Source organism: Crocodylus siamensis, chromosome 3, assembly GCF_052110815.1.
Source record: "Crocodylus siamensis isolate JL-2025a chromosome 3, ASM5211081v1, whole genome shotgun sequence".
Classification (NCBI taxonomy): domain Eukaryota; kingdom Metazoa; phylum Chordata; order Crocodylia; family Crocodylidae; genus Crocodylus; species Crocodylus siamensis.
This window is the reverse complement of record NC_143397.1, coordinates 154,327,272-154,398,265: the sequence shown is the minus strand read 5'-3', so window position 1 is coordinate 154,398,265 and position 70,994 is coordinate 154,327,272. Positions and strand designations below refer to the sequence as shown.

At 45.3% G+C, this 70,994-nt stretch overlaps 2 protein-coding genes and 1 long non-coding RNA gene across 4 annotated transcripts; 1 reads left to right on the top strand and 2 right to left on the bottom strand.

The window, feature by feature from the left end:
* Positions 1–13,530: 13,530 nt before the first annotated feature.
* On the bottom strand, positions 13,531–26,851 carry DIPK1C (divergent protein kinase domain 1C). Its single transcript, XM_090039576.1, has 4 exons — positions 26,527–26,851; positions 19,948–20,625; positions 15,915–16,079; positions 13,531–14,473 (listed from the first exon to the last, which is right to left on the bottom strand). Exons 1-4 carry the CDS (start codon positions 26,695–26,697, stop codon positions 14,252–14,254), a joined length of 1,236 nt encoding a protein of 411 aa, XP_089895702.1. The 5' UTR covers positions 26,698–26,851; the 3' UTR covers positions 13,531–14,251.
* Positions 26,852–28,906: 2,055 nt separating this feature from the next.
* On the bottom strand, positions 28,907–49,230 carry LOC149869019 (uncharacterized). Its single transcript, XR_016441051.1, has 3 exons — positions 49,106–49,230; positions 45,238–45,283; positions 28,907–29,765 (listed from the first exon to the last, which is right to left on the bottom strand). It is a non-coding gene; the product is annotated as an uncharacterized LOC149869019 (long non-coding RNA).
* Positions 49,231–49,387: 157 nt separating this feature from the next.
* On the top strand, positions 49,388–68,089 carry CNDP2 (carnosine dipeptidase 2). 2 transcript variants are annotated; one of them, XM_090039573.1, is made up of 12 exons: positions 49,389–49,532; positions 52,294–52,383; positions 56,093–56,236; positions 57,878–58,040; positions 60,569–60,657; positions 61,773–61,973; positions 62,559–62,643; positions 63,441–63,601; positions 64,567–64,731; positions 65,630–65,771; positions 66,792–66,939; positions 67,314–68,089. In XM_090039573.1, exons 2-12 carry the CDS (start codon positions 52,324–52,326, stop codon positions 67,381–67,383), a joined length of 1,428 nt encoding a protein of 475 aa, XP_089895699.1. In that variant the 5' UTR covers positions 49,389–49,532; positions 52,294–52,323; the 3' UTR covers positions 67,384–68,089. The 2 variants fall into 2 exon arrangements, with proteins under 2 accessions (XP_089895701.1, XP_089895699.1); XM_090039575.1 differs by lacking the exons at positions 62,559–62,643; positions 63,441–63,601 and having other exon boundaries at positions 49,388–49,532.
* Positions 68,090–70,994: the final 2,905 nt, after the last annotated feature.

The following is a 70,994-nucleotide window of genomic DNA, read 5'->3' as shown; positions in this document are numbered from 1 at the left end:
TCTGATCACAATGTTATATTAATACACAGATAAACTTGTTGGTAACACCTGAAACCACTGGAATTCACAGTTGGTAACAGCTAAAATAATATTCTCTCTTTAGAGAAAAATCCCCTCCTCAGCTTAGTGGAGCTAATCACACTAATAGAAATGCAGCAACATGGACTTGACCTAGGTGCTGCTTCTGATGCCAAATCTACACTTGCTTTAATACATTTCTACTTGGTCCAGTGCTCCACAAATATGGTATCGTGGCTCCACCAAGATATGTAGAAAATAAAAGCTGGAAGCAGAGAAGAGGGCAAATCACTTAATACTACACAAGGGATTACTCCCTTTTACAATGTAGAGCAGTCACATGCAAACAATAATGCATCCTTAATTTCCTTTAGTGCTCTCCCTGTGTGTCCATCTATTGTCTCTTGTCTCCTAGTTCAGTTGTAAACCCTTTGGAAAAGGAATCACATTTTTGTTCTGGGTATGTACACCAGCACAGTTAGATCTGTGGTACAGGTCTACCACATGGGGTTTTGGTTTATGACCTGGGCATTTAGGTGACAATGCAAAAACATAATGTTATGATAATATATAAATGAATAATAATATGATCTGGAAAAGGGGGAGAGCAGTGAGGTGGCCAAATTTGCAGATAACACAAAATTATGTAGAGTGCTAAAGTCCAAAGTAGACTGTGAGCAACTACACTGTTGAGTGAATGGGCAACTAAATGGCAGATGAAATTCAGTGTAGATAAGTGGAAAGTGATGTACTTGGGCAAAAATAACCCAAACTGTACCTATACTATGATGGGGCTGTACAGTGGCTGTTACTACACAGAAAAGAGAGCTGGAAGGCATTGTGAATAGTTCTCTAAAAACATCACTTCAGTGCTCAGTAGCCATGAAAAAAGCAAGCAAAGTATCAGGAACTATTAAGAAGGGAATTATGAACAAAACAGAAAGTATAATTTTGCCCCTTTATCAATCCGTGGTTCACTCACATCTTGAATACTGCACCCAATTTTGGACCCCACAGCTCAGAAAGGATATAGAAGAACTAGAGAAGGTCCAGAGAAGGACAACAAGGATAATTAGTGGTATGAAATGTTTCCCAAATGAAGAGAGTTAAAGAGCTACACCTATTCAGTTTAGAAAAGAGAGGCTGGAGAGGAGGGGAGAGAAGGGAAATGCCTGAGAAGGGTTTACAAAATACTGAATGGTGAAGAGAAAGTAAACAGGGTTTCATCATTTATCTCTCTCGATGCAAGACATAGGGGCTATGAAATTAAATGGCTAGGTAGTAAGTTTAAAACTAACAAAAGAAAGTTCTTTTTCACATAAGATTTCATTGAAGTGTGGAAGGTGTTGCCACAGGATGTTGTGAAAGCTGACAGTTTAACCAAATTCCAGAAGGGATTGGACAAGTGCTTGGAGGAAAGGCGCATCAGTAGCTATTGAACACTAGAGTTAGGACTACAGCCTCTGAAAGAGTACTTCCTGGTTCTTAAATGCTGGAGGCTGCAAGTGGGAGGGGGAAAACCCCGGTCATACCCAGGTCATTCTCCCTTTCAGCATCCACTCTTTGCCATTGTGTGACACAATGTCTGTTTTTATTCTAAACTGCAGGGTCTGGTTCATGCGTGGCCCAACACAATGGACTCCACTCCACCTCTGCCTTGGAACCTCCTTTTTCCATTTCCTTCCTGGATGAGTCTTTAATCAGGTCATCGAAAATGTGGTTATGGCAACTGAAAAAAACCCCAAAACCTTCTGCACACAGGCGCTGGGAGGAACAAACTCTCCTTACGTGAAAACTGATCTTTTTTTTCTTTTCCTCAACACACAAGTTTATCTATCTTTTCTCTTTTGTACCGGTGTGCATGATTCTTGGCCTTCACAGTGTTTCACAGTGCAAGGAGAATTGGTACAGGAAAACAGCACAAAGCCCTTAAAAACCCCAAGCCGAAGAGTTTGGAATTATTCTTCCTTTGCACTGCATTGCAGAGGTGTGCCCATTAGGTGCACCCAAAGGCTAGCGGAGATACCAATAGCAGTGGTGGTGCAATGGCTTGAACTTCAGCTGCCAAATATTTACCCAGGCTCCTGGTGAGGTTCTGCAGTCTGTATTGGACTCTGCTGGTAAGGCTACGCTGCTGTCAGTACCTGCTGTCAGGTAGATCAAAGCTACCTGAGTTACAATTGCACCTCTGGACTCAGGTGTAAACATAACCTGAGTGTGCTTTACCATGACCTTTTTGCACTGACGTAGTCAGAAATCTGACTAAATGCTACACAACCTCTTGTCTCCCTTTCTTTATATTTTCCAGAGAAGCTGCAGTTATTGGTTCAGTGCAAATTTTGTTCGCCCCACATCCAAAAGCAGATAGTGTTAACCTCTGTGTTTTTGAGTTCAAAATTTTGAGTTCTCCTTTTATCTAAGGTTGTGTAAGGCTGTCAACATCCCAAAGCTACTGGAATAGAGAGAAACTAATCCAACAGAAATGTCAACTTCACTGAATCTAGTTGTTTTATTGTCCTGCTTCCTGCCAACTTAGTTCCTCCCAACGAAGCCAGACAGACCACAATGAACTTTTTATCACTATACAACTAATAGACCAGAGAGTGACAGTGCAAGCTTCCCCACAGAGCACCCTGTCATTGTGCCTTGACTTGGCACCTCTAGTAGTGTGGAGACTCATCACTGCAATTGCTGCCTTCTTGGACTACACTTACAAAGTGTCTATTTGTCACAGTTACTTGTGTAGCTTTCCAGTGAGAACTGTACTGAGATTCCCATCGTCCATGTAATGTCCTGAAAAGCTCTTAGGTAGTGACTCCCAGCTATAGTGAATTTGAACCAAAGGTCTAGCAGTAACAAGTTCCAAGGCTCACTGCCAAGTTCGTGATTATTTAGCTTTCTTGCTTAAATTTCTCTCTAGTTCAAATCCTTTTGATTCCATACTTTCACTCGCTTTTCCCTGATACAGTGATCTGTGTTTCAAGATCAGCTAATGCTCATAGGTGTCACAATATTTGGTGCCCAACTGGAAATGTCATAGAGAGGCTCAACAGTCAGACATTGCTAAGTACCTGCTTTCACAAAAAGCCAGGTGCCTTGAGTCAGGCACCTGAATTATTAAGCACTCTTAAAATGTTACACCAACACATTTTCTGTTGTCACTTAGGGGCAGATGATGATCTGAACTAATGCCCATATAGGGGCATCAAGAGCTACACTCCCAGCCTCTGGGTGAACTTACCATATCATTGCTTCAGGATCAGGGAAGAGAAAATAGCTGTGCATCCAGTACTTGCTTCCCTACTCTGAGCTGGGTGAAGGGAATGAGCAGAACTATGTCTTTGCCTTTGTTGTACTTTCTAAGTACAGCTTGCCTTCACCTTTATACGCATATCAACTGAAATTGAGTACACCCACATGGGGTACGACCAGAATCAAGCTTATAATGTAAAAAAAACCAGGTATAAATAAGAGGAAGTGCTCTTTAGATCTGTCCCATGCTATCTAATGGAAATTCCATTTAGCAGACATTACTATCACTTAATACTTATCACTGTAGTGTCTGAATCTTGGCTTCATTTTTTTGGTTTTGAGGGATATCTACTTAACAGGCACTGAAAGTACACACAATTTAGTTGCATCGCATAATGCCTCTTCAGCAATATTACTTAAGCTAATTAAATAGAGTTCATTTGATATTTTAGAAGTGGTTGGAGAATGGAATATGATCCAACAAATTTTAACTCTTTAATACCTGTGAAAATTATTAGCAGGTGAAAAAGCAGAGTGTAGTTAAGTTGATTTCATTAGTATTCACTTGCCATTAGTCTGTATTCATTCATATATGGCAATTATAAATCTTATTTTTCCAAGTGGTCATTGAACGTAATAAGGAAAATAAAAGTATTGTAACCTTATAGAATAACCTCTACCCTACATTTTCAAGCAGATACTATAGAGTGTGTGTGTATGCATTCACATGCATTTGATTGGCATTGTGGAAAATGTCTGCTTACAGACACACATACATACAGTCAAATCTTTCCAAAATTAGTAGCCAGTGAAAAGATTTCAAAACCAGTTTCTGGAGCAAAGTGACTGATAAAAAAGTGGAGTGTAGAATTCAGCATAGCCAGCCATCTTTTTAACAGCACAAGCTAAAATGCCCCCAAATAAAATCTACTTGGGACTGGAACAGCAAGTGACTTGTACAGTCAGTCTTGGGGCAGAGAACAACTTTTCCCTCTTTGAACAGGGAAGCTGAACAGTGCTGTTTTTGAAATATATGAAATAAAAATGGAAAATAGATAAGAGTGTATTTGGGATACCTGACAAGGGCTCTTTTCAGCCGTCTGAATCCAGCCAAGATACCCCCTGAAAAAAAAGTAAATTCTCTTTTTTGTAACGTTGACACTACTGATATGCATTATACAAAGAAGCTGTTTTCATTTATGTGAGGGGCATAGCAAAGTGAGTTTAAGGGGAAATAAGAGAGCTAGTCCGTGTTTCTCCTGTTAAATCATGACACTTGGCAGTCTGGCTGAAATGTTCCACCGATGTTTTACTTCAGTGTAAGCTCCTTGAGACATAGAGATACAGATCTTCTTTCATATATACGTACATGTAGCCTAGTCCTTTCATGCTGTAGAATTCTCCACAGAAATATCATGACCTATTTGAGCAGCACTGGGAAGGGGGTTTCTATGTCATAAGAAAGCAGCAGAGGAAAATAAGAGGTATTCCCAGGAGGTTCCAGCTTGGATTACCTGCATCTTGAAAGCACTAGCAGCAAATGCTTGTGGAAGTGATTATACAGTGGATCATATGCACATCATTCTGGCTACCTTCACCACTTAGGCACATTTGCTCTTTAAAGGTAAAAAGAATCTTTTCAAATTACAGAACAAGAAGCTGGAAGAAGAAAATAACTTCTGAGATTAAAAGAAGCTGAGTAAGCACTCTACTGTTCAGGGGTCTGAGCCTGGATAAGATTACAGTTCATCAAAGCTTAAAACATACAAGATTTTGTATCATACAGCTTCCAGACATTTTAACAAATTTTCATGCTACACAAAAACAATTTTTTTTATGTAAAAAGGCAACCCTTTCTGATTCCTCTTCCTAAGACACAGATTTTCACTTAACTGCGGCAGCTCTAGTCACCCTAATAAGAAAGTGCTCTAAAATGTTTGTTGTGTTCTCCTATCTCTGTCTTTAGGCTGCACTCATCACTGGAGTACCTGGGCGCCTTTCTTGGTACAATTAAAATCTACAATGTGAATGAGCGTTGGTGTCTCTTCCTTGAGGAAGGTATAAATGGTAGGAATGTTTACTCTTTCCAAGCAAATCCATCCTCCTTTTCCCCTGGCTTCTGAATAGAGGTTCTCCTAAAAGCTCTCCTCTGCATTCCAAGTCATTTTTCTTACTGTTCATCTCTTCTGCTAACTCTTTCCTTAGATATTAGTGGATTTTGGTTGAGGCCCCCAGAGAAAAGGGCTTATAGCCACTCCTTGCTTATCCAGTGTCTCACATTCTTTATAAACCATCTCTTGGGCTTCTTTCATCATTAGGGATTTCAGGATTTTGAAAAATCAGCTATTGTTGCTCTACCACAAGTGGATCCACTGACACCACCCACAGTGAGGACATTAATGTAACCTAACCCCTGGTTTTCTTCATTGTGATTGTCAAGATGTATAAGCAGTTGGTAAAAATACCCATGGCCTGCACTGCCACCCAAGACTGGGACCAAAAAAAGGTCACAAGATCTACTGAGTCAAACAACTCAACAGGATGCTGTGGCCACACCCAGTCAAGTGAGCTGCAAATGGGTCATTCAAGCTGGGAGTGAGAGGTGGCAAGGCACAATGATACATGCGTTGATCCCTCATGTACTGCTGGAATAGAAATAGATGTGCTTTAACCATGCTGGCCCTTAGTAAGTCATTAAACACAGTTGGAGCTCTTGACTTGTTCTTTTTGTCTTTGTTTTTTTGGCGGGGAGGGGCATTGTTTTACTTATGTGTTTTATAAAACACAGGACCCAATTATCTGTTTCAATAGCAGATGCACTTTAACTCTGTACAATATAATGGGGATGTGGTGGACAAGGAATAAACAGTAACTTGTACTCCTTTTTCACAGAGAGTAATGCATATATGAAGGAAGCTGCTGAGTAAGGCACTGAGACAGCAAGTGGTAGAAATCAAGAGGTAGGACCATTTTTATAGGAAGCCGAAACTTCAGGAATATGGCAACAAAGCAAAGTAGAGCTGAGATCAGTTTAGCAGAAACAAGTGTGTTGGGCCAAATGGCTGCTTCTGATGCAGCAAATCCATGTAGTCAGTGAGATTCAGTGGATATATATTTGAAATAAATGAACAAAGACTGCAGGGTAGGTTCTTGTGCATTCTGTACTTCCACGGTATTGCAGTATAGCGAATGCCGAACTTAGATCCCAATGGCGTAGGCATTTCAACATCCTGGTTTGTTTTTTTCTGTCCCTGGGTCAAGATTTCAAGGACTTCAGAGAGAAAGGCAGTGGAGAATCAAGTCCTTTGAGTGCCTATACACAAGGCAGGAAGCTGCTTTGACATGCTGTAATTATGTGTGGTAACTGCTGTGCTCCCGCCAGCCTCCACGTCTCGTGTATCAGCATCCCCATGCTTCAAAATGGTGGTGGGGCACTTTAACTAAAGCTTGTTTGAAGAGCTTTAGCTAAAGTGCCCCTTTTGCTATTTTGAAACACTGGGACGCTGATACACAAGATGCTCCTGGCACTTTAATAAGAGCAGCTCTTGGAGCACATGTAAAAGCGTCCTTTGTGTCCATAGAGCATTAGATGTTCCTTCCTTTTCCAGTCACTAGCAAATGTGCACCATGACTGGCAGGAGCCTGCAGCTGAAGTTATATGAAATTTTACAATCCAGCCAAGTACGAATAATCTATTTGATTTGCTACCAATCTGAGGCATTGCTCATGAAGACTGGTCTTTGTAATCGGAAAAGATTAAATGAAACTTAATGAACTGGGAAAGAATGTGGTGAGTGGAACTGAGCTCTAGGTCAAATGAAGGTGGCCTATAGTCTCTAGAGAGCTGGAGAAATTTGTCATAGGCGATTTCACTTATTAAACACTGTCAAGGAGAGATGTTCTCCTGGGGAAGGTATGGCAGTTTATTCAAGATCTTGTTACCATGTTTTGTTTTATGATTACTTTTTGTCCCCTTGTAGTTTAAGATTTAAACAACCATGTCAACAGATGTTTCACTCAAGTGCACAAAATGCAAACCAAAGGCTAGGAAAATGGTGCAGTGCAATATTAGCACAAAGTATAAAGAGTATACTTAAAGAGCTGCTGTTGCTTCCCCGTGGTGTTTTCTGGGCCCCAAAAGCACAAAACAAATGGTGATGGCCCCACAGACTGGCTGCCAGGGGATCTAAGCTATACTTGGGTTCTCCCATAGTATATGTATGTAGGGTATGCACAGAGTTGCTAATGACCTTTCTAAATCTGTCATTACTTCTCTTTATCAAACACACTCACACACTTGTTGGTGTTTTCTTTCTAAAAAGCTACAGTCCTGGGAAAGAACGGGAGAGAGAGGGGACAAATGGGAAAATTAAAATAAGAGAGAAAAACCACTTACCTGCAGCAGGAGCCGCGGCACAGTGGTGACAAGAAGAGATGCCCACACGGCTCATTAGCCACGCCTTTATTCAGCTGGGGCCGGCCAGTGACATCACCAGCAATTGCCAGCCGGTGAAAATAAAAATGGTGGATGGCAGGAGGAGCGGAGGAGGGGGAAAAAACCAGAGCAGCATGTGGACTCCAGACCCACTCCAGGAACCCTCTAGGAGGGGAAAAGGGTTGGACGAGGTGTCAGGAGAGACTCCTGGTCTAAAGCCCGGCAGCAGTGGCAGCGGACAAGCCAACAGCATGGGAAGCTAGCTAGAAGCAGCCCCTGCAATCTGCAACATCAGCAACAGCAGGAACACCAGAGGAAAGCATGCCAGAACCTACAGTACAGCAGGTGGGGGTATTGGGCACGGTTGGAAGGAGGAGGAGGTGACCCCTTCGGGAAGAGCCCAGCAAGAGCCCAGGGAGGGCGTCAGGCAAGCAGAGCACCTACATCGCATATAAAAGGGGTGACCAACCCTGCATAGGGGCACTACGGATCACTTGGAGGGGAAGACACCACAGGAAGGAGAGAAGTGTGGTGGACAAGGCTCATGAAAGGAGCTAGGACGGTACAGTGGACAACCCTTACAGGAGTATACTAGGATTGTTCTAGTAAGGGGGAAGTTTTCCCCGACAATATTACAGGGGAGCGAAGCTACCATGACCTCTGCCATGAGGAAGCAAGGAAGGGAACTTTCCTAATTCCCAGTTTAGCAACAGAGGCAGCGTCAGGGGACAATTTGAGCCCAAGGGCTGGAGTGCTCGGGGCAAGGGCAGATTCCACGAGCAGAACCTCCTGTCACAGAGGACACGCAAAGGGGGCAAGCCGAGCAGGCTCCAAAACTGCACGCCGATAGGAAGAAACCCTAGAAGCGCCATAATCGTAGGAATGAGGGGACATGGCTGAGAACACGGTGGGATCCACCAAAATGGTGTGAGGCCAGGTGTAGGGGTGGCAGAGCCCCATGAGTGACTGTCGAGCAAACCATGTGCTGAAGAGAGATCCAGGATAGTCAACCCCCACACTGGGAACATTCAAAGTCATGGCAGGAGATATAGGGGAAGACAACTCCTGGAGTGAACAGCAACTCTGCCAATCACGGGAGCCGGGAAGATGTACGGCACCCATCACTCGGTCTAAGGCTGCACTGTCACAGGAGCACTTAGGTACCCTGTTCATAAGGAGTGGAGAAGGGGAGCTGCCAACCTCCAGGGGCAGCTCAGGTGCCGGTCGCTGTGGCAACCAGGTGGTCATGTGACCGGAAGGGGGCAGAGCCGGGCCTGTATAAATAGCCCAGGCCAGAGCCTAGCCAGCAGTTCCCCTCTGGCAGCTGCAGGAGCAGGAGCTTTGCGGGAGAGCTAAGCAGCTCGAGTCAATGGTTGCAGCCTGACCACTCTGACTGGCTGCAATGATGTAGGGGTAGAGAGAACCCTGACAGAGGTATGAGAGAGCCAGCATAGAGCGGAGTTGGTATTATAAGCTCGGGAGCTTATGATGTGTTATAGCCGGCTGGCTTATAGTTTTGTTGACTTGTGAGTATTACACCGGAGGACCGGGTGAGGCTGTAGGGGCGAGAGGAGGCCTCACGGGGGCTCCCCAGTAGTTTGGGAGTTCCTGGTGCCCAGCTAGGGCACAGAGAACGGTGCCTGAGCTGGCACAGTAGTTCGCACTGGTGGTGCAGTAATATGGGGGTGAACCCCAGCCCAGAGGGGGGGCAGATGTAACAGGAGAAGCGCCAGGAGTGCGAGGGTGCAACGAGGAAGCTCTGGGAGCAGGCGAGTACACTAGGAAAAACCCTGGGAGAGGGTGAGTGCACCGAGGGAAGCCCCAGGAGCAGGAGTGTGCACTGAGAGGTGCTCCAGGAGCGGGCACGGGTACCAAGAGAGGCCCCAGGAGTAGGCAGGGCATTTCGGACTGTTAGAAACCCCGTAGCGGGGAGACTAAAAGGATCCTAGAGAGGTTCCTCAGTATTGGGGACCCTGAAGGGCCTAAAAGGCCAGGTAAGGCTTCGGTCGCCCGGAGGCGCCAGACAAGGGGCACTGGTTGTGGGGCCAGCCCAGAAGCGCCAGACAAGGGGTGCTGGGTGCGAGACAGGCCCAGGGGCACCAGAGAGGGCGCAATGAGAAAGAAGGACCAGATATCATCCAGGAAGTGCTGCGAGGCTTGGGGCGTACTGAAGGGGAGGTAGGAGGCACACATTGCCCATAAGGCTGGGGTGTTGGAGCACCCCACTTGGAACAGAGGTAATACCAGCGCGGTGTCAAGGTGAAAGTAGGCAGCCTCCCTTACTGAACTTTATAAGAACAAAGACGTGGCAGGTGAGAAGAGGGTGCTGGGTCACCTTAATTGACACGGCAGGGGGCGCTAGTGAGCTCACAGCCACTCGCAGGCCCCACTCCGTGACACGCACATGACAGGGTGTTGGAAACTCGGTGGTCACAGCTACATCTAACTTAACACCTATAACTCAGTCTATGCACATATATGTTCAGCCTGGTTAATAGAGCTTTGCATCTTCTTGCTTTAGGAAATCCCACAGACTTGTACCATTTGATCTGAGCTATAGGAGAGTCAAGAAGGAAAGCTTTTATCTTACCTTGGCTAGGTTACTCAAGAGCAATACCCAGAACTCAACAGTAGTTGAGCCCATTTTACCTATTTTTTCCCCTTTCTTTTGCCCCTTGTATCCATTTATGGTACTGTATGGCCACATCCAGATGTGCAGGGGCATGCACCTGCAGTGGCACAAACCTGTGCCTCTACTTTGTGCTGCATTGCATACCCCTGCACATGTACTTTGTTGCAGAACACTGTGTCCCGTTTTGGGCAAACTGCCCTTGCCCAGCTCCACCCAGCTCCCAGATCGCTGAAGCACCTGCAGCACAAATGGAAGAGTGGAGACACTCTAGCTGGCAGCCAGAGCAGCATCCCCCTGAAGGACTTAGCCTCCATTTGTTCTGGTGCACACTATTGTAGCATATGCTACACTGCTTTTTTTTTTTTCCCAGAGTTTTTGCTTTTACTACTGGGAAATCCTTGTAGCAAATTTTGCCCCCAGGCTGTTTTAACATTCCACATATGCAGTTTGTGGTGCCACAAAGAGGCTTCTGGCACCACAAACCACACATGCCTGCATGTGGGGACATGACCTATGTCTCCTTTTGTATAAAACTTTTCATGTAATCTTGTAGGCAGATTCAGTTCAGTAACTGCAGACTAACTCTACAGTGTCTCTCTTCCATGACTCTCACTAACTTTTTAAGTGACACCTTGGTAATGAGGCTTGGATTTTTGGGGGTTTGTTTTCTACTTTAGCAGATTATAATAAGCTGTTGTCTGTGCCCAGTCCGTGCATCTTACCTCATAAATAGGGCACTTTACCAACCACTAGGTACTCCTGGGGCCCTTCTACACATTCATTTGATCCAGGATCAGTTTACCTGTAAGTAAACTACTCATGAGCAAATGCTCCCAGGCAGGCATCTGCACATGCAGGGAAGCGAAAGCAGATTTGATGCCAATGGCAGCAAACAGCTTCCACTTCCTGGGGCCCTTCAATGGCCCCTACTGCCAGAAGGAGGAGCTGTAGGCTCCCCTTGGCTTCTAGCCCAGGGTCTGGCAGGGAGCACAGGGCCAGGAGACAGCTGTCTCTTGGATGGGGCTGGGACATTACATCCTGCCTCCAGGGGCTGCCTGCTACCTCAGTGAGGACAAAGTCCCCCTGACCTGGCAGCCAGGAGCTCCTGGCCCTGGTTCCCTGATCAGGAGCAGGGGACTTGGAAAGAGCTGCAGGGGAGGAATAGGTCCCAGCTCCCTTCCCTAATCTACGAGTGGGGCAGCTAGCAGATACTGCTAGCTGCTCCACCAACAGATTGGGGCAGGGAGCTGGGACCTATCCCACCCCTGCAGTTCTTTCCAAGCCCTGTGCCTCAATCATCTGATTGGGGCATGGAGCTGGGACCTGCTCCTGATCAGGACAGTTCCCAGCCCCTGCTGCATGACTGCGGGGCAGAGGCTGGGGAGCCTGTTTCTGCTTAGCTCAGTGAGCATGGAGCTGGGCAGAGAACAGGCTCTCCAGGCCCTGCCAGCAGGGAGCTCCCAGAGCCAGCTCTGCAGTCACAGGAGACAGTGGGGCTGGCACTGAGAGATCCTTATGGAGATCTTAGGCTGGCATATAAGGATCTCCCAGCCCGCTGCCCCTTAGTTATGATGACAAGATGGGGGCTGGGAGATAATGATCTCCCTGATTGTGATCTTGAAGTGTGGGGCTTGGAGTTCCCTGCTGCTGGGGCAGGGGGACACAGTACCCTCTTGGGCTCTGATGGTGCAGTCTGCCCCAGCAGCAGGCAGCTCTTTGGGGCAGGGAGCCATTTCCCGCCCCCTGGTGGATAGATGACCAGGAGCAGATTTGCTCCCAGTCATGCATCTACATGAGCACTACTGCATCATTACTAATTGTGAGAAAATTTGCTACTTGCATTTGCCAGTAGCAAATTTTTTCATGACTAGCAAGGTTTGTTGTGCAGTGAGCATGTACACCTGCTTACTGCTCAGTAGACTATGCTATTTTGCAGTAAAGCATCTCTTGTAGTTCTAATCCTAGCTTGGGCACTTGGTTTCCTGTATGACTCTCGACAAGTCATTTGATTTCATTCCTTCTTTGTGCTTGTCTTGTCTAGGAAAAAGAATACCACTTAGCCTAATGTTTACCTGGTCTTGGTTGTTCCTCGAATGCTCCCAACTAGGTAGCACATTTTTACATGCTTAGCAGTGTTTTAAAATCATGTGGGATAATACAGTCTTAACTTTTGCTTAGTCTAGATAAAGCCCACAGGTAAAAGCACTGCTTGGATACCTTAAGGTTGTTGCATAGCCTAATGCTTTAAATGCAATTTGAAGACAACAAATGAAGACTAGGTGCTGTATTATGCCCTCCCTCCTCACAACCCAGCATTGCCCATCTGAAGAACATTGCATCTGATAAACTGTTGCTATGTTGCCAAAGGTCCGTGCTTCGTTTTCCCAGTACCTGAACTTGGCAGCAATGGCAAATAGGCACAATATGAACAAAGATCCAAACAGAACTGTAACTGTTTTCACCCATCTGTTTTCACCTGTTAGCCACAGTTAGAAGGTTGAAGATGCCCTGATCCAGCAATCCTTATTCATGTCACTGGTCTCACTGAATGCAGATGACAAATTTTCATACAAAATTCATTTAAAAAAACCCCCCAAACAAACCAGGCTAAAATAACCAAAAATCAAAACCTGGGCTAAGGCAGGGTTTTGTGTAGAGCAGGGATGCTCAGTCTCCAGTCCATGGGCCAGATCTAGCCTGTAGCACTGTGTCATCCAGCCTGCAGAACCCCCCATGGTCCTAAAATTTGGCAGTGAGAAAGTGGGGGCACTGCTCCCCTGCTGCAAAATGTCCAGACCTGTGGAGAGCCCCAGGCCCCAACTTGGCTCCCAATCCCAGCACACAAGGGGGAGGGAGGGGCGGTGCCAGCCCCTGGGACCAATCCAGCCTGCCAATCCGGTCCCTACAGACAGCCCAATCCAGCCTGCAGATGGGCTCTGCGCCATTCACCTGACCCGTGGGGCCAAAAGGTCAAGTACTGCTGATGTAGACTGAAGGAGTACTCCCTGATCCTTCCCGCTTATGGGGAAGGGATTGAGAGTGATTGACCTCGTATTCCAGGTGGTGGTAAGCTATAGTCTCCCAGTAAAGTGCCTTCTTACAGAGGTATCCAAGGGCTTGTCTATATGTAAAGTTCACCAACATAATTATACAAATATAGCTATGCCATTGTAAGACCACATTGCAAAATAAGTGTTTGTCCAGATGGGGGTTTATCCCATATATAATTCTAGCAATGGTATGCAATTACAATTATACTGCTTATCATGCTATAATATCTTCCTGGACTGTCAACTCATCAGATACAAAGAAACTATGTGTTAAAGAATATCAGAATCAGAATGAAAAATTTGTATCAAAGCAGCCCTTTGCTGCTGTGCCAATCCATTTTCCTCCTGGTAGAGGCTGCCTGTTAGTAGGGAGTACTCTGCACTAAACTGTTTTTCAGAACCTGGTTCTGGGTGAAAAAAACAGAAACCTTGTGCACCTATTTTAACTTCTTCATTTTAGTTCTGCTAAGCAATTACACTTCTCACCTTCAAAGCGGCATCTGTGTCTAAATGTATTATCACTCTTGGCCCAGAATTCAGACAGATGTCATTTCAGCAGGAGTTACAATTTGTTGTGCAAACAACAATGCAGAATGTCAATGGGCTAAGCCAATATGCACTCAGAAAACCAAATGAGAATAGAGTCCATCTATACTGTACATTGCCATGTAACGTAAAACAATTTCACACTCCAAAGGGTATTCATAGTATTTGCTGCATCTCCAATTGTGACTTCCATTTGCATAGCAGAAGAACAATCTATATTCTGTAAAAATTAATACAAAAGGTTAGAGAAGGTGGGGGAGAGAGAGAAAATGCAGGCCATTTTTCATACAGCTTCAATTTACTGTGCTTGTGATGGGGCTACCCATCCACCATTTGCAGTTCTTTTTGACTGGCTCGGAGCAGTTGGTACAACTCAGAGAGGGAGTTCAGAGAAGTTCTCTGGTATGGAGTAAAATCCTTGGACCCTGGATCAGCACACCTGTGCACAGCCTTCTGCAACTGCGACTGGAAGGGGAAGGGAACGGCGGGTCCCCTGAGATTCGAAGAAAACCAGTGACGGAATATTTTGTCACAAATGACCTGTGAAATAAAAAGGAGTACAATGTCTGTCAGGAGCTGCTAGTATTAACTGCTACCCTATTAGGGCTATAAAATATATGTTCTAGCCAAGTGCAAAATGTCTCTTGCATTGAAAAGCACAAGACAACCAACAATCTACTGTTGACTGTGCTGCACTCCTCAGGCATTGTACAGATCTTTTGCCAGCATTGGGCAGCCCAGAAAAGACACCTAGGTGAGCGGAGTTGTCTGGCAGTCTTGTGGTGACACACAGACATATGCTGGCTAAGAAATACATGGAGGACATGGAGGATTTATTTGTGACCTATCAACAGATTGAACTTAGACTGCTAAAACCTGTGAATGAGTGAGCATCTCTATATCTTGTATAGCATCAGAGCCTCATAACTAATGGTGACAAGATGACATGCATGCCTAAGAGAAGATAGACCTGGATGGCTTAATTGGTTTAGGTTTGATCAACCTAAACTTCTGTTGAACTTCTGTCCCAGATTCCCTCCCAACTCAACTTAGATTACAGTCCACCGGCATCCCAGATGCCTGTCTCAGAAAGCAGGAGCTGGGACTGAGAGCCATGCAGCAGTACAAAGAAGTAGGGAAGGGAACAGAGGCCCCTGCCCTACACCGCCCCCCACCCCCCAGCTATCCTTGCTTAGGTCTTGGCTGATGCCAGGCTGTGGGGTGGGGGCCTCTGCTCCCCCTACCAGCCTCCATGTTGCTGTCCAGCTTGGCTGACAGCCCCACACAGCTCTCAGCCCCAGCTCCTGCCTGCCTGTGTAAGGCAAGCCGAGTATCAGTGAAGGGAGGTGAGAGAGAGCAGATGCCACAGCCCCTTCCCTGTGGGCCCAGTCCCCCCAGACCTAAGCAAGCACAGCTGGGTGGGGGGCACACAGCAGTGGGCCTCTGTTCCCCCCCCCACCTCTGCCCTGCTCAGATATCACAGAAATGGCAAGAGCCAGGACTGAGAGCTGTGCAGGGCTGTCAGCCAAGCCAGGAAGTGTGGAGGCAGGGATAGGAGAGCTTGGGTCTTGGGAGGAGAGGACCCCCACTGTGTGGGCCCAGTCCCAGCCATCCCAGACCTGAGCAAGCACAGCTGGGGTGGGGGCACCCACTGCCACTGATGACTGACTTCAAGGGGAGGGGCTGGGGAGAGAGGCAGGGGCAAGGGGGGGGGGTCCCCCAGCGATCGATCACCGACCAGCAGCGAAACCAGAAATGCACTTCTGCCAGCACTTCTGGTTTCACAGCTGGCGTTTCCAGAGGGTACACAGCCAATCTCAGGGGGTGTGCGTGCACCCATATTCACCCCCTATAAACAGTGCCAATAAACACAAATTTCTTCATCTGATGTGGTACTAGGGCTGCCATACATGTAATATTTACCAGCTGGTGCCAGGCAATTTAAATGAAACCCATGTGCAATAAAACTGAATCTACTCACCTGCAGGTTGTTGTTGGCCCTCTGTGCTCCACACTTTCTGATTTTCAAGTCACACTTTGAAAAGCAATCAAAAAAATTGCAGTCTTCATCTCCTGTGCAGTTCTGTTCAAGGATGTCCCTCATTTTAGGTTCAAAAAAGGCCATATCCACATCAATCGCAACTACCTGTGATTAAAGCAACACATCAGATTGACACACATCCCATGCAAAGTCATCAGACAAGTGTCCTTTTGCTGCCATGATTCTCTTAACATGCTGTAGGTGTTGACCAATTGATTCCAATGTCCTTAAAGGTAGAAGCTAAAAGAGGGTATAATGGGAGAATATTCGCTGCCTCAGTGGGTAGCAAGATTATTGCAAATGCAATTGTTTTAATTTTTAATAATAACCAATTGTATATGTGCAGAGCTATATGCACCTTCCATTGATCCTTCAAATCCTGCTCCTCCTATCCAGTGGGACCATATTCAGTCAGCTTCAGATAATAACCCCTAAGGTTGTGAACTTGGAGTGTGGATTTTTCCCCTTTCAGTTCACAGTGGCTTTGTTTTCTGAAATAGTGTCCGTGCCTCTTTTTTTGCTTTGCCAGCATCATGTTCAGCTGGTTTCAGAAGATATATCAAGGACTGAATGAACATGGAGACTGAATTGTCTTTTACCCTTTCTCGATGTCTCCCTTCAGTTCAGGCTAAAGAAATGTTCAATGAGAAGTAGAACTAGGTCTGCATTGCTGGTGCAGATATTTCATTCATAACTTCTGTGAGAGCACTATAATCTCCCTGGCTGTCAATATAACACATTTCAAGTGCATTGCTTTCACTTAAAAACTGCAAAAATAAACAGTGAGAGAAGGAAAGAGCAATGTGATGACAGCTGCTTGGGATGGCATGTACTATGTAGGAAGTGAGGGGAAACAGATCTCACCTCTGTGCCCTGAATACAGCAACTTACTTTCAAACTTAATATTTAACAACCTGAGCCTTCACTCAGAGATTACGTATGAAGTAAATGCACTTGGCCAGAAAGGTTCTGAAAATGGAAAAAATGGAGCAAAGTGGACAAAATGCCACTGCCCTGCTGAAGATTAAAAAAAGTTGAACTGGGTGGTTGAGTGGCAGCTGGATTGCTCCCAGCAATTTTGGGTGTAGGCACCTGGCCAAAGACTGGAGGGAACCTCCAAACTGAAGTAAAGGACAGATTCTAATTTTTTTTTCCAGTGAAAAGAGCTCAGACCTGGAAGAAAGTAGACAGAGATTATAATTCCAAATATTTTTAAGATCCTTGGGAAGCTTGATAAGTGTGATGTACCCTGGGGAATTTCACAAGTTCATGCAAGCAGATATCAGAAATAAGTGTAGTTTTTTAGATCCTTTAGTGCTTTGTGCCTTTAGTAGTTACATGGATAACTTTGGAGAAAATGAGATGGGGCCAGATCCTCACATCTGGTCGAACTGATCTGTGGCTGATGCAGGACTCATGACAATGAGAAGGCAAAGATGGTTTTGCCCTTTCCTAGTCATGAAGACAGTCCTCTGCAGTTGGTACCTTCACATTACGTGTTATTGCAACTGAAGTCAATCATCTGCAATGATCTGGTCGATTGTTCTCATACATGGTGGCCGTGGTTGGTAAGAATGAGGGTGCCATAAGCTTGGGGGGTACCACAATGTTGCCATTAATGACAGACCTAGACCAAACATTCATTTAGACTGTTTCAGGGGACAGCTAGAGACCAGTCTGGGTGGCATTTCATCTGCAGGGAGGCTATGTCCTGGGATTAACTGTGGTTGTGATGATGATGGCAGTGATAAATCTTGAAGGCAGCCAGGAGCCACTTTGGATCCTAACATAAATAACACTGCCTCAGTATTGCTGTAAGTTACGGCATCTTGTTGTTGTCTCGAGGTGCCAATGCGGTACTAGGCATCACTGGAATAGAGCAGACTCCAGCCATGCCTCTTCCTACCCCTACAACATGTCTCTCACACCAATGGCTGGCGAAGAGATGACTTCCCAACCTTTCTGATAAAACAGCTTAACTCTTAGTATTGTGATGTGCCTGGAATAAAAATGGAAATAAATCCAGAAGTAAGACGACTATGGCCTAGACAAGTTCCTCTCTATGCAAGTAGCTTTTTAACTTGGGGTGGAAATGGACAGAAGCTGTCTTAGTCTTTCTTTCTTTTTCTATGGGTTTTGATTACTCCCTCTGTATAAATGCAAAGAGAAAACCACAGACAGAAAGAACATCTACAACCAGACCCTACAACCCTTGAACCACAAGAGTTAGCACTCACATATTATTGAAAAGAGCCCTAGGTTCAGGGAGACCACTTGTCTATGAAACAAGTAAACACATTAGTAAGAACTTGGAAGATCACAACCTATAGCTTTCTCTGACTTACAAGTTCTCTGACTGTCAGAGCCTCTGTTTAATGGGCCTGATCCTTGAATCCTGGTTCAGCTCAGGAAAGGAGGGCACAGCTGGCATCAAGATCCTTTTGCTGTCTCACAGACCCAGATTAAGCAGCCTGAAGATGTTCTGGTACTCTGCCTCCTTCCCACCCACACTTCTCAGGTGTTTAGCCTGCTGACTGCTTCTGTCTTCTCTGCCCAGTGCAGGGGGAGTGCTTTGGAAGCAATGCATTCAGCTGGGAGGAAAGAATCCTGCTTGCATTTCCCTTTAATCAATCCACTGAGCAATGCTGAATGAGGTTGCCAGGCTTTACCAGGGACTGTGTCCAACTCTCCCCATTCAGAGGGAGAGCCCTGGCTCCAGAAGGTGGGGAGGAATTGTGGAGCTGCAGCCCTCATCAAAAGGTCTTAATGAAAAAGCACTCAATGCTCTTTTACTTCTTAACAAAATCTTTCCTCTTTTGAGGAGGCAGCAAAAACTGATGTTTTAATATATGCTCAGCCAGATCCAATTATAGTCCTGTGTAGCATTCATGCTGTGTCCGAATGAAAACATGGTCAACAATAGCTGTGCTGAGGAACCTTTAGTATATCTTGTTCTGGCTAAGCATTGAGATATTTCAGTTTTGCTTGATAGTCCCCCACCTATTCTCCACTCTGCCTGTACATTGCACCTGAATAAACAATAAAAACTAATTGCAGGGTGAAGGGGAAGCACTCAAATTGCTTTCAATGGTTATATGCTTAGGTAATATTTGTCCAGCACTTTGAAAATGTGTCAAATTAAAGTTTAGTAAGTATTGATATTAGCAGTGATACTGCTGAGCATGTTTTACATCCACTCCAACTGCAGAAATTCCATTGATCTCACTGGAAATTATGTGCAGGGTTTGAATGCTCATTATATAGTGACTCCAGTCCGCACACACAATTCCCACTGAAACAGATAGAGTTTCTGTCTGCCAAATATGTTCAGAAATACAGTTGTTAACAATACCACTACTTACTAATCATTTTTGTCCTCTGAATTTATGCACAGCTGTATTCTGAAAAGTCAAAAGGTGACTCTCGAAGAATGGCATCAAGAGTTCTGTGTTCATGGTCTTCAGTGCTCGCTAGATCAAACCTGCTCAGTGCAAAAGCAAAAAGGTGTGTGTGTGTGGTGGGGGGCAGGGTGGAGTTGTTTGTTTTGTGTTTAATATCAGTCCTGCAAACTCAGCATGAGCTTCGACTTTTAAATTGAGTTCTTTCCTTCTTGAGAGTAACCACTAGAAATAATTTCTTGGAATCAAATTATGACCTTCCTATAGCTCTGCAAACTTATTGATTGAGTGCTCCTGACATTTCAAGTGTCTTTATGCATGTGCCTGGGTGTAACTAAATTGGAACCAAGTACAGAATTCTGCTCATAACGCAAAAGAAAGAAAAGACTCCAATTCCTCCTCTCTCTTTCTTTGATGCTTTGTGTCTTCAAATATTACAAAATGAGAAAACAGCAAAATGATACTTTTGTCACTAAAGGAGAAATTCCAATGAGGAGGTGTCATTTTAACACATTTCCTTTTCAGAGTAGAACCTAGCCTTAAATTGTGACAATGCTACCAAAGCACACACTTACCGTGAGATCATTTCTGATAGCAAAGTTTTCTGGTTTGATATCACACAGGTGAAGCCGGTGAGAAAAGTCATTATCAAAATGTTGAACCATATCCAGGAAACTGAGTGCAATGTCAATGATTGCTTTCACTTTGTTTTTAGTGCCACGGAAGGAAGGGCCAACTGCATCCTCCAAAGGGAAAAGTGTTTTGTGCCAGGCATGTCCAGCAGTGAGATACTCCACTGCATAGAAATGGCCACAGGAGCCGAGGACCCGTAGGACATGTTTGCTGAAGTCTTGCAGTAGACTGAAATAGATATATTCTTCCTGCTGAAGCAAGGACCACATGCTGGCCACTTGTGCTTTCCAATGCAGCCCTCTCCTTCTAGTCCACAAAGGTCCTATGCTGCTGTTGGAAAATTCCAGACCCAAGACATTTTTGACCTCCAAGGCAACCATGAGCAAAAGCTCTGCTTCAGGAACATCTTGTGCTTCCATTTCCTCTAGCAAACTGAGGCGCTGATAACTGGAGAAAATTTCCTTTTTGGATTTTAGGATGACTGGCTGACCTCTCCACTCAGCTTGGATCACTTTCTTACCTCTGTCATAATAAAGACAGTGCTTGTACACCAGCTTCTGTGCTATACACAAGTCTTCACACAGGTCACCGGTCAAGGCTCCTTTGCTGTAGTCGAGACACTAGGGCAAAGGAACAAATCAGTTCATAGCAAAAGAATATAAGCTAAGTATTTCAGGAGGAGAAGGTACAGTAGTACTACTCAAGGGTCATCTCAGCTATTGCACAACAACTCTCATAATGCCTGACTTCCCAGAAATTCCATGGAGATCACTTTCATAGAGTGATTTTATGACATTACAGTCACCCAGGTGACTTCCAACACTAGGCATTGGTCATCTCTAATTTCAGATATATTTTTTCACATAGGGCAAGGTGCTGGGCTGCATCACTAAAAAGCATAGGAGAGAGCTCCCAGCCCAGGCAGAGTGTGGATACTCTGTATACTAAGTCACATCTGGATACTCATGATTCTGGATAGCTCTGGGGGGACAATGCACATAAGTTAGCCATCCCTGTTTAAGTTACAGCAGCCCATTGTCAGCTTCCTGCTGGTGGTTGTGTTGCCCGAAGACTCTGTACACTGTCCATGGTGGTCCCACGACCAACTGGCCCTCAGTAAAGCTGTTTCAATCTGTCCTCACCATAATTCCATGATATTGTAACAGCTTCAGTTTCCAATCTACTGAAGCCAGAGTATTCAGGGTTTATAAAATATATAAATGCATATATTGTTTCTTTAGAGAAGTTAATGAGTACCAGGTGCAAACGTTAACACAGAGTGTGTGTGTGTGTGTGTGTGTGTGTGTGTGTGTGGACATTTGTACATAGCAGATGAGCATAGGTAATTTTAATGCAAATGGCATAACTTCAACCCTTGATTAAAGAATTATGTAAATTGCTGTTTGACAGGTGGGTGGTCATTGCAAATGCCTCGAAGAATTAAAACAATTCCCCCCATCAGACCTTTCTTCTGCTTATAATTATTTCCATTCTCTCACTTCTATAAGTGTATATATACTTCTGTGTATATTCAGACCTTCCAGAAGTGCAGCTGCAGAGACTGTTATGGGTGGATGAGTGGAAGAGCTGATCAGAGATGTGTGGTGGAGGGGGAATAGTCCGTGGTGATGTAGAGAGCTAAACAGTTCCAAACAGCTGGGAGGTAGCTTGACAATGTCAGTGTCCTCCATTGCTTTCTGGCATATGTACTCTTACTTAAGCAAGTTGGCAGCTCCCGTTGTACATGTAAGGCTTGTAAAGGCGCTCTCACCCCAACCTAACTTGTGACTAACTGCTCTTTGTGTAAGAAACACAATCATAAAATTCAAGTGATGTTATTTTGTTAAAATAGTCTATAACCAGGGGACATGGGAATAGCGGTGGAATAATAACATTGCCAGCTTAGGACTTCTGGTTACGACAGCAGTGCGGAATCTTCTTAAATCCATAAATTGTTGAATCCATGAGGAGAACTAAGAGTGATTAAAGAGCTGTGATACCTAACCTGTACCTAGTTCAAATGGGCATGAAAAATACACTTCAGCAGAGGCATAATGGGGCAGTGGAGAAGCAGGAGGGCACTGGTAACTTCTGACAGCTAATGCCACTGCCATGGGGATGCAACTGCAGCGGCGACTGGTAGGAGAAAAGCGGGGGGGGGGCACATACCTGCCCTGAGATTGACCTCCAACTCGGCACCGCTCAGGACAGGACAGGTTTTTATGGGGCTTTTGGCCTGCCCTTGGCCTGCCTGCAAATTGTTCCCCCCCAGACTCAGGAAGAGGCACCAGTCACCCCTGGCGGCAGCTGTTATTTCCTCCTCCTCACCCCCAAGTCAGTACCTGCAGCTGCTGCCCCAATTGCCCTACCCTTGTTATGCTACTGTATTTCAGACAAAAGCAGAATACTGTAATGATAGAAACCTGTGCGAAGAACGATGTACACAAACTCTAATGTTCATGCTCCATGCATACATGTACATGCAAATCCAAATAGGTAAACTTACTGGAGTTCCCTTGTATTTGTAAATGGGCATGCATAATTTTGAAAGTTTGTGAATGGAGAGGAAATAATAGCAGCTGGCTTTTTGATTTTGTGGATACAGGCATAACAAGATCTGATGGCTAGAAGTTGAACTTAGTCTAAGTCAACCTTGAAATTAGATACAATAGCTTAGTGGCCCTAGTTTCAAATGGAATGGGAGAGGGGTAAACTTAACATTAACATTGCTAGGAGTGCTCAGCACAAAATTTTATGTTTCTACAGTATATATTTTAATCCAGCTTCTAGCAAAATTCGCCAGATTATAAATAGAACAGGTCAGACCACACGATTGTCATGGTCCCTTGTGGCCTTAGAGCCAATGAATGAATAAATGACTCTGAAATCCATTTGAGATAAACTGGTGCCACACCTGTGTGTAGACAAACCTTCAAAAATTGTAAAGGGGCTTTTGAGTAACTCAGTTCTTGGGTTGGAGGAGAGGCTGGTCTCTTCTGATGTGTTTTTTAATCAGATGCTCTAAAAGTGGCTCTAGAAATCCTAAGCAGCTCTTGGACTATGTTTAGTGTAGTATAAAGGGTTGCTGCTTGAAGCATGACCTGTATTTCACTACAGTGTCATTAGTAGCTCCTCAGTTCACTGATGATCCAAGGACTGCCGTTAGATTTTTAAAAAATATAAAACACTGAAAACATTCATTAAAGAAGAATTAAACTATTTTAAGGGATAGTAATAGCCGTTTCAGCCGCAGCATTACTGACAGTTCATATTGAGGCAATTAACTACAATGATCCCAAAGTCCTTTGAGTCACTGCTTTCCAAGACAAAGTCTCCCATCCTTTAAGTGCAGTTTCCATTTTTTGTTCCCAGATATGTTACTGTATCTTGCATTTATAATATTAAAATACATTCTGTTGAATTGTGACCACCTAATGAGGTGATTCAGTCCATTCTCTAAATTCTAGCTTCCTCTTTATTTATTACTCTACTAATCTTTGTGTCATCTGCACATTTTACTAGCAAAAACTTGATACTGTCATGTAAATGGTGGATAAAAAGAAGATTCATCCCAAGAGGAGTCTGGTAGAAATGTCCCTGCTCATTGATGTCAGTGAGCCAGTTTTAGTCTATCTAATGGGAACCCTGTTCATTCTGTATAGCACAAGTTGTTTTGGTTTGGGGTTTTTTTGGCGGGGTGGGGTGGGGAGGAGTGTTTGTTTGTTTTTAAATCAAGATGTACTACAAAGTTTAAATACCTGACATAAATATAATATACTATAAAGAAGTGTAAATGCCCATGTGGACTGGACTCACTTTGTGGTTTCTATCTGTTTAAAGTTGGTTATATCAGTTTAACTAACACTAGTTAATTTACCAATGCAAGATGGACCAGTAAGCCAGATTTAAATTAATATGAATGTCCGTAGACAGCTTTGACCAGTTTAAATAGACTACCGTAAAGTCACACCCTCAGTAATACCATGCTACATTGTGTATAGAATAGACCTGCGCATAGCTACTGTCTTCCTTATATGCTGCTTTGGTGGAACTGCAATAGTGATCAAATTTATAGAAGACACTAATAATACAGAAGTCCTGTATTATTAGTCCTGTTTTAGGGAGAGAAACTTTCAGCTAAGAGAAGCGGAGCTCAGTTCTTCTTAGCTCCACTAGGAGGATGCTTCTTTTCAACTTGTTTGGTAGAGCTATTGCTTGTGCACAATTATGGAATTACTAAATGTTTCAACCGCAGATGCACATGCAGCCACACATTGCCACAGATGTGTCTGTGGATGCCCCTTTATTGGGTTGTCATTGAAGTCCACTTTGGTGTCTGGCCACACATTGCCACAGATGTGTCCAAATGACTCATCCCTGAAATCTCATTCAGGGCTCAGGCTAATGGGAGTAAAATTGCAATATAACTTTTCAGGTTATGTAGGAGGCAAGGTAGCATTGTACCTTCTCAGGGGCACAAGCTCTTATAGCAGCAGCTCACATCCTTCTTCACTTAGCCTAGAGGTGCAACACCACCTGCCTTCTCTGACTACTGTGACTAACTACCTCCCTCTTTTGAAGTTGTCTAACCCAACATCTCTCAACCCATGGTTTGTGACCCAAAAGTGGGTTGCAAGAATACATGAAAGGGTCGCAAACAAACTTTAAAATGGATTCCCCTTTAAAGAAGAAAAGCATGAGAAATGGTGGCTTTTCCCTTGCAGGCTGGCAGAGTTCCAGTTTGCGAGGGGCTGCTTGGGGCCCCCCATGCTCCCCATGCCCACCCCCCCACCTCACATACCCAGCTCCTGCCCCACACACTGGGGTCGGGGGGGCAGTGGGTCAGGAGTGAGGGGCACTGGGTTGGGACTGCCACTGATGTTCACAAATGGGTCCTGGTACAAAAAAGGTTGAGAACCACTGGTCTTACACCACCTAAATCTCAGAAAAGAGGAAACGGCTACCCAGCCCAAGAAACATGAGACTATTGCTCTTTGTTCTGTTATGTAAGTGGTGGCAGACGACAGAATGAGGAGCAATGGTCTCAAGTTGCAGCAAGGGAAGTTTAGGAAAACTTGCTCACTAGGAAGGTAGTAAAGCACTGGAACAGGTTACCCAGAGTAGCTGTGGACTCTCCATTCTTGGAGGTTTTTAAAACCTGGGTAGACAAAGCCTTGGCTGGGATGAGATCATTGGGGCTGGTTCTGTTTTGAGCACAGAGTTGAACTAGATGCCTTCCTGAGGTCCCTTCCAACCCCAATTTTCTATGATTCAGTGTGGCTGCTGCATCCTGCTCCCTGGCTGCTGGTTAAGGGAAAGGAATTCAGCCCTTCTGTCACTGAAGTAAGTTGTCTAGGCTGCTGCAGCATTGGTCTTCTTTTATTAAACAGAACTTAGCAAGCCACCGATGATGATAAATTTCCCCACTGCAACAGATTATTTAATTGCCAGTAAGACCTTTTTTCCCCCTCTGCTTGACAAAAGTCATTAAAAAAAATGAGCCCAGCTTTAATTGCTGCCCACCCTGTCCCCCCCCCGGAAAACACAGACTGGTTCTTTCTGGGGAATTTCAAAGAACCGTGCGGGAAGTTTGCGTTCAACATTCCCTTCTTTTATTTTAAGACGTATTTGACAGATCACTCGCCTCCCCACTCCCGGAGGAGGCATAAATGTGCTGGGGGCTGGATCGTAGGAAGGATTTTTGTACAGAAAGTTCCTCTGGACTAAAAGTTGTGGGAGAAAGGACCTGGGATGTTCAGCCAGTCCTCTGCAAACAAGACATGTCCGCAGCGCCTGTGCCCAGGGCAGCGCGCTCTCAAACAATAGCATCCCGCCGGCCCCGACTCCCGCAATCAACCCCTCTCGCTCGGGGGACGGATCCCACTGCTGCGCGTACTGCAGCCCAGCACTGCAGGGGCTTGCGCTCGCCCAGCCTTTTCGCTCCTCTCTTGAAAAACCAGCCGAGGCTTTACGAGTCCCCGCACTGAAGCCCCGGCTGGCGCGTGCGGCAGACCGGACCTGCGATTGCCGCGGGGCTCAGATGCAGCCCGGCCGAGCGGGAGGGAGCTCCCCTCGCAGTGCGCGTCCCGCCGCCGGCGTAGACCCCGCAGCATCCGCGGCGCCCGCTCCGGCCCCTGTCCCGGGGATCTCATGCTACCGCAGCCGCGCTTTATATCCCATTGCCCGCGCACTGCGTTCCACTGCGCGCGCTCCGCGTTCCACTGCGCGCGTTCCGCGTTCCACTGCGCGCGTTCCGCGTTCCACTGCGCGCGCTCCGCGTTCCACTGCGCGCGTTCCACGTTCCACTGCGCGCGCTCCGCGTTCTATGTTCCGTTGCGCGCGTTCCACGTTCCACTGCCCGCGCACTGCCGCCCGGTCCGCACTCCCCAGCTCGCTCCCCGCCCCGCCGCCCGCGCCCCCAGTTCCCGGGCGGGCTCCCCCGCGCCCCTCGCCACCTGCGCGCCCCTCGCCCGCCTCTCCGGGCACTCCCCAGCCCTCGGGCATCCCCTCGCGCCACGTACCAGCCTGGCCAGGATCCGCCGACTCCGCTCGTCGGTGCAGCGCTCGGAGAAGACGCTGGGGTGGCCGAGGAAGAGCAGCGTGGCGAGCAGCAGCCAGCCGGCGGCCCAGGAGGCGAGCAGCAGGAGGCTGCGCCTCCGCCACCCCCGCGCCCAGCCGGCCGTGCCCCTCATGGCCGGGCGGCGGCTCCGCTCGTCCTCAGCCCGGGCGGGCGGCGGGGCAGCGCCATGGCCCGCAGCCGCGCGCCGCCCGGTGCGTGCTGCCCCGCGGGCTCCCGCGCGGCTCCCGGTGCTGGAGGGACCGGGGTTTTGGTGGGGGGTTTTTGAATGGAAGCCACGTAGTTCCGCCTTCTTTTGTCTGCGGTCTCCTGTGTCAAGCAGCCTCCTGCCGGAGGTCCGCGCCCGCCCCTCCAAGTTTTCACACAGGAGGATGACAGGGGCTGCGGGAAGCCTGGGTGCTGGAGGGGAAGAGACAGCCTGGGGCGGGGGCTCCTTCTGCGCCCGGCTGCTCTGCCTCTGCCACAAGTTGATTATTCTGGGATGCCTGAGGCTGCTTTATTCTCCACCGCAATTGGGAGGGGGTTGCTGAGAGCCACCCAAGTGCCCGCTGCGGGCCCATGGTGATCCAGCCAGGCAGGCCCCCGCCCCAAGGAGCCTAAATCCCAGCTGGGACCTTAAACACCCCCCACCCCACCCCATGGATCCTCAGTGTGGAGGATCTCGGGAGGTTCCCGCAGCAAACCACTCGAATAGCCTGTGTACCATGAGCCTTGTGCTATGGAGAAGCTCATGCCAGTCAAAGGCAGCAAGGACTCATGGTGACTCATTGCTCTTGGGCAGGGTTGGATCTTTGCAGCATCTCCCTGTGCCATAGGTGCCCCCCCCCGCCCCAAGATTGGCTGCTGCCAGCTTCTGGGTGGGGTCACCACTCATCACCCTGCCGCCCACAAACTGTGCCCCCCTCCAGTCTCAGGAGGCACAAGTCACCCGTGCCCTGTGCCTTCTGCAGGTGGTAGCTAGGAGTCTGTCCCTCAGAGCACTGTCCTTCCCTCTCCCCCACCCACAAATTGTGCTAGGCTGGGAACAGGCCCATCTATTTCAACACCTCACTCATGGCGTGAGGTGCCCATGAATGCACTCTTGCAGTGCCTCCTGCAAGATACATCAATAAAAATAATAAAAAAGCCAAGTTCTTCCCCCTTCACTCATGTGGACAAGCACCTCACTACCACAAGAGTCCCGCTGCAGTAAAACACCCCGGAGTTCATAAGACCACCTACAGAAGTAAGTAAGTAGTGCTCTCAGCATTCATGAGGCTAACAGGAACTGGGCCCTAACGGAGGACGAGGGTGACCCACGAAAAATCATGCCGCAAGTTCATTCTAATTATAAACTATGTACCGTAAGTTGCCCTGGGAGTGAGCTGTCTTGATAAGTGAATTTAATTTAATCAGGCGGAGGTCAGTGTTGGATAGCTGGCTACAGATATATATGTGCAGCAGCATCATGCCCAACCTGATTAAGAGAGATTTCTCTCTGCCCAAGACATTAAAAAGAAAGATGTGACTCCTGACACGATTGGATTTTACCTCTCAAAACAGCACTAGAATTCCCATGCTGCAGGGATAAAACCCCCACCGCTTTTGCATGCTCAGCAGAGTCCCACCTTCATTATGGAGCGGGGCTTGGAAGTCATTTTTTAAAATGTGACAGACATAAAATTTAAAAAGTTACCTAGTTAGCCCTCAAGGCTTCTTTAGACTGGCAGGGGAAAGGGAAAAATAAGAAAGAAAACAAAAGCTCTATTTTGCCCCACTGGAGCCAGAGGTTAAAACATTACCACTAGCCACGGTTTCTTTCTAGTGTGCCTTACTGACCGTTTTTTCTCTCTCTTCCTCCCAGTCCTTTACATCTATGTGCTGACCCTGCATCACACCACAATATTGTCATATTTCTTGTCATCTTACCTCAGGGTAAGCCTTCATTTTAAATGCTGGCAGCACAGTATGATTGTAAGAAAATTAGTTGGTGATCTGAGCAAAGGACTGGAAGCCAGTAACTTTTGACTGTTGATCCTTGCTGTCATTGAGAGACACATTTTTGGAAGCTGCCTCTGAGTGCCAGGTTTTTGTATGGCCACCTCCATATTGCCAGCTGTCTCAAATTGGGAGCCCAGAATTTAAGTTCGCCAAAAAATTAGAGGCTACTTTTTTATATTGATACTTAATCTCTTTGAAGGTCAGTATTCCCATTTGTAAAATGAGGGTAGCAACAGATAATACCTCTGAGGAACATAATTATTTAATGCCTGAAAAACACTGTACAAACAGCATTTCCAATGAGCTACGGTTGTGAGAACCACATATTAGTTACTCCTGTCATGGTATCTGTAACTTTGAAAAAGATATTAGAGGGCTCGTCAGCATGGTAAGTTTAATACCTGTAATTACAGGTACTACCTTAATGTGCCATAATCGGCGCTGCCTGTGTATTAGCACCAGCGCACACTTCTCTGGTGAAGCTACTGCACAGTAGACTAATTCTACTGTGCATTAGCACGGGTTTTGCCTGCCACACTAATGTGCAATAAATTAGTCTACTGTGCTTGAAGTGTCTCATGTAGATGCACCCAGGCATTCCTAATGCACTCCTCTTGCATTCAAAACTCCCTCTGACATCAGTGGGAGTTTTGGATGATTCTTCACTTCACCTAGGAGGTGTCTTGATGTTCACACAAAGCCTAATTCTACCAGTTCTTATATAAAAGAAAGCTCCTTGTGCAGAAATGCCTTCAAGCTCAGGACCATAGGAATTATGATAAGATTGGAGATATAGTATTAAAGCAGAAGAAAAGTTTAAAAACAAACAAATGAAATGCAGAAACTGTGTGCATCTAATATTCTGCTAAACTTAAGGTCAAATTTCTATTTTTTTAAACATTTTCACAAAACCACAGGGCTGGAAGCATCTTCAAGAGTAGTACTCCCGCCAAAAATCTCAAGGAGACCATACTTAATTCAAGTTATGTATTACACAGTTGGTACCAGACTGTCCTCTTCCTCTTCTGGATAATCCCACAGGAGACAGAGAACAAAACTCTATGAGGATCCCTTCCAGATCATTTCGAGGCATCAATCAGTCAATGGGGAGGATTTTGCCCAGATTTTGCAGCCTTTTCAGATGAAAAATCCCAGTGATGCCAGTGGGAGTTACGTGCATCAAAATACAGCAAGACTTGGGACCTGAGGAAAGTGCAGAAAAAGAATAAAAGTAGTTATGTTATATTGTAGTCAAAAAGTGCATTATTGATGGGAATGGGATCTGAACCAAAAAGTTTTGGTTCAAGCATGGATTGAAACATTCCTAAATTCATGGGTATTTGGATGAAAGGGGTTAGAATCCAACTGCAAATGACAGATGTAGATTCAGATTTCCCCAAATTGCTAGGCTTTTCAAACTGGCAATATTGATTCGAGCCTTTCTTTGAAGAGTGAAGCTGGGTACAGTATAATATAAATCAATTTGTATCCATGTCCCATCGCAATTTTCTTGAAGCATCTCTCTGCAGCAGAGCACTTTTGTTTACTGTATATATTAAAATATGATTATTTTATATTGCAAACCTTGCCTGGAATATATTCCTAGAAGCAGCAATATTTTCTATTTCATGTTTATTGGGAAATAAACATGATGTAAATAGTAGGAGTCAAGTGAAGGTATAAGATATACAGAGGAGGATAAATTAACCTGGAATAATTCTATTAATGACTATCCAGAAACATTGTTGACAGGTTGAATTACTGCTTAGGAGAGTGTGCTTGGTCTCATTTACATACCTCTGTGGGAACATCATAAAGCTATCACACCATTTGGCAAAGTACAGCACTGGCACAGCCAGGGATTTTGAGCCTTACAAGTTGGGCACCTTGGCTGAACTGTGTGTAGTAGTATGGCATGCTGCCTATCCACACTGTCCAGCTTGTGTCAGGACCATTACAAGAACTCCATATTGGTACTCTTCCCCATTGACTTCTTCCCATTTAGCCCGGTCAATGCTGGGCTAATTATAAATGGAAAATAAATGTAGCAGATTCACCATCACTCCCACATTAATGGAATGCAAAGTTAGTTCATTAGGAATGAAAGTTGACTGATCTCATCATCTGCTTTATTTCTAAATGCCATTAGCTTGAGGTTTTAGGACTTTGTCTTTGAAAATGTGATATACTCCTGTTATCTTTCACTTGCACAAATGAATTTCCTGTTTCTGCTGGAAGCTCAGGAAATGTTCAAAGCCCACTGGAATGGACTTTAAAAATACATTTGAACATATCAATATTTCTTTCTGATTTCCTGGGGTAAAGTTGAGTAATTTGGAAACATCACAAGGTTTCACATGCGTGTGAATGTATCATTCAGGCCCTGAAATGTTCCTGCTGAGAGCTGAGTCTACCAGTGAAATCAGAGTGTACTTTCTCCTTCGTGCCATTAATCAAAAGAAAAATGTTGTGGACTGTCAGCAAAAATATTGCAGTATTGTGGTGAACAGTGCTATTTGGTTCATGCTGCAGACTAAAGCAAAATAGACCGGGTGATATAAAGCATTCACTTCAGAAAGTATATATGTGTGTGGAGGTCTGGTGGGAAGCCTGAATTAATTCATTCTTTTGAACAAGACGAAGTGTATAAATGGAAAGTCTTTATTATACTTTTATAAAAGGATGGTGGAATGTTTACTCTTTCTTGGCCTATTCTGCTTGTTTTCACTGCTGCAGATGTTCCTTATGGATATCTGCCCATTTGGGCCAAACGTATTTTATTTTCCTCTTTACTTTTACTTCTTAGTGAATTTTTTCCTGCCTAATTTTAAGTACACTTTGGTTTGCTTGACTTTTTAGCTATAAACCCAGAGTCAATGTCTTATTTGTCCCTGTACCAAATTTTCCCTCTCACCTGAGAAGAACATCATCAAAAGATAAGAAATCCTGGCACGGTCTATGGTATGAATGCCTGGACACATTAAATTGGATTAGACAGAATAACCAGGACTTTCCAAAATTCTGAAATGTTATTCCACTGCTCTAAAATGTCTTGCATTATAATATTGCCAAAAGAGCACATAATCTCTTCGGTATTCTCTGTCAGCTCATGTTCCCTGTCATTTAAAAGACAAAAAGCCTTGAGGCATGAAGAAAAAAAGTCTAACGTTAAAATGAAGATTGATCAGTTTATTAACAGAATTATACAATACAGCTGTGGGTGTGGCACATATTCCTGTCCCTGGGGAGTGAAAGGCATACTTCACAAAGTAAAATTCTGCAACTCCTTCCTATACTTTGTCTAAACAATTTTTTGTTTTACAGGTAAAATTCAGCCTGATCATACAACCATTTCACACTCATACTAAATCTGTTCCTTTGTGATCTCTTTCATGAGAAGTTCTGAAATAGTTAAATAGACAATACTAAAATACCTATCATATAAATGTTTAATGTACACAGATTACACAGGACACTGTATCATAACATATTAAAAAATCCTAGTCTGATTCTCTATGCCCTCTTACATTTATGTTGTTATGCCCCATTGAAATAGTCAGGGTTTTTGTTTTGTTTTTTTACAGATATGTAGATATCTGCAGGCGGCAAACATTTAGATGTGCGATACATCAAATGAGAAAACAAGGTAATATTCACTTCTCCCTTACCAATGTGTGACCAATGTGTATATAAAGAGGAAGATTCTAAGGCTTAGGTTCTGTTTGAAAAGTTGCAGTAGTGATCTTAAGTTATAATTGGTCTCTGTCCAAGCGTGCAGACCAGTTTGTGTATATTTATATTAAACATTATCACCAGGGTAAACAGACTGGTTTTAGACCCATATCATTATACAGATGCATAACACTGACAAGGCTTAAAACTTGCATCTCATCATATCATAATGTTGAAAATGCAAAGAATCCAATGCAGGTGCTTCCAGAGTTCTGGATGTTTTCGGTTACTATGAGAGAAATGGAAAACAAATATTGCACTTTGAATATGGAAAAAAGGGCACTTTTGTTGGAGGCACATGACACCATCAAGTGGATGTTTTCAATATTACACATTAGTAGAGACCATCAACTGGAGATTCACTTTTGGGGAAGAATCTGCTCTATTCTTCACTTATGAATGAATCAAAATTTAAATTATGAGAATCTTTCAAGGGCTGTGTATTCTGGTATTCCACTCTTTCAAAGTATTCATAGTGTGTGACCAATTAATTCTACAAGAACACATATCCATTTCTTGGGTTATTTACTTTCCTACAAGCCCAATTCTGATGCATAAGAAAAGTGAAAGGGATTTTTTGGATGGTATCTTGTATTGGACCAATTGTGTAGTTGCATACCGAGAGCAGAACATTAGTAGGGTATTGCTAAGGGTAACCAGGACTGTGAATCACTTTTAATATCAGTTCCTTGTAACTAAATCATTTTCAGTTACTTCCTTGAAGCTGTTCTTTGCAGTCTCCGTATGAATTATGAATAACTGGTCAGAGGAAAAAATGCACAGTGATTTGTTAGTGAGTTTCGATTTTAGATTAAGCTTTACAATTAATTAGGTTTCTTTAGATAATGTATTGTGGTAATCTAATATTGTATTACATTTGTTTAGGGCTTGGTAGCCAATTCCACTGCTTGTGTATTTATAATGCTACGTAAGTTAAATGTCCATTAGCGCTAGAGTCCTTGCATTCTCCACTGTTTCCTCTGGTGGAAAGAGCCTGCAGGGGTGGCTCCAGGCTGAAGTGTATGGGAAGGAACCATGCTACTTCAGTGTCGCACACTTCTTTCTTCTTCCCATGCCCCATAGAAGCTTCCCCAGAGGCCCTTGTGTAGTTATGGACCCCTAGATTATAGGGAGTAGCTTAGGAGGCCATAAATCTCCATTCATGCTGGTAAGGAGAGCATTTTAAGTTCTTGAAGACAGTGAAGTGACCTCATTTTGTGGAACAAACTGCAGGACACAGCTCTGGAGGCTCCTCAGACTCGCAGAACTAGTCTACACCACTCCCTGTTCAGGTTAGTGCAACTACTTTAGTTCGGTGCAGTAATAGACTAATTAGTAGAGTCTCCCAGACAAGCTAATTAGAATTGTTGTACTCACCCAGCTACATTTCTGAATCACTGTGCCCTGTCAAATTAGCTCTGCTGAGAGGCAGAACTAAGCTGTAGGAAAAGGGCCATGTGAATATGGATATACTGTACCGCTTTTGGGCTGGAATGTAGGCCGCATGTATTTCCCAAACCAGAAGCAGCACAGCTGTGTTTATATGGCACTGGGCAGTGTCCTAATATGTACTATCAGCAGATACAGTAGACCACTGTGTGGTGCCAATTCAGGGCAAATTTCTACAATTTGGGACAAAAGTCTCATTTTAGGGAGTCCTTGGGAACAGACACTAGGACACAACCCTAGAATTCAAGATTGCCCCAAAAATCTAGAACAAAGCTTTGCCTGTCAGGTTTTATAGACAATTTTATATATCTCTACATCTTTTCTTATGCAGACCTTGAGACCTGACATTAGTGAATCTGCTTAAAGCCTTTACATAAGAGACTTCTCATTTTCAAACAACATTGCTTTTTATAAGATTTGCTCTTCTTCCTTTTCAGGTTAGTGATAACTTTTCTTTAAGTTAGAAATAGTTGCAACCTTCATATTTAGTATAAAAATAAGAATTAAAATGATTGGCTAATAACTATGGTGTAGATGATAAAATAAGCTTGTATCATTGACTTGGGGAAGGGGAGAGGGGGTGTTGTTTGTTTGCTTATTTGTTCATGTGATTGAAAAACAGTACTACTCCTGGTATTATAATTATTAATATGCCCTGGCCGAAGTTGATGGGAAATAGTGGGGGCGTGATTCTATTTATTTTAGTATGTGTGTAATAGTGTGTAATAACATTTCCAAGTTGAAAGCAGACTCCCAGGCTGATTCCCAAGAGGCTGCTTCTGAAATGATGGATTTTCATCATCCTTATGTTTTCTGCCTCTTTTTTCCATTTCGCTCCAATTTTTCCTCTATTTCTACTTTCAGTCCTTCTTATTCTCGGTTTTGTGTTTTTCATTTTTTCTTCTTTTCCGTTTTGTTTTTTTCCTTACTAGTTTTTCTTTCAGTTAGGAGCTCCTGGGCGCATCTACCTGAGACGCTTTACTCAAGATTAGAGCAAATTACTGAACAGTTAGTGTCACTGTCTACACATGCAAATGCTTACTGCGCAGAAATTTGTTCCAAACTCAAGTAAATTTGCTACATGTAAATATAAGTAGCAAATTTACTCCGGAGTAATTACTGTGTAGTACAATGTGTGTAGACAGCTAAGCAAGAGTAAATATGTTCCCATGCAGCAAGGGACAGAAGATTGCTCCTGTTTTGGGCAGTCCTCAGCCAGCTCCAGACTGCAATGCAGACTTCCCTGCACAGCCTGGGGCTGACCAGCAGCTGTCCCAGTCAGGCGTAAATCCCAGCCCTGTGCCTCGATCAGGCAATTGAGGTGCAGGGCTTGGAAGGAGCTGCAGGGGAGGGGAAGATAAGTCCCCATTTGGGAAGCCAGAGCCAGTAACGCCCTGCTGTCAGGGCAGAGGGACATTGCCCCTGCTCCAGCTCCAGTGGCAAAGCCTGCCCCGGCAGCAGGAAGCTCCCAGGGGCAGGGAGCAACCTCCCAGCCCCCACCAGGAGCCAGCTGTAATCTGGCCCCGTGTTCCCTGTCAGCCCCTGGGCTAGCATCCAGGGGGAACCTAAAGTAAAGCTCCCCCTGGCTGCTGCAGGGGGTTGGTGCAGGGCTGGCAGGGGTGGAAGCAGACTGCTACTAGGAGCAGCAAAACTGCTCCCATTTCTCCACACATGTAGATGCCTAGCCAGGGTGGGTTTACTCCAGAGTAATTTACTTTAGAGTAACCCCACCACCACAGAGCATTTGCACATTTAGATGCGCCTCCTGTCTCCATTCTATCAGTAGTTTCTCTCCTCAATGGTACATGGACATTTCCTTATCTAAACCAATACATATAGGCTTCATTTGAAGAAGAGGACTGAAAATGAGTTAGTGAGCCTGCTGCCTTGCAGGCTGGGTTTGCCCTTTTAAAGGTAAACACAGCCCTTGCTCACACAAACAAACAAGCCAGCAAACCAAAACTGATGGCCTCTCTCCAGGCAGAAAGGGAGGCCCTTTTGCTCTGGCCCCTTCCTGGTATTGGGTTTGTTTGGGTTTTAGTTCATCTCCTACTCATGGACCACTTTTTCCCCTTAGCTCGAGGTCCCTGTTCTCTTAGTTTTTTAACTATCAGGGGGTACTCCTTGAGTAACTAATAGCTGCCTGCTCCTACTTAAAGGGCCAAACTTCCTTGTTACAGAAGCCTTACTGTGCCTGGTTCATATTAGTATAACTCTACTATATCAGTGAAATTAATTCAATTCTTCTGCTTTCTTCCTCAAAAGCCTACAACATTTACTTGCCACAAAGGATGTCAAGTCATGCCAGTTGGATCCAGGGAGGTTTATTTCTAACCTCCTATTCTATGTTATTCTGGATGTGATCCCCCAAAATGAGGACATGACAGGGAAAGACAGCACATGCATCCTGGAAGAGACATAGTAGAACACTCTAGCAGAGTTTGAATGGGAATGAAAAGTTGGAAATTATATCTGTGGAAGCACTTAAATTCCATTTCTTTTATGACAGCATTCAAGATGGTCCAAGTCTCTCCAACATTTCTTTTATACTTTGGCAAATCAACAACTTATAAAAGACTGAAATGAAGTCTCCCAACAGTCTAACACATACTTCATGAGAAATTGAAAATGACATCTACTTTGGTACGTAGCAGCTTCTGTGCACTTGATTGAGGATACAGTGGGCATAATGTCTCACTCGGGGGAAAAAAGAAGCAAAAACGTAAACACTCTGGCAAATGGACTACGTGGTCATTCCAAGGTGGTTCAGAACTGGAGCACTCTCCCAAGGCTGCACTTCTCATTTGCCATCATGCCACTTCTCCTTAGGCTGTTGACTCTTTGTTTGCCTGTCCATTTTGCCACACTAAAAGTATTCCATTATTTTCATAGGTACAGGGCCTGTTTTCTGGTTTTACCAATTCAGTTTATCAAGAGGAGCAGGTAGAAGCATAGAGTATGCTTGTGACTGTAGAGCAGTAGACCAGCTGCTGAAAAGAAGACCACAGGCACAGATTTTCACTCCACAGGAGAGAAGTACTGATGAGAGCCTGGCCTTAAGGCTGCAGCAGGGAACCTGGTCTTAAGCTTAGGTTATGCAGGCAACTACCTATGCAGCTACCAAAAACTCCATGAGATATGCTGGCTCAGCAATTCATGCCAGTCCTCTCAAAGCTGGGGGGATGAAACACATGTTAACAGAAACATATTTGAGTCTCAGATCAGAAGGCGAGGCAGTTTGAAGGCTGATTCCTGCCCTCTGTGGGCCCCAAGATCCCAGAATAGAAAGGCTGCCTGTGCCAGGGCCACATTTGAAGAGTGCTCTATGGAATATTATGCCAGAAACAGATTAGCACTTGGGAAACCCACATACTGAATCTAGTAAAGTCACCTTGTCTCTGGCTTTTAGCCAGGGCTTCCAGGTTGTAAACAGTCTCTTCAGTCCTTTGGACAAGCTGTTAGTTCTCTAGGATTATTTTATGGAGGCTAGCAGCATCCCAACCATGACATTTTTGCATCCTGATGTCAAGCCATTGAAGAAGTGAGTGCACAGAAGAACCTCTGTTCTCTATCTAATGCTAGTCTTTTGTACATGCACAGTAATACTTGGTGCTAATAAGTATTATCTGTGTCCTCTACAGCTGTGCCCACCTAAAGCCCTCTGACCCTTTAAGATTTGCTGTGGGTGAAGCTTTGTATTCTATAAGAAATGAAAGAAAGAATCCACCTGACTTTGAAAAAGAAGTCCCGAGCTTGACCAGGAGTTTGCCCAGGAACTGACTGAGGCAGCTTGCTCCAGGACCTTGGTTGTCATGGGTGACTTCAATTACCCGAACATCTCGTGGGAAGATCACTCAGCTAAATCTGAGCGGGCGCAAAGCTTTCTCTCATGCGTGGATGACCTCTACCTGACCCAAGAGGTCTATGGGCCAATGAGAGGCAAAGTGCTGCTTGACCTGGTACTGGCTACGGGGGACGACCTAATCGGCGACCTAGTGATCGATGGGAAGTTGGGTGACAGCGACCACGAGCTGATCACCTTCACCATCCGCCATAAAGCTGGCAAGTCAGTCAGCAACACAGAGGTCCTTGACTTCAGAAAAGCCAACTTTGACAAGCTCAAGAGGCTAGTCGGTCAGGCCCTCAGGGACCATGACCCCAGGGAGATGGGAGTTCAAGAAGAGTGGTTGCTTCTCAAGGAAGCGATCCTCGGTGCACAAGCTAAATCTATTCCAACACGGAGGAAAGGCAGCAAGAAGGCACAGCAGCCCCCCTGGCACTCCAGAGACCTAGCGGACCTACTGTGGCTAAAAAGGAAAGCCTACAAAGGATGGAGGACGGGATTCACCTCCAAGGACGATTACTCCGCGCTGGTCCGGTCCTGCAGGGAGCAAACCAGGAAAGCCAAGGCTGCAACTGAACTCCAACTAGCTTCAGGCATCAAGGACAACAAAAAGTCCTTTTTCAGGTATGTGGGGAGCCAGAGGAAAAGCAAGGGCAATGTTGGACCCCTGCTAAACCAGATGGGGCAACTGACAACTGACGCCCAGGAAAAAGCCAACCTATTAAATAGGTACTTTGTGTCAGTCTTTCATCAGTCACATGGGATGCCCATGCCTGCTATGGGACAGGGAAATCTGGGTGAGGGGGATCCCCTACCCTCCATCAATGCTGACCTCGTGAAGGAACACCTTGAGAAGCTGGATACCTTCAAGTCAGCCGGCCCTGACAACCTGCACCCCAGGGTACTCAAGGAGCTGGCGAGCGTCATAGCCCAGCCCCTGGCACGGATCTTTGAAAACTCCTGGCGCTCTGGTGTAGTGCCCGAAGACTGGAAGAAGGCCAATGTGGTGCCGATCTTCAAGAAAGGGAGGAGAGTGGATCCGGCTAACTACAGGCCCATTAGCCTGACTTCTATCCTGGGGAAGATCTTAGAAAAGTTTATTAAGGAGGCCATCCTTGAGGGACTGGCCCAGGCTAACATTCTAAGGGACAGCCAGCATGGGTTTGTTGCGGGTAGGTCTTGTTTGACCAATCTCATTTCCTTCTATGACCAGGTGACCTATCACCTGGAAAAGGGAGAAGAGATTGATGTCATATATCTTGACTTCAAAAAAGCTTTTGATCTGGTATCCCATGATCACCTCTTGGCCAAACTGCCCAGTTGTGGCCTTGGCTCCACCACGATCCGCTGGCTGGGAAATTGGCTTCGTGGTCGGACCCAGAGGGTTGTGATTGATGGCAGTCAATCATCATGGTGCCCTGTAACCAGTGGGGTCCCTCAAGGCTCTGTCCTGGGACCCATACTGTTCAACATCTTCATTAATGATGTGGACATTGGAGTTAGGAGTGGACTGGCCAAGTTCGCCGATGACACCAAACTTTGGGGCAAAGCATCCATGCCAGAAGATAGGCGGGTGATCCAGGCTGACCTGGACAAGCTCAGCAAATGGGCAGACGAGAACCTCATGGTGTTTAACACCGAAAAATGCAAGGTTCTCCACCTTGGGAGGAAAAACCTGCAGCACCCTTATAGGCTCGGCAGTGCTACGTTGGTTAGCACTACAGAAGAAAAAGACTTGGGGGTCATCATTGACCACAAGATGAACATGAGCCTCCAATGCGATGCTGCGGCTGGTAAAGCGACCAAAATGCTGGCGTGCATCCGTAGATGCTTCTCGAGCAAATCCCGGGACGTCATTCTCCCCTTGTACTCGGCCTTGGTGAGGCCGCAGCTGGAGTACTGCGTCCAGTTTTGGGCTCCACAATTCAAAAAGGATGTGGAGAAGCTTGAGAGAGTCCAGAGGAGAGCCACGCGCATGATCAGAGGTCAGGAAAACAGATCTTACGATGACAGGCTGAGAGCCATGGGACTCTTTAGCCTGGAAAAGCGTAGGCTCAGGGGTGATCTGATGGCCACCTATAAGTTTATCAGGGGTGACCACCAGGATCTGGGGGAACATCTGTTCACCAGAGCGCCCCAAGGGATGACGAGGTCGAACGGTCACAAACTCCTACAAGACCATTTCAGGCTGGACATAAGGAAGAATTTCTTTACTGTTCGAGCCCCCAAGGTCTGGAACAGTCTGCCATTGGAGGTGGTTCAAGCACCTACATTGAACACCTTCAAGAGTAAATTGGATGCTTATCTTGCTGGGATCCTATGACCCTAGCTGACTTCCTGCCCTTTGGGCAGGGGGCTGGACTCGATGATCTCCCGAGGTCCCTTCCAGCCCTAATGTCTATGAAATCTATGAAGAAATAGCTGCCTGGACTCTGGAGGAGGAACAGCGGGGGTAGCACTTACTGAAAGTGTATTTTTACACATTGTTTTTACCTCCTTGTTAAGCCTGGGACTGCCAAAGAGGATCAAACCATGCTCACTCACTCATTCCCACAATATGTATGCCTGAGCTCAGCAATTAGAGCAGATATCCTGAGAACATTCTTCAGCACTGCTTTCAATTTTATGTTCCAGGAGAGCCTACAAATGATACTGGGCCATGTACTTGGGACCCCAGTAAGCTGTCTATGCTGTATAATTGCTGAGTGTAACTGGTCATTGTCAAACACATCCCTAACTCGCAGGCCCATAGAACCCGCCTGCCAGCTGACTTGAGAGACGAATCCTAATTAGAGGTCTACGCACCCACGTTCTGTCCTGCCACAACTTGGTGTTTAAGGGAGTTGATTCAGTACCTGGATGTGTAGGTTCAATTAGTTGTCCCATGAGGTCCTACATTCCTGAGGGCTCCTCAACTCCTTACACCCTCACCCATTCCACTGGTTGTCTAATCTTACTCTGGTCCCTGATCGGCTACCTGGTCCTTCCCCGTGGCCTCTGTCCAAAAAAATGAAAAACCAAGCATTCCTGGCCGGGATTATTGTTCTGACTCCTTTTGGCAGTAAAAACCCCCCAAAATAACGTCCATGAGGTTGGTCCCTCTTTTTCCCCGCTACCATCACTATGGTGGCTCTCCATGAGCCTCTTATTAGGGTCGTCACGGTTCCCCTCATCCCACTAGGTCCATCCTTGACAAAATTTTTCTTGCTCCCCTTTTAGGGTCTTTAAGGTACCAGTTTTCTGGGGTGCCCCTCTATTAGAGACTTTACGGTACCTCTCTCTGCTGGGCTCTGCTGGCTGGTAGCAGGTAGTTCCAAGTGCTGCCGGGTCAGCAGTCCTCTCTCTAAGTTCTCTCTGGGGAGCTCGCTCTCTGGAGGAGTCTCCTACTGGCTCTCCACCTTGCTCTCAGGGTTCCCTGCAGTGTGGCTCGGCTCGATCCAACTCCTTTCGTATCCATGCTCCCCTTCTTTATACCGGAGTTGGAGTTCCCAGCCGCTCCCCTCCAGAAACACCTGGGTAAGGAGGGTTCCTGCCAGGTCCTTTGGGGCTGTGGGTCTGGGGCCACTGACCTTATGTTTAGCCCTTGCTCCTTTGCACCCTGTGGCTCTCTCTCTCTCTCACAGCCATGCACTAAGCTGGAGTAAGCAGGCAAGCCTTGATTCCTGCCAGTGGTCCCAGGCTCAGTAGAGAGGTGACACAGATATGCATTGAGAATGTTTTTAAGGGAAAAGTTGTAACCTACTTAACAGGGCTGTGCGAGACAGAAGCGTTCCATTAGACAGAACACTGCTTCATTTCAACTTTTTTTTTGAGTCGAAACGGCTGTTCCCTTTCGTTCCGGCGAAACGTTTTGCCGTTTCAAGCCTGTTTCAATGTTTCACCCATAGGATTGAAACAGGCTATAACTTTGTCATTTCTGGCCAGATTTAGATGAAACTTGCAGATCTGGTAGCCCCTTCTGAGGGCATGCTGCATGCCAAGTGTCAAGAAGTTAGGTGCAGGGGGTTTGGAGAAACTGCACCCCAAAGTCTTGAGAGAAAAACTCACGTCATGTGTGCAAGTTAAGCCACAGCAGAGTCAAAACTGCCGAGATGCTAGCCCTTGCTGAGGCAACAAAGCCTGCCATGTTTCAAGGGTTACAGGGGTTTGGGGAAACTGCACCTCAAGCTGCTGACAAGCAAAACTTGTGACGTGGCGCAGCAGGGTGACAGCTGCAGGCCTGCTAGCCCCTACTGAGGCCACCATGCCTGCCAACTGTCAAGAATATAGGTGCAGGGCTTCTGGGGTTTGGGGCCCTGCACCTCTGGCCACAGGCAGGCAAAACTCATGTCATGGGTACTTGTGCAACTGTGTCTGTCTTGGGGCAGAGGGGGTGGAAACCACCACAGACCTGGCTGTTAAGCCCTGCTGTAGCCACAAAGACTGCCAGCTGTCAAGGGGATAGATGCAGGGGGTTCTGGAGCCCTGCACCCCTAGCTGCTGACAGGCAAAACTCATGACATGGGTGATTCTTCAACTGCTGCCTTTCATCAGGCAGCAGGACTGAAAATCCCCCATCACTTGTCACCAAGACGTGAGGGTAATAATTGACCACAGTATGAACATGAGCCGGCAGTGCGATGCTGTAGCCAGCAGGGCCAACACAATACGCTGGCATGCATCAATTGAGGCATCTCCAGCAAAACCATTGCAAAGAAGTGATTCTCCTGCTCTAGTCAGCATTGGTGAGAGCGCAGCTAGAGTACTGCATCCAGTTCTGGGTTCCATACCTTAACAAGGACGTGGTAAAGCTTGAGAGAGTCCAGAGAAGGGCTAACCATATGAACAGAGACTTGCACAACAAGCCATATGAGGAAAGGCTGAGGGATCTGGGACTCTTCAGCCTGAAAAAGAGAAGGCTGAGAGGGGACTTGATAGCAGCTTACCACTACATCAGAAGTGTACATCTAGGGCTTGGTGAACAACTGTTCACCAGGGCACCCTTGGGGAAAACTAGGATTAATGGTCACGGCCTGGACACCCTAGCTGTAAAGTAGTTTTTCCTGATGTTGAGCCTGAAATGAGTCTTAAACGATCTTCCAGGAGTTTGTGACCATTACTCTTAGTTTTTCCTTGGCAGGCTTTGTGGCCTTCACAGGGGCTAACATGCTTGCAGTCTTGACCCCACTGTGGCTTAACACATACACCTGACATGAGTTTTGCTTGCAGGATTTTGGGGTGCAGTTTCTCTGAACCCCCTGCACCTATCTCCTTGAAACATGGCAGGCTTTGTGGCCTCATCAGGGGCTAGCATTCCTGTAGTTTTGACCCTGCTGTGACACATACACATGACACAAGTTTGGCTCTCAAGACTTTAGGGTGGTTTCTCCAAACACCCTGCACCTACCTTTGAAACTTGGCACGTGTCATGCCCTCAGAAGGGGCTACCGTTTCTGCAGGTTTGATCCAAATCTGGCTATAAATGACAAAGTTATAGGCTGTTTCTACCTTCCCCATTATTGCCTCTGGGTGAAACGTTCAAACAGCATTGAAATGGCGAAACGTTTCAACTTGCCTTGTTTTGTTTCGAGGCTGTTTCGACCATATCTGTTTCATTTCAATTTTGCTGTTTCAACCTCAGAGCAGGTTGAAAGAAAACTGATGGTGAAATTTCGCACAGCCCTACTAATTAACTATGGAAGGAAGCAAGGAAACGACCAAAGAGCTGCACAAACGAAAGGCCTGGCCCAGTAACCACTGAATCCAAGTGTTTGGAAACAGGAGCATTTGGGGACAGGGCAGAGGAAGCCTGACAGGCCCACTTAGGTGGACTTGGCCAGTCTGCTTAGGGGGTCAGGAATGGGAGAGGCTGTTAAAGGACCAGGCACAGGGAGGGAAAGAGCTAGATTTCTTACTATTATTAATTACAACTACTACTACTGCTTGTATAATAATATGTGGTAGTATCATAGGCCCCATTTAGGTTTGACACTGTTTTGCTAGGCAGAGACTTGTGAGCTCATTGAGCCTCTGAGGCAAGGCTGTGGCAGGGCTGCAGGGTGGAGAGACAGGAAGTCTTACTTGTCCTGGCTCTCTCCACAGTGACGGCAGCTGCCACGGGGACACAGCAGTGGCACCATGGCACAGGTTTGCTGGGAGTAGAGCTGCTCCCATTCCATCAGAAAGTCTCCCCCGAGGGGAAGGGAAGCCCCATTCCAATCACCCCACTTGCTCCACACCCCCAGATACATTCCTATGACCAGGCAGCATGCTGCCCCTGCCATGGCAAAGACTCAGGTGCCACCACACTGATTCAGGTGCCATCACACAGTTGGTATCCAGGGCTGGTACTCTGCTCACCGCCCACTAGATATGCTATTTGTCCTAGGACAGAAAGGCAGGAGTAGGGGCCAGGGCACTGGACTGTGGTTATGCTTTATTGCCCTGCTCTGACAACCTTGAAGCTGGTTGTAAAAAGAAGCTTGTTGGGAAGAGTAGTCCTTTATAGGTGACTTGATCTCTTCATCTGCCTTCTATGACCTACAAAAAACAACTTGCATTTTCAGCCAGATATATCTATTCTTGGAGTATAAAGGCTAATAGTAGTGTTGGACCTAGTGCAAGGCAATACATTTCATAAGCCAAAACCAATAACGCATTCACATCCACTTATGCCAGGGCTAGTCTCTTGCCTTTTTCTTTTAGCTAATAGTGAACAAACCTTCTCACCTTTGGTAATCTGAAGCCTGATGTTTTTTCTTGGCATAATCACCTCAGCATCCTAAATATCTTCTGATGATTCTGGCTTTTTATACCAAATAATGAGAAAAATATGTACTTATAGGTTAACCTGCTTAAAAGAATCAGTCTTCTGTCTCTCCTTTCCAGCAAATCATAGGGTTCCAGCAATGTAACAGAATGCATAAGAGTGAAGCGCTTTAGAAAATAGATTGGCTTGTACTCTACTTGTTTTCAGTGCCTTTTGTCTAGGCATTTACATGCCCCTCATTATCACTCTATCTGAATGCTATATAACAAATAGTGGGTGTATTGGCATTGGCAATGGACCTCAAGACTGTAAGGCTGCAAAAGCTCCCCCTAGCGTTATGATACAAATAAACATGTTCTGTACCATTAAACTGATTTCAAGACATCTGTGATGCAGGTTGTATATAAGAAGCTACCAGCTTGAGAATAATTTCTGCTATCCTGGGAAGTACCTGACAGAAACATCTCTGAGGACAGAGAAATAAAACCTCAGAGCATTTCACTTAGATGGGCTGGCTTGAATTACTGTACATATACACACATGAACAGTCTGTGGAACATAACTGTCTGCCTTTTTGCTCATCTGGAAAGAGGAAAGGAGAGAGGGCCCTTCTGATGTCAATGCTTGGAGGTTTCCTATATTAACCTGAGATTAATATAGGTAAGATAAGTAAATGTTGTAATAACCAAAATGTATGCAGCTATTATACATATATGTATAGATTTGTTCCACATCTGGCAGGATTAGATCACCCGTAATTTCTGGACAACAGAAATTGCCCTGTGCCTTGTCTTAACAACCTTCAAGTTGGTAAGACCCCACATGCTGTACATGCTTTTTATAGTTTCTCCCCCCGCCCCCCACACACACACCTTACTTTATATATATATATACTTACTTACATATATTAGAGGTCCACTGGTACATCAGCCCAATATTGGATCAGCACTGATATAAAGAAAATTGATGGTATCAGATATTAGCTCTTTTTGCCTGCTGTGGCTGATAATATAAATGATAAATGCCCTGTGCATGTGTGCAGTCGCAGCGCAGCATGTAGGCTGAGGACCACAGTGTGGAGAGCTGTGTCCAGCTGGTAAGTCTGTTGTAGCAGAAGAAGAGGGGGAAAAGAAGGGGCATGAGGAGGGCAGATCAAGGCCCCTGCAGTGAGGGAGGGAGTGGGACTAGGGCAGGGGCTGGCAGGGCAGGGCACAAGACAGAGCTGCAGCTCATCCTGGGGCCTTATGGGGGGCAGCTCCTGCTGCTGCACACACCCTGGGAGGGCATGGGGGGGGGTGCCCCCAGATCTGTGCAGGGCAGAGCAGACTGCCGCTGCAGGCTGGGCTGGGCTGTGGAGGTGCTGGGAGGGGACTACAGAGGGGCTACGGCATGTTCTGGGGTGGTTGCAGCCCCTCCAACCCCCCTCCCAGTGCCACTACCACCTGCCCTGAGTGCAGCCCGGCCCCCACCGGGAAGAGCCCAGCGCAGCCCGCAGCTGCAGCGGCAGCCTGTCCTCGCCCCATGCAGATCTGGGGCACACACCACCGTGCCCTCTCTGGGTGAGCACAGCAGTGGGAACCACCCACCCTGTCCCCAGATGAGCCACGATTCTGTCCTGTGCCCTACCCTGCCCCGCCTTGGCTGGGCAGTGCTTGCCCCGGCCCCTGCCCCAGCCCTACTCCCTCCCTCCCTCCCTCATTGCAGGGGCCTTAATCTGCCCCCACCCCCAGACCCCTTCCCTTTCCCCTCCCCTTCCACCACAACAGGCTTACCAGCTGCTCACTGCTTTTCAAGCTGCCAGGCTGCAAAAATCTACTATTGGTATCAGCACCCAAAATCTCTATTGGTGCACACCTAATATATAACATTTCTGGAGAGAGAGAGAGAGAATGTGTGTGTGTGTGTGTATGTGTATGATCCAGTGCACCAAATGCCCTGATGGAAAACATGTAGGAGAAACCAAACAACAACTGGCTTCTTTTCTATTCCTTCCAGGAAGAACACAGACCGAATACAGATAGTTCCTTAGACTGATGAAGGGTGTTTGTTCCTGAAAGCTTGCAATGAAGAATCTTTCCAGCTATTTCAGTTGGTCAAATAAAAGATATCAGATTTATTCAGATAACTTTGTCTGCCTGTTATCAGGGTGTATGCACTTCTGATGCTTGCTAGTTTTGACAAGCACACCCCCATTCAGGTATCAGGCCTTTAGTCATCAGCTGAAACATTGCTGAATCGTGCAACTGTCAGCCTCCTGTACTGACAATTATTTCAGCGCTTCTCAGCCTCTTGTGGGCTAAGGTCAAGTGTAGTCACTGCACTGGTCTGTTGCCCCAACCGATATCATGTTAGAATGACGCTGTCCATTGCACCCCTGTCCAATGCCTTACAAGAGTCTGGTATAGTGTCCCAGTGGAGGGATCTCAGCTACACACCTACTTTATGGAAATGGGGGACTCCTCCCTAGCTTGCTGTTGTGGCCATTGGCTAAGAGTAAGTGAGACTAGAGGGCATCTGAACCCCAAGACCTCTGGGCTTGGGCCTGCATGTAACATGCCTGCCAAATGGATTTGGGAGCATCTGAAGCCCCAGGCTTGCTATATGTAGCCATGAATAGTATTGTTCAATCGAGAGGATTCAGAACTGATTTGACTAATTTGACCCAGAATATGAAAAAATTTCAAAAAAACCGCCCAAACTTTAGCAAGTCTGACTTAGACATATGCCCTGCAGTTCTGTTCCATATGGAACAATGACAGTAGTAATCAGTGGCCAAGGAGTCTTCTTCAAGCAAAGTATCATTTCTGTAGAACAAAGGCATTTGAGAGAACCCTTTTTAAAAACAACAGCAAAAAATAGTAATCTGTCCCGGCATATTTTCACTGAGGTTTGATTCCCTGGATCTGATAACAGCCAATTTCTTTCTATGCCCTCCCCAAAATCTCATACTTTGTCAGCCCACACCCTCTCTCAGGGGACTTCTAATTGCTTAGCATCCTTTCCTAGCTGTGTTTTATTGGGAGACAGGATGCAAGCTCCTGGAAGCTGATGTTTGTACTACTTCTGTCCTGACCCTGGGTCTGCTGCCAAGCCAAGAAAGTGACTCTGTCTACCGGCTCCCACACCAGAGCCCTGCAATCAGGCAGTATAGATGGCCCAGGAGTGCTATGTAAATCCTCCAAAACTTGGGGGTTTACACAGCACTGTGCCAGGGCAAATCAACTTCTTAGCTGAGCTAATAAGCCTACCTGTACTAAGACGGGTATACTAGAACAGTGGCTCTCAACCATTTTAGAGTCAAGGCACCCCTCAATAGACTGAAGGCAGCCCTCATTAGTCTCAAGCCAGCCCTCCATAACTTTTGTGAATTGACCAGCTGCCCATTGTTACAGTACTCACCTACTTGCAAGGAGGCCCTCAGGTAGGGCCTGAGCCTGCACTTACCTGATTATTTTCTCACACCAGGCTTATCTCATCTTTCAGGGCACCCTTGGGTGCCCTGACACCCTGGTTGAGCACCACTCTACTAGAACTTGAAATGACTACTTCCAGACATCTGGGGAGTGTCAGAAACTCTCTTAGATTTTGCTCCCTGAAAACTGCTAGCTTTAAATATTGCTCTTCCCTTATCTGTGTCACTGATTTGCTATGTGACAGTGAATAAGTCACTTATCTTCTTTATCAATTACCCTAACTGCAAACCAGAGATCACTGTGCCTCCCCGCAGTTGCAAAATGCTACGGACAACAAATTACAGAATGGCAAAAACGGTATATACAAGTACTGCATATTCCACAGAGAAAATGTAGAGTTGAGGGAGCTGTGCAAAAATGGGCATTATTTTTAGGATGAGGGGTAAGTATCCAGGGTTGCTAACTAAGGAATGAGATGTTTTTCTCAGCCTCAGCTACTCGAGTCTTGCAGTCACGTAGGAACCTCAGCTGGTGATTTAAATATGCTCCCCTGGCCTATGCCACAGAGCTTTATATGGCAGAACCTGTGTCCACCCTCACAGCGACTGAACCCTTCCCTCTGCTGCCTCAGTCACACCAGCTCTGCATGCCACAGGTTTCTGTTAACACTTAGCAGTGTATGTGGCAGCACGTGGAGATGCGTCCGTGCTTTCTGATGGCTGCTGACCCACCTCTCATCCCCGGTGCCTCCCAGGGTACAGCTGACACAAGCCCTCTAGTGAAGTTGAAAGGGCCTGAAGAAACCAGAAGCCAGGCAGGGTTGTGGGTACTGTCAGGCACCTGCAAGACTCTCACAACTGAGAAAAGCTTTAAACACCTAGCCTGACTGGACCCATCTACACATGCACTTTAATGCACGTTAGCTTATTTTAATGCGCATTAACACATCACAGAAAACTGCTTTTGCTAATGCGCAATAAAATAGGCTAATCCTCCTTTTTCTAGTACCTGACAATGGAGGGCGCCTATACATATGATGAAGCTCTGCCCCTATGTGTTCTAATCACATGCCTTGGATCATACTCCATTAATCAATCTGCTGGAGCTTGCTAATTAGCACACTGCAGCTGCCTCCTCCACTGCTATATTCAGCGTCCCTGCATTTCCAAGTGGTGCTAGGGCACTTTAACTGAAGTTGTCAAATGCACTTTAGGTAAAAGCTCCCCCCCCACACACTTTTAAAGTGCAAGATGCTGAATATGCATGATAGTGGGGGCACTAATTAGAGCCACTCCAATTAAAGCCTCCCCACTCCACTCTGAGCACGTGTATAGATACTCAAAGGCATCACTTTTACCAAAAACTGCAGTCGTGACTGTGTAGACGTGCCAGGTCTAACGTCTGACCCAGCACCAGGACCCAAGGCTAGTTCCCAACTCCTCGGGATTCCTCCGCTGCTCCCTTGTGCTTTTCTCCCCCTTGTCAACCCCGCCCGCCGCCACCAACGGCGTCACTAGAGCGCAGCCTTCCACCGTCACGTCCTGTTCTCAGAGTCGCGCCAATCGAATCCCACCTCCCCGCCCCGCCCCGCCGCTAAGCCACGCCCCCTTCCCTAAGGCGCCGGCTACGGCGACTTCCTGCTTCCTGCCCAATGCCCGGCAAGCGGTGGGGCGGGGCGCGGATTGGCTCGTCCGCAGCGTTCCAAAGGGGCGGGGCCACAGGGTGGGATTTAAACTCCAGCTGCTCGCCGCGTTCTACTAGCTGTCGCTGCTTTCAGGGGGCCGGTAAGTGTGGCGGCGCGGACGCGGCTCCCCCGGCTTTCCTCGCCCCCAAGTGGGGCCTGGGGAGGGGCGGCTTCCCCCCCGCTGAGCCGCCGGTTCCACCAGTCCTTAGGGTGGGTGGAGAGAGGGATGTGCCCTGGCCGCATCCCTCCGGTGCTTGTAGGCCGGGCATCCCTTGGGGAAGGGGGCCTGGGTTGGGAGGGCTGGGGTCCCCTCTGCACCCATGTGCTGCCTTGATCCTGGTTTTACCGGCTTGGGTGTTGCTGGCCTCCTCCCTTAGCTCCTGCCCCAGGCAGCATTTGCCCTGTTGAGGGTCATCTAGGGAGTGGGTTTGTCTTCCCTCCCCCAGTTGGCTTGGGCCTGCTTGCAGCTCGGCACTCCGGTTCTGACTGGTCTGTGGAAGAGCCTTTCCTGCCTTGTTGCTGCAGAAGCCCGGCAAGTAACAAGTGCTGTTGGTTGTGCAACAACTGGATGAGTTGGTTTCTTTTCTGCGCTGCCCCAAGAACCTTCCAGAGGGGAAGGGCCCATGGCTGGGTGCCAGGGTAGCCATTAGTGTCTCTGGGGCCTTTTGGGGGTGCTGCATGGTGCTAACCCTGCTGGGTGTACAAACATGGTTTCCAAGGCAAACCCAGACAGCAGCTAGGAGTCCAGAGCATGGCAAACCTTTTGATGTGCAATGGGCTTCTTCCATTGCAAAGAACTTAAGAATTGCCCTGGTATTTTTTCTTAATTAATTAACTTATTTAATTTTGTAGCAAGAAAACAAGTGAAAGTTAAGAGCTGGTGTCTTCTCAGGGGGGCCTCCAGTCTGTCAAGAGGGTGCTTCACACCTGAAAGGGTTGAGAACCACTGCCCAAAGCTGAAGCAACTAGAGCAATGGTCACCAACCAGTGGATCACAAACCACTGGTAGATCTTGGGCCTTCTTGTAGTCAGTCTGAGACTGGGGTGGGGGGCTGTGTGCCTGCCTGTGTGCAGCCCAGCAGATCAGTTTGTGGTGGAGGGAAGGGGTGGGGGGTAGATTGAGGCCCCTGTGGTGAGAGGCAGTGCTGCAGAGGCAGGAGCAGGGGTAAGTTGAGTGGGGCCCTGGCTGGGGTAAGTTGAGTGGGTGGGACTTACCTGCTGGGGAGGTGTGCCCCTAAATGATTTGTTCCTCTCTGTCTCTATCTGCCCTCCCTCCCCACCTCCCAACTTCCCACAGACTTACCTGCTGGGTGGGGGGGGGGTGGTAGCACACAGTAGATCTTGGGATGCTTTTAAAGCCAAAGGTGATCTCCAACTTAAAGGTTGGAGACCACTGAACTAGAGGCATAAGAGCAGCTTGTCTTGTGACTGAGCACTGAATAGGCCAAGCTGCTGCTTCATCTTGTTACTTGGCAAGCTGTTGCTTGAGGTTCTGAAAAGGACCAGACTTCTCCTCCTATAGCTATCATGTCCCTTCTTAATCTATAATATAAAAAGTGATTTGTGAAAGTGTGTCAAACTTTCTCACAAACCTGAGAGGCTAATATTGGTAGACTGCCTTCCACCAAAAGAAGCTGCTGTGCATGCGAACCTTTAGCCATCTTTAATCAAGGCAAGAATAATGCCCCTCCAACATGCTAATTCTAGCACTTGTATCCTAGACATATTATGTTATATGTAGTGCATCCTCTTTTAGAAGTATGGAAAGGAGTTGAGTTCTTTCCAAAATGATCGCTCATGTAATATTGAGTCAAAAAATTAGTAAGTGTACTCTTGGGAATTAATTTTAGTCACTCTAATACCATTCACAACAACTGTGATAGACCAACTACATGTAGCAGCTTTCTATTAATACCAGTACTCTGTGGGGTTTTTAGTTTTTGGTTTTTGTTTTTTTTTTTAAATTAAGCATTAGTGTTACTTTGGAAACTACCTCTTTTGTGATTTAGTGTTCAGCTGTACTGCACTGACACCACTCTTCTTCTAGGTGTCGTTCTTGTGATTTGTGGGGTGGGGGGATGAATTCAGCTATGCAATAGTAAAAGATCCAGCTTTTTCTTAACTGTCCTGTCTTGATCCTTGATCAGGCATAAAACAGGACTGAAACATGGCATCACTCCTGTTTTAAGCTGTTCTTGGAGGTTGAGCAGCATGCTAAAGCCAAAACTTTGATGAAATAAACTTCTGGTGACTGTCAGTTTAATTTGTGAGGATAACTTTTGTGAGCTGAATACTGCAGGGGCGCTACCATTCTTCAGCAGTTTGTGAATTAACTCGTAATAATCTTAATGTCATTTAACATATTGCAGCCTTAACTGTGTTTTTTAAATCTACTTTCTAGCTTGCTGCTTTTTTTTTTTTTTTAATATTAAATTTTGGGAAAGAATTTGGTGCAGAATAATGGAAGGGAATCTTTGAAAGAATAATCCAGGTTCAGAAGAGTCCCAAACTATGTAAAGAAAAGCAGGATAGATGAAGGTGCTGGTAAAACTAACTCTTGGGTGTGAAAAACTGCATTTGAGCAGATTCCAAAGTTCATGCTGAAAAATGCATATCATGTGCTACTGCATCAGCAGGACTTAAACATTTAGCTAGCTGTGCTTCCCTTCATCAGCACTTCATGCTGTCACATGATCTCCTATTTCAACCATGAGATGTCTCATGCTCTCAAACACCCATTTGCAGTGTTGCAGTTTGAGAAGGATGGAACTGTATTGCCTTAATCCTTTGAATTACTTTAGCATTGTGTCCATATTTTATTAGGCTCTGGGCAAATACTTTTTTTTCCTCCTTCCTTCTAGAACTTTAAATAGCATCACTCTGACTGGAAAATGTCTGGCTTTGAAACCCTCTTCAGGTACATTGATGAGCATCAGGATCTCTATGTTCAGGTAAGTAGTTCTAATAATTTGCAGAGAACTTTATCCTAAAGGGAAATCTATTTGTTGGACTGACACTTAGTTGCAAGAACATAAGAATTGCTGCTTACTGAGTCCATCTCAGCCAGGAAACCATGCCACTGCCAGCAAGTGGATGCTGAAAGGGAGAACAAGCAGGATGTGCCTAGGGCTCTTCTTTTTCTCCAAGAATCTGTCCAGTCCCTTCTTGAATTTGGCTGAACTATCAGTTTACACAACATCTTGTGGCAATGAGTACCATGCTTTACACAGTGTGGAAAAGTAATTCCTTTTGTTAGTTTTAAACTTACTACCTACTAGCTTTGTCTTGTGACACCCCGCCCCCCCGGGTTTTCTCTTCCTCATTTACTATTTAAAATAAATGGGCCTGGCCTCTGTATTCTCTCGTTGTATAGAAGCCCCTTCATACCACTAATCATCCTTATTTCCCTTCCCTGTACCTTCTCCAGCTTTCTTTCTATATACTTGTTGAGCTTTGGGTACAGTAGTTGAGTGCAGATGCATCATGGATTTAAAAAAAGTATCATTATGCCCCTTTGTATTTGCAATTCCTTTCTTAATGATTCTTAACATTGTTTGCCTTCATGATAGTTGCTGAGCACTGAGCTGATGGTATTTTTAGCAAACTGTCTACAATGACTCCCAGATCTTTCCTGTGTGGTAACAGCCAACATAGAGCCCATCATAGTACAGGTGTAGTTTGAGTTACTTTTGCCCCTGTGGGTCACTTCCCACTTATTTACACTGAATTTAGTTTGCCCTTTAGTTGCCCATTCTTTCACTAATGCCAGATCCTTCTGTAATTCCTCACTCTGCCTTGGTCTTTGATGCTGAATTATTCAAAAAGGTAAATTTGGCCACCTCGGTACTCACCCCCTGTTCAATATCACTTATGAATATGTTAAACACTACAGGTCCCAGCACCAATTCCTGTGGAACCCTGCTTCTTACTCTTTCTGTCCTGAAAAGTGGCTGTTCATACTCATTTTCTGTCCTTAAGGCAATTGCTAATCCATGAGTGGACCTTCCTGGTAATCCCCTGTCTACTTCCTTTCATTAAGAGTTTGTAAGGTGGTGCTGCCAACCACACCTGTATAAATTTATAATGATTAATATGTTGATTCCTGGTTTTCCTGCTTTCTCAAGAACTTGAGTAACTTGTGGGTGAGCGACTACAATTGGCAATATTAAGTGTAATTGGGTATTGCCTCACTATAATACCAAATATTCTAGAGAATAAGTGAGCAAATATGGGTTTTAATCCATAGTCTTTAGAACACTTCTCAAATCGCAAGTAGCCTTCCCAGTAGACTAGTGAGGCAAGAGATGAGGAATGATAAGGGGGGAGGTATAGTTGCAGTGATGTAACTAAGGCCTAGAGGGAATTCGTGTGAGTCAGGGCTAGACTTTAGCAGCTCCTGGATTGTAGACTGCTGACTGCATGTCTCCCCCCCCATGGAGAGAAAAACCAAAGCACTTCTGCAACATCAACTCTTCCTTGGGAGGTTTGACCTTTTGTTACAAACTATCCAGCCATAAAGTTTAAAATGTGCATTCTGCTGATCCCTACAACTTGATATGCTTTCTATGTTAGTGGGGTTTATTGGAAGTTTTGAGGGACTGGACTGCCAAAAAAAAAAAAATATTCAGACTTCACTGCTCTTTGTATGGTACTCATTACTTGTTAAGAGCACATGGGGCCAAAGATGATATTCTTTAGAGTCCTTATGGGAAGGGCTCTCAAGCTGATATCTCTTTTTGGAGAAAATATTGCACGAAACAGTTGGTGCCAGGAACCAAAACAAAGCCAAGTTGCTTGGGCAAACTATAGCATGTTCAAGCCTTTAATGCTGACCAGATGGACCATTCTTTTGCTACGCTGTATAAATGGGGCACTGTGGCAGGACAACCTAGGGGCGCTGTGACCTCCCCTAGCGCCCTTGCCTACTGTGCCAAGTCTGGGTCCTGAACGCACCTTCTGTCTCGCCTGCCACGTCTTTGATCTTATAATGTCAATGGGAGGCTGCCTTCCTGCCCCCTTGGCATGGGGCTGGTCTTGCTATACCACGATCCTGGGTCTACTCCCTGTGCTGGCCTTTGCCAGCCTGTCTCTGGGACTGTTCCAAGTAGCCCGCTCTCTCTTCGGGCTTCCTAGTAGACTCACCCTTCTCTCCGGGGCCTTCCACTGGGCTTGCCCCCTTCCGGGTCTTCCCCTTCACAGGCAGTGCCCCACTGGGCCTGCTCAATGTCCAATATACGCACCCTCTCCCGGGGCCTGCTCCAATATATGCACGCTCTCCACCCGCACTGGGGGCCCTTGCTCGCGCTCTCCGCCCGCACTGGGGGCCTCTATGCCTGACTCGGACTTCCCTGGATTGGGGCTCAGGCAGCCTTAGCCTTACCTGGTCCCCAGACCCGCCTCTTCGGGCCTATGCCCCACTGGGACTTCTGCCTATGCACAACACTGAGCTCTTCCTGAAGCTGCCTGCATTGGGCTGGGGTTGGGACACCCCAAAACACAGCACCCTGTGGCACTAAGAACACCTCCACCTTACTGGGGAGCTCCTAATGAGGCCTCCTCCACCCCTACAGCCTCGCCCAGTCCTCCGGTGTAATAATCACAACAACTAACCAAAACCGAAGCACACAGCCTCTAGGCCATAACACAAATCTTAGGCCAACCTGGCTATCCTTGTCTCATCCCTGTTGGGGTCCTCTCCACCCTGTATCCACACACTGGTGCACAACACTGCCCTGCTCGCTCTAGCAGAGCTCTTACTCCTTAGGCTGCCAGCAGGGGAGCTGGGTCTGGCCTCCAGCCTTCTCTGTTTATGAAGGCCAGGCCCTGCCCCCTGGCAGTCAACTGACCCAATTAGTTGCTTTGGCAACTCACAGCTGTGCTGCCCTGTTGAGTGGCAGTTAGGCCTATATCACCATTATCAGTAGCAGGCTCCTTAGTGCCCTGCTACACACCATTATCTAGTAGCAGGCACCCTGGTGCCCTGCTACAGGCACCTATAAAGGAGAATCTTCCTACCATATTTACATGAATCCAGGACTACTCTGAATTTAAGATAATCCTCCTGCCTGCCAAGAAATAAATTCTATGCATAGAAAAAATTGTATGAGGTTTTGTTATAACTTTCTATGTATAGAATTTAGTTATTGAAAGTTTTGTAGTCTTCAATTCATTTCCCCCCTCCTCTACCTTCCACTGCTGCAGTAGGAGAGGTAGGGGCAGGTGGCTAGCCCCTTACCCCCTTCATGTCTGTTTCTCCCCCCTTCCCCCACCATGTCACTGCATGCCTCCAGACTACTGCATACGTTGCTGTGTGGATTCATGCAGCCTTTTCTGACTGCAAGTGCTGCTTTTGTCACATGATTTTAAAACCAGGCTCCCCCCCAGCTATATCGAGGGGGAAAGATCTCCTCTTGGAATTGAGTGAATACTAAACATGGTAATTATAGTAGCTATATTAAATAACTCTTCCCCCACTTTTTTTATTCTTTTTTTGCTTCAAACAGAGCCCAAACCACAGACTTGTAATCAAATCTTACAGTTGAGGTACAAAAGTCAGGTATTAGGTCTCAAGTCGTATATTCCTAAAATACCTTTCACTGGATGGTATGGAATAATACTGTTATTCGGGTAAAGTCTTAACCTTTTGTTATCACCAAACAGCGTCTGGCCGAGTGGGTGGCAATCCAGAGTGTGTCAGCATGGCCGGAGAAGAGGGGTGAAATCAGACGAATGATGGAAACTGCTGCCAAGGATATTAAGCGGTTGGGTGGCACTGCTGAACTGATGGATATTGGGACCCAAAAGGTATGAAGTTCTGCAATGTGATGCTACTATGTAAACTAGAAAATGATTCTGTCAGAGTAGAGTCTTAAATCTGTGTGGCTTAGTTGGAGCCCTAGGGAAAGGAAGCTGCAACTTATCAATGCTTTCCTGCTAAGAACTAATCCTCTGGGTTTCAGAACTGGCATCTTAATGTTGGACTCTACAGCCTCTGCATGACAGCTTTAAGTGCTCCAGGAGTTCTCCAGCAGTGCTCCAGGAGGGACTTCATTTTGAAGCCTTATAGAAATAAGCATGAAAGGATCTGAGAAGGGTCCTGATGCAAAATTGGTGTAATGAGAAGCTTGACTAGAAGCAAACCCTCGAGGATAGTTCTTATATACCTTGACACTAAACATCAGTTAACAGAAAAATACTTTATTTGTAAAGCAGAAAGTTGTCATTTGGTAAAAAGGTAAATATATAATAGGTACTTGCACAGCCCAAATGTCCTATAACTGAAATAGGCTTAGGTTTCTAGCATTGCATGGATCCCAGCAGCAGTCCTGGTTATGCCTGGTCTCTTATCAAGGACTCTTTCCTCCTAGATAATCTTAAAGAATGATCCTTGCCCTATCTTTTATCTAGAGATTAATTCAGGGCTTTAATCTTCTAGGGATATGTTAAACCTTGTACTCTCTAATAAGGTGATTGAATCATAAGCTAAGTAATGCTGAGTAAGAGTGAGGGACTATCCAAATTGAAACCTTTTTAACTATACTTCTGGTGCATCTCCATAGTGAGTTGGGCTCTCCCCAGTAAGTCTGGTGCTGTATAAAGTTCCAAAACAGCTGAATAGCTTCCAAGGTCTAGTGTGGATTCCTGATCAGATCTTAAGGATGTTGGTGTCTGCAATGAATGCTGAAGTGATGTAAGGCAACTAATTGATCTGTTCCCTGAAGGACATCAAATGATCTCTCCATCTAACAAACTGAACTCTGGCTTGCTATATTTTGTACTCACTGCCAAAGTCCAGATACAAAGGCTTTTAAGTGGCAGTCTTTAGATAAGACCAGCTCTTTAATGTGGCATAGTAACTGTTGGTTGCATGGCTCTAACACTGAATTTCAGCACTGACTTGCCATGGTTTGAAGGTGTCATGAACACTTATTCTAGTTGCAACAATCCTAGCGGGAGCTGTGGCCCTGTGGTTGTTCTGTAACAACCTTTAAATTCCCTGGGGGTTGGAAGAGGCGCTGTAGGGGGAATTACTTGGAGGGTGATCCCAGGAACTGTTTTGAAAATTTGATGCAACACTTTGAGAACAAAAAGTACCTTATGGCTGCAATTAGAAGTACAGTGCACCTAAATCAAGACACGAGTTGCTATAGTTGAAATGGAGTCCTCTTAGTGATTGGTACATGTAACGGTCTTGGAGCCATAGTGTCTTATACCCAAATTTATAGCAATATTTGGGCCGTAAAGCTTGAAGGGTAGCACCAATCAACTCTTACTTAAAGCATTTTGTTCTTTTTCTTGCTTAACTTTTATCTGCAAAAGCTGAAGTGTAGGACTAGAATTATCCCATAAGATAATTATTCAATGCTTTCAGAGCGTTGAACTTTCTTGCAGCTGAATGGCCATCTTATGGCTTATCACTGAAACCTGCCTACTCTTCATTTCTAGCTGCCTGATGGTTCAGAGATTCCTCTGCCTCCAATTATTCTTGGCAGACTAGGCTCTGATCCAAAGAAGAAAACTGTCTGTGTCTATGGGCACCTGGATGTACAACCTGCTGCCCTAGAGGATGGATGGGACAGTGAGCCCTTCACTTTGGAAGAAAGAGATGGTAGGAGTGATACGCTTTAAAACAAATCTAACCCTTGGCCCCAAGGTTTTATAACTTGGATGACCTCTTAAACTGTACTATGTGGAGGAGGTGGGAAAGTGTTTGTAATGAATGGAAGAGCTTAACATTTGTCCTCTGGGGAGCTGAGCTTTTTAAAGTGAGGAGGAAGACAAAGTGGTTCTCTTCAGACTAAACTTCTTTTCTCCATCTGTCAGCCAAGCTGTGCTCTCGCACTCTTCCTTATAGCTACAGCGATATGAGTATGTTAGAATTCGATATTGGTTTTCATGGCAACTGTGCCCATCAAATGTGCTGGAACTGAATATTCTGTCATGATTAAAGCTTGTAGTTTGCAGCAGGGGTGGTGGTGACTTTTTGCATCACCTTTGCAAGCAATCCTGGGGTTTGCAACAAGTATGAGGGCCAAAAAAACTTAAGTGGGGGGGTGGGAGAGCTAGGCTAGTCCTATGGCTTATAGCTCAGATCACTGGTCACTGGAGTGCCTGGTGGCTTTAGCTAGGTCAAGCCACTACAAAGATTACTGAAGGATATGGGAGACATCTTGTATTTGGAGTAATTCCCTCTAAGTTTCCCACAAAATGGGGATCAACACGGAGAAGAAGGGAGTAGGGGAACCCTGCCCTAGGTGAGCTCATACAACAGCTCCTGTTACCACAGCATAAATGGCTAATAATAGAGAATACTGAAAGGACTCCTTCTTGAAAGCCTATCCCATAGACAGTCGCATTTCCCTGCTTCAGCACTCAACAGGCAAAGCTGGTGATCTTGAAAGTCAAAGGTTGGATGACTAAGATCTGTTGTAAGGGCAGACGCATAGCTTTGACATTTTTTACACCACAGAAATCAGCTGCTAGCAAACAGACTTATCAGTGACCCATTGTGACCTATCAGCTTCTAGTGTTGGAGTAACTTTGATTTTTATGAATGCGATAAAGATTAACTAAGTTCTTGTAAGAAAAGCCAGGCCTTGTCCTTGTCCTACTTGAGCTACACACAGGGTGACAAAACTGCTGCTCTAGGAGTTGTTTGTACTTCCAGTCTGATTCTGCCATACAGTGACTGCTGCTGCAGTGTTTGTGTGAGCAGTGCTAAATGTATATGGGGCACAGCCAAAGCTCTGCTGCATTCCAGTGAATCTCAGCTGATGTCTGGCCTAGAGGGGGTTGTTTGAGTATCAAGCAACTTTGGGTGCCTGTTAACAAGCAGGGAGGCAGCTGAGCAGGCAATTGGGTGCAATTGCCATGCTCCATCGGCCTGCTGTGTCTTGTATATTGGTGGCATCTGTGTGCTTTATAATGGTGGTGGGGTGCTTTATGTAAAGCTTGTTCAACCCCCATTTTGAAGTGTGGGGCTGCTGATGCATGAGATACTCCAGGCACTCCTTTAAATTGGAGCTGCTCTAATTTAAAGGGCCTTCCCTGCCCCCCCCCCCACTCCCACATCACATGTATAAATGCCCTTTGACACCATTTTACTAGCTCATGTAGCCAGTCTGTTCAGTCTCTCAAGACATGAAGGATTCTTAAGTGTGGTAGGCAAGAAACTGTCACTTCTCCTTGAATCCTTGGAGTGGGTGCAGAATACTTGGAGGTGCCCATCTGTTAACGTTACTTGGATTGAGGAAGAAAAGCTGGCTATTCTAAAGGTTTGATTTTTTTGTTAAAGTTTTCTACAGATTAATTACTGGCAACTGTTATAGAAGCATAACCTCTAACAGCCTGTAGAACTGAGGGGCCAAACTCTTGTCTTGTGGCATGTCTATTGCCTTCCCAAAGTGCCAGCCTGATCCCTTTCCCCTGCCCCATCTGCTCTCTCATCTGTCTTGCTTGCATCTGCTGCCTGTCGCTTCCTTGTCTATCATGTACCACCCAAGTTGCCCACTTAGTTATGCATCAGCAGATGCATGATAAACAGAACCAAGGAGGTGATACTTCCCCTCTATCTGGCGCTAGTCAGACCACAGTTGGAGTACTACGTCCAGTTTTGGGCACCATGCTTCAGGAGGGATGTAGATAACCTGGAGAGGGTCCAGAGCAGGGCCACTCATGGTTAAGGGCTTGCAGAGGCTAAAGAGGTCCATGTGCCCTAGTCTCTCCTTGTAGGGCTTGGCCTGCAAGACAGGGTTGAGAGGTGACCTTGTGGCTGCTTACAAATTCATCATGGGGGCACAGAAGGGAATTGGTGAGGCTCTACTCACCAAGGCACCCCTGGGGGTCACAAGAAATAATGGCCATAAGCTATCAGAGCAGATTTAGACTGGACATTAGGAGGAACTTCAGTTAGTGGCCAAGGTCTGGAATGGGCTCCCAAGGGAGGTCATGCTCTCCCCTACCCTAGGCATCCAGCTGGGGTCATCTGAACCCAGCACTCTTTCCTGTCTATGCAGGGGGTCGGACTTGATCTATTGAGGTCCCTTCTGACCTTAACATCTGTGACATAAAGCTTTGTATTTGCAAGTCTTCTATCACTGAATACCTCTCCCTGTATCTTTATTGTGGTTGCTACAGGAAAGCTCTATGGACGAGGGGCAACAGATGATAAAGGTCCAGTACTTGCTTGGTTGAATGCCTTGGAAGCTTATCAGCAAACTAAACAGGTATCCGCAGTGCATTCTGCTCAACTCAGCTATGTGGTATAAAGCAGTACAAAGGTTATCGACTTGCAATTAATCTTGAATATAGTGTGTAAAAATCCAGCCTGCTTGCTCTGTAGTTGTAGTGCAGTTCTTGTCTTATTTGCAAGTAGGTCATATAGTTGGAGGGGCTAATTCTGGGGAAGCACTTCAGATGCCTGTTTTGTGGTTATCTTCCTGTATTTCTTAGTAGCTAACTACATAATGAGAGAAACAACAGGCACAACCTACTGCAGGAAAAAATTAAGCCTTAACCAGCTCTGCTGAAAAGTGAGGAGTGCTCTTGACCTTAAAACCAGAACAGTCTGTTTTACCTTTTGAAGGTGGCAAGGGGGAAAATCACAAAAACCCCATCCTTCCTCTTTTGGGCTCAAGTGGCAAGTTTTTTTGGTGTGTGTTTTTGTTTTTTTTTTTGTTTTTTTTTTTTTTTCCAAACCTGGTCAGGCTGTCAATTTTGATGCTGCCCTAACTTACTGAAGGGCGAATGTGATCAAAATGTTCAACAAGAAGCCTGAACTATATTAATCTGTAGTAGAATAATAAGTGGAAGACTGAAAACCTATTTCCAATGTAATTATAAAACAGATTTCCTCTACTGGTTTAAGTAACTAGAGGATATGCTGTTAATCTACTAACCAGGTATTATGACCCAGTGAATGGGAGGTAGTGGCAAAGCAGTGTGGTTTGCATCCTGTTGTTTCTTTAAGGCAATTTGATAGACTATAATAGTTCATAAAGAGGAGAGAAACTCTAGTCTTATAGGGTATAGATTTGTCAGATCTTGTGCCTTTCTACAGACAAGAGAGAGAGCTGTCTTATTGCTTCACAACCTCTTAGGACAAGCTCGTTACTTGAATAGTGACACTTGGGCCAGTGGAGTGCAGGATTGACATTGCATTTGCTTGCAGATTTACTAACAAGTGCCCTTCATAAAGCCAGTAACAACTTAGCTGTTCCTAGTCTGAAATGAGCTCCTGTTATATGCCTTTCAGATGAGGGATGATTAACAAGTGCATGGAATAAAAGCTGAATGACTGACTGTTTCTATGCATGTCTAATTTTTGGTTCTTCCTCCAAAGGAATTTCCAGTCAACATCAAGTTTTGTCTAGAAGGCATGGAAGAATCTGGCTCTGAGGGCCTTGATGAATTGATCTTTGCTCAGTGTGACACTTTCTTCAAAGATGTAGACTATGTTTGCATCTCTGACAACTATTGGCTCGGGAAGAAAAAACCCTGCATCACATATGGCCTAAGGGGCATCTGCTACTTCTTCATAGAGGTAAAATTCCCACACTTGTTAACCCAAGATGCTTGCAAATAGGATGTTATGCTTTATGAAGAGTTGTGGCTGCTCTAATTCTTGACAGTTCCTGTTCCAGATAATGCACTTTTCTGAACTTGTTCTCCTGGGAGTTACTGATCAAGTTCAGTATCTGTATTCCCCTTGCATAGTCTCTTCTGGGTGGTAACATTCATAGGCAACAAAGCCTTCTTTACAAACTTCCCCTCGTGATGTGTAATGCTGCCATGAGTTCTGACACAGACCTTTTTCATCAAGTTTGACTACTTCTGTATGCGAATTGTATCAGTCAAACAATATGGTCATAAATCTCCTAACAAAAAGGCCTTTGCAGTACGATTTTTTTTTTCTTCCAATGCCTACAGGAATAAGTTCCTAGTCTTGAAAGACCTCTTGCTGCTATTGCATCTTAAATAGCTGCAGACTTCAAAATATTATTGCTTGCAGCATAGTCTTTCCACTATCTAACCTTAAAGAATCTCCATAATTGTGGGTACAGCTAGTATGTCTATTAAGGGGTAGGCCAAAAACAATTTCTGGATCTCCAAATAAGCTGTTTTGCAGGTGGAATGCAGTGACAAAGACCTTCACTCTGGAGTTTATGGTGGCTCAGTACATGAGGCTATGACTGATCTAATTGCTTTAATGGGTAAGACTATATTTCCCCTTCATGCTAAAGTTAGACAGGCCAGCCCACCCTTAACCAAGAGGAATGCAAGTGAATTAACTCTGCCTCATATGCAACTTGCAATAAAGACATGTAACTAATGGGTCAACTTGTTATGTTGTGAGGAGTTTTGGTGCCTAATGTACTCTGGTACCATTTGGCTACCTAAAACTAAAGTATTAACCACTTAAATTATGGTTTGCAGGGGAAGTATCCATTAAGAAAAATGGCAGGAGAAAAGCTCTAGGCACTACAGGATGGAGTGAACTTTAGGTTTCTTTAGTTGGCCAATGTCTTGGGCTTTTCCTTTTAATCTGAACTCTAGGGTTGTAATTACCTGCCTGCTTCCCAGCAGACCAGCTTATAAAATAACAGGAAGCTCTATGGAGGGACGTTACTTCAAATACAGCACAGGAAAGATTGGGTAGTAACTTACTTTGACCTCAAGTATAGACTATTCATTAACATGCTGACCTGGCATGTTCATACATGAGTGATTCCACATCTAGGGCTGACTTGTATGGATCTTGAATGGCCGGCATAGCATGCACACCACAACTGGAAAGTAGTGAAAGCTTTGGGCAGCTAGGCATCATACAGACTTGAACCTGGATCTGTAAAGAGAAGCAGTTCTTACCTCTTTTCCCTTCTTTCCCCTTACTCATAGGAAATCTTTAAAGAGAAGAACTGGAGAAGTCTGTTCACAATAACATGGAAATGCTTTGATTTAACAATGCTTAAGCTTTTAGACACTAATCTTTTGGGCTTTTCCCTTGCAGGCTGTCTTCTGGATAAGAAAGGGAAAATTCTTATCCCTGGCGTTAATGATGCAGTGGCACCCCTTACTGATGAGGAGCTAAAATTATATGAAAAGATTGACTTTGACTTGAAGGAATATGCAAAAGATGTGGGAGCAACAAAATTACTGCATGACTCAAAAGTAATGAGAGTTTTGTCTTTCCTGTCCACTCTAATATTTTATTTTATTTTTTTCTGTTGGGGCAGAGTTATTTTAGGTGGACTCTTCCAGAGACAGCACAGTGTCACATTTGGCTGTTTGGACCCACTAAAATCTATTTTCTTCTATAGGTAGAACATCTTAATTCTTAACTTTTTTACATAAAGAGTTCTTGCTGCTACTTTCTTATTTCATAAGGGATGAACTAGAAATTCTGTACAGTTATGTAGCTATCCTACAGGATAAGTTTTATAGCGAACCTTCCAGGAAAGTGTCTTCTTGCTGTAGGGTAGTCTGCTGCAGTAGCAGTGCAGATTTCTTATGTCCAGTACTCCTAAATGTTTGAACAATATTACCATGGATTAAACATCCTTCTTTTTTTTCCTAGTGAGGTGGTTGGTTTGTTTGTTTGTTTGTTTGTTTGTTTTTCACTTGTGATATTTGTTCATCCTAGATTTAAGGTTATGTATTGGCCTAATAGAGATGCCATGTGTCAGTTAATGCATCCTCCTTTCTTTTTTTATGCAAATATCCTAAAGCTTGGATGATGCCACCTTTTAGCCGGACTAAAATCATGTTACATAGGTTTTAAAGATGAATACCTACTTGGCTTTAAGACACAAGATCACTTGCCAAAAGTAAATTGTACAACAAGAGCCATTATCCAACAGTTGAGTGTCCTTATTTCATTAGAGTTAGATTTTTCTGAAGTGACTTAGAAATGTCCTACAATGAGGAGTGAAGAAGACAGAAGAATCTGGTATCTCAAATAGTTCACACCAGTTCTTAAACCAGACTTCCCTGTGAACAGTTCAGGTTGCCCCAGCTTCCTTGGATAGCTGTTCTCTTGAGGACTTAATCTGGGGACTGTAGTCACCGTGGGCAATGGTCATTCCCCAGTTCCCCTCCTAATATTAACCATTTCTTCTTCCCAATGCTTTTTGCAGGAGCATATCCTAATGCACAGGTGGAGATACCCATCCTTATCTCTCCATGGAATTGAAGGAGCCTTCTCAGCATCAGGAGCCAAAACAGTGATTCCAAGGAAAGTGATTGGCAAATTCTCAATCAGACTGGTGCCAGACATGACTCCAGAAGTTGTCAGCAAGCAAGTATGTTGGAATGGCTTGATTGTAGATGCTTTCCCTTCTGGTCTGCACAAACACTAAGAATGGTAGTTTTGTTTGTCTTGCTGTTTTTCTTCTATATGGCTCTTGTTCTTACATGCCTACACTTGGATTAGTTTGCAGAGATATTCTTTACCTCTTTGAAGATTTAATGTGGTGGTGCTGGGGGAAAAAAGTAGGACAAAATAAGCTGCCTTTCATTCAGGAGAGCAAATAGTTACACTAACTTTTTTATTTACTGCTGGGGGAGTTGGGGGGCTTTCACCTTGCATATGTAGAGCTTTGCCTAGCAGTTCATTTACTATAAAAGACCAGATTCTGACAAGAGTGGCAGAAATTAAATCTTAAATGGAAAAACATCAGCAGATCAGTTGGGGCCTGACATCTAAATGATCGTTCCTAATGAGAAAAATAGAACAGCTAAGTAATGAGAGCTTCTGAACACTAGACTATATTGCTTTGAATTTTGTTAAGGCAGGGTTTTCTTGTGCAAGCTGGTGGAAAATGTTTGGGCCTTTATGCTGGGTCGATTTGTGAACATAATTGAAAAGTTGGGTAAATTGCTTCAAACTGCTGTCCAGGTTGGCCAGCACTTGTGTAGGTATTGATTTTACTCTTTCTAGCATTCTGGCACTGCCCTCTAAGCTCTGTACTTCCCATACAGTGAGACCTTTACCCCTGTTTTTTTAAAGTGTTTGCGTACATGTGTGCACATGCAGTGGTGGAGCAACAGTATCTTGCTAGTGGTGTCAGCTTGGCTGTACAACTAATTGCTGTTATTCTGGAACATAAGTAGTAGAGTCAGTAATAACTCATGGAAACTCTAACTTTTAAATTTGGTATTTATAGATGCCTAACTTCCATTTTTGTTCATAATAAAAAGGTTGAGGACTACCTGACCAAAAAATTTGCTGAGCAGCAAAGCCCAAACAAGTTCAAAGTGTACATGGGCCATGGTGGAAAACCCTGGGTGTCAGACTTCAACCATCCCCACTACATGGCTGGTAGAAGAGCCATGCAGACAGGTCAGTGAGAATTGAGGTTTGGGACACTTGAGTACAATCCAAGCTATTATGGCATATCACTACAGTTGCAGTAGCAAGGTCAACATACCTGGAGTGTGTAATAGTAGGCAGTTGGACTGTGAGTGAACTTTGTGCTGGGTTGTGATTGGTCAGAATCAAAAGTCCACCTCTAACAACTGAGTTGGTATAGTTCATTAGAGGCAACTTCTGTGCCCATTAATACGCAAGGAAGTGATGTGGCTATAGTAGCATCCAGCTTTCTGACTTCCTAGCCTGCAGAATTATCATAGAAGGGTAGGTCTGGAAGGGGCCTTCAGAAATGACCTCATCCAACCCCATTCCTGAGGCAGTATCACCCCTATACAAACCCATTGTCTAATGGGTTTGTAAAAGCATGACTTTGTCTAGACTCTCACTTAGTGAAATTTATGCAGAACTGGGTATCCATTTACTGTTGCTTCATGGGAGGGGAGCCTCTGGCACTAGCACTTGAATTTGTATGACAAGATGCCTGAATCGCTTGGCCACTACAACCTGGCAATCCTGGTCTCAGGCTAAAAATCCAGGATGCTGGTGGAAGAGGAAGGTTCTATTGGCAATGACTGGGGTACTGTAATGGAAGCAGTCCCTTGGCAAGCTGTTACTAGCTGTGCTTGCATGAACTTCATCTGATGTGCAAATAAAATCCTGTTCACCTGATCAGAAACTTCCCCCTACAGTTCATGGAAGCAATGTGTTCTGGTGCCTTGCTCAAATTCTAAGGGTGAATAATAGTAGTAGACATTAGTAATATAACCTGCTCTGGTTCTTTTGTTTGTGGCTGAAGTCTAGAGAAGAATATATGTGTAAGTCTTGGGGTAGAGAGCAAATATTGTCATTAATGGCATATATCATGCCAGACATAGGTTAAATCCTGCTCCATAATGTGCTTTGGGATACTTGATGACTAAGCGTTATAATAAAGTCTCCTCAGGAAGCTGCAACAACCCAAGATGACCAATTTTGTTTTTTCCTCTTAAGTCTTTGGAGTTGAGCCAGACTTGACAAGAGAGGGAGGAAGCATTCCCGTCACCCTGACCTTCCAAGAGGCTACAGGCAAGAATGTAATGCTGCTGCCTGTTGGTTCTGCAGATGATGGTGCCCATTCTCAGAATGAGAAACTGAACAGGTAAGACACTACTTGAGGATGCATCACAGTAATTGGGAGTAGAGGCATCTGCAGGTCTCAAAATCAGTCCTGAAAGGGACCAGTAAACCATTGTGGTCCTGGGTGCTCTTGGTTTTGTGTTGAAAGACACCTAATACAGTAATGAATATCCAGTGCCTTGCTTGGCCAAATACTAGCTACCAATACCTGCTTGCAGCTCAGGCATTTTCTTGGCTTTCTATTTGCTAAAAATCTTTCAGACCTGATTTGGCAGCTCCTAAGGCAGGAAGGGACTAGTATTGAATGCTCTGATGTCCCAAATACCGGCTCACCACAATGTCTCTGTATAAGAACAGACACTTACACTAATGCAAAATGCTCTTTTTTTTCCTTAGGTACAATTACATCCAGGGAGTGAAGCTGCTTGGAGCTTACCTTTATGAAGTCTCTCAACTGAACAACTGAATTAGGATTTCATTCTCACTAGCACGAGCAATTTGGATATCAGTTCTGGAAATCCTACAGGCGAGCAAGCAAAGACTATCAAAATACTACAGCTGACTTCCCCTTCTTGCCAACACACTCCCTTTTTCCATAGGGGGGAAAGAAACTTTTGGGCTCCTCCATTCCAGAAACCCTGCAACATTCAGTACTGAACTGCTGCTCTCATTCCATTTCTCCAGCTCTGAAGGAAGAAGAATCTCAACACCTGACAAGTGGTTCTGCATCTCTTCAGCTCCTCCCCTTTTTGAATCAAATCTATGGCTTGCCATGTGCATTCTTTCTTCCTTCCTCGCTCCCAGATTAACAAAAGGAATAGTTGTTTTGTTCTCTGCCATGCTAGAGAGTTCTATACTGACCTACAGTGGCTGAACTGAATAAGATGCTCTTTGTATGGGGAAAGTCCTGGCAGCACTTTTTTTAATGCTAGACTCCAAGGGGTATACTGGAATTCTTGCAAACTGTAATGGGGGGACCATCAGGCTAGGATGGGGCTGAAGAGTTGGCTTGCTGTAGCAAAACTGCTTGCCTGTAGACCAACCTCAATACTTCCTATGCAGTGTACCAGTGACTGGCACTTTTTTTTCCCTTTGTCAGCCTTTACATGAAGAACAAATAAAAATTAGATGTGGCTCTAGCACTTAAGTTTGGTTTCTTCCCAAGTGAACCCTACCTATTTTAAGTTAATTCTGTACCTGTGCTTTGGCCTATGGGTTTTGGTATCTAGCACCACATAAGGGCCAAAATGCTGAATGGCTTTCTGTCCATGAGCTGGTTTGAGCCCTACTGCATGGTGGCAGAGCAGTAGAAGGCATTTGTACTGGTCAGGGATAAGCTATCCCTTTCATTCTACATGTGATGGAGCTGTCCTAACACTGTCTTTGGTATCTGTTTCAGGGCTGTCTTATGTGCAAAATTATTAAATGGTGCAGTGTACCTCCTACATCAATATACACATGACTACACCAGCACCTTCAGGGAAAGTGTCGTCTGCTAACAGGTAGCAAGGCAAATGTAGGCTGGTTCTGAATTTCCTGTCAATGGTAGCTTTATTTTATTTATGCATCTCTCTTCTTTTTTTATGCAAGTAAAACTGTCTGAATGTACACAGCCCACTTTCTAAGTATGAGTGTTTCTGAAACAACCAAGGAGTTGGGGAAGTTTTTAAGCAAATATGCAGTGAGCCAAGGGCAAAGCCTATTGCATTCCCTGCCTGTGTCTAACTTCCATTCCTAGCCTAAAATGGCTCAAAGACTTAAGCTGGTTATCCTGAGAGCATTTTGTCTGCTCTGAATCTGCTGTCTTCTCAAGTCTACAGAGTAGAAACACTGAAAAATCTGTATGAGATGGAAACATGCTTTTGCATTTCTCAACACTAGGAGGCAGGTATGCTAAATTTTGTATTCATCCATGTTACAGCTGTCCCTTGACTTTGAACTCCAAGGGCACCTATACAGGGGCTGGACATCTGCTCTGTGTGCTAATTGGCATGTGTGGGAACAGACTTGATTAATTGACTAATTGGTATGTTCCAACAGCTGTGTGTGTGTTTGTTCAGTGTCCCTGCACTTCAAAATGGTGGCAGGGGCATTTTTTTTTTTTTTTTTTTTTTCAAGCTTGTTGAACTAGCTTTAGTTTAAAGCACCCCCACAGCCATTTTGAAGCACAGGATGCTGAATACACATGCTGCAGGTGTTTTAATTCAAGCAGCTCACTGAGCTGCTCTAACTTACTACTTCCTCCTCCCCCCCCGCCCCCACCCCAGAGTACATGTAAAGAAGCTGTAATTCATGAATTCATTCCCTCAATTAGTTACACTGCTGCCACTTCTTATGTAAACTGAGGAAGGAGAAAAACAGCCAAGTAACAGGACATGGTTGCAGGGTGGGGGGAAGACAGGCAGAGGGCATCAAGATAATACTAGCACCTTTTGGTAATAAAGGTGAGTGCTAGTAGAGAGACTCTAGAGGAAAAGTAGGTGGGTAAGCAGTTACTGGGAACCTGAATGTGGATGAGTGTTGGAACACTAGCCAAAACTAAGCTGAGAGTCCTGTGAACAAAATAAGCAAAAGTTCAGGAGGGAACGGCAGGCTTTGTCTATGTCTTGAACGTGAGAAATGGAGACTATAGACCCATGAGCCAAGTAGAACTCTCCCTATCCCTGCACCAACCCAAAATTAGTCTTTTCCTGTAAGGCTTTCGTAGATTTCTCATTGGAGAATGAATAAATTGCTTGCAGAACCTTTTTGGATGCTGAAGGCTATGCTTTAAACCAAGACACCGCCTGGTTATTGTTGTGGAAACCAACATCCAAGCTGTCTGAATTGCACAGGTGCTCTACAGTGCAGCAGGTTGTCACTGCATTGGTTTAAGGACATGGGCAGACAACCTAAAGAACCTTGTCTACAGTGCAGCAGTAGCTTGCTGTTGACATTGTACTGTAGGGAAACAAAGGTATCCAACTGCCATCTGCTGGCTGAGTGGGTTATAAGCAGTCATGCATTTTACTTCCCAAATGCCAGGTTATATTTGCCTATTGCCACAGTGAACAGGAAGAAGGGTAATTTAATGGTATGTCACAGCATGCTTGCTAATGTCAAACTTCCAAACTGGTCATGCAAGTAGGCTTCTCAAAGTGAGTATTACCTTCCCTGAGAAGTTTTCTTTGAGGGTGCATGAAACTAGAAAGTGGTTATTTTAGCCAAGGTAAGGCTTCTTTCATTGCTGTACACAATACTTTCCTAGGCCTGCAACACAAATATAATTATACTTGAATTGTCCATACAGTTGAATTATTCATATTCTCCAACCTTGTGTGGAGAGGAATTTGGAGCCAACACTCCATGGGGCAGCCAGCTTTAATCCCCTGGATGCTGATACAGTACATACAACTGGGTTTTTTTTCCTTCTTAAGACTTGCCTAAGCCTATTCTTATTTCTGAGTAACTGTTGCACTTTTTTTACTGCTTGTTCCAACTTTGAGGGGCATATTTCAGTCTAGTAAAAGCCTTGTCCAAAGTCCAAAGCTTTTTTCTTGCAAATGCCTGAAAGCAATTAAGATGCCACAATCCGGGTATTACATGTTGATCATCTAAGTTTCTATTCAAAACAGAAATTTCAGTAGAGAATTAGTTTGGGGGAGTTTTGTTTTGGGGGTGGGTTGGTTGGTTGGTTTTGTTTGGGTTCTTCGGTTTTTAAATTGAGAAATCCTAATGCTCTTCTGGACTAGACTAACATTCACTGAAACCAGCATGTATGAACTTTCCCCTCTTCAGTTTAACATCATGGTGGTCTGATCATGGGATGCCTAGCATGTGTGTCACTTGGATAATACTAAGCATTACCCAAAGTTGGAATTTGTTCTGAGTGGTGCCATGGCAATGCTTATGATCCCCTATGCCACATCTCTGCCCCTGGCAAAGGGAAGTATGGGGAACCAAGCCTGGGAGAGAGTATGCTGGGATTGGAGCTGGTTGGAGATTTTTAGTGTAGACTCTGACCCAGGGCCTGCTAGAGCCAATTCCAGACTCCCATGTGCTCTTGGGACTAGGACCACAATTGATCATATCTCTGTA

Excerpts from the sequence above, each read along its gene's own strand:
- CNDP2 (XM_090039573.1), top strand. The coding sequence starts at position 52,324 with ATGTCTGGCTTTGAAACCCTCTTCAGGTACATTGATGAGCATCAGGAT. Across the intron at positions 52,384-56,092 it reads ATCAGGATCTCTATGTTCAG|CGTCTGGCCGAGTGGGTGGC; the intron begins GTAAGTAGTTCT and ends ATCACCAAACAG. Across the intron at positions 65,772-66,791 it reads TAGAAGAGCCATGCAGACAG|TCTTTGGAGTTGAGCCAGAC; the intron begins GTCAGTGAGAAT and ends TTTCCTCTTAAG.
- DIPK1C (XM_090039576.1), bottom strand. The coding sequence starts at position 26,697 with ATGAGGGGCACGGCCGGCTGGGCGCGGGGGTGGCGGAGGCGCAGCCTC. Across the intron at positions 20,626-26,526 it reads GGCGGATCCTGGCCAGGCTG|TGTCTCGACTACAGCAAAGG; the intron begins GTACGTGGCGCG and ends CCTTTGCCCTAG. Across the intron at positions 14,474-15,914 it reads GGGCCAACAACAACCTGCAG|GTCATTTGTGACAAAATATT; the intron begins GTGAGTAGATTC and ends TTTATTTCACAG.